Source organism: Diadema antillarum, unplaced genomic scaffold (genome assembly GCF_040938485.1).
Source record: "Diadema antillarum isolate AM-2024a unplaced genomic scaffold, OU_Dant_1.0 seq00000547_RagTag, whole genome shotgun sequence".
NCBI classification, from domain to species: Eukaryota; Metazoa; Echinodermata; class Echinoidea; order Diadematoida; family Diadematidae; genus Diadema; species Diadema antillarum.
This window is the reverse complement of record NW_027271493.1, coordinates 912,547-984,635: the sequence shown is the minus strand read 5'-3', so window position 1 is coordinate 984,635 and position 72,089 is coordinate 912,547. Positions and strand designations below refer to the sequence as shown.

Below are 72,089 nucleotides of genomic sequence, written 5' to 3'. Positions count from 1 at the left end.
ATGTCTGGCGATTTTTTGTTTGTTTTGAGGTGCAGAGTCACATATGAATCAAAGAACGACCCAAGTCCACCACACAAAATGACATCTCCACAATTAATGTAAATGTTAATTGTCATAATAATATACGTTCTAATTTGTATATACAATGTTGCCTTCCCATCACAGTTAAATAGAATATTATTGGACAAATAAAAAAGATATGAAGTTTTTTTTAGTTTACTCGAAATGATCTTCCATGGACTTGGGTCGTTCTTATATTCATTGTTCATATACTCAATTGTAACGGGCATGTAACATCAGCCGCAGGGGCCCTTTAGGAAAAATAGATATGTTTCTTTTTTAACTCCTCGTAATTTTGTATATGTGAATTATATTGAGGACAACAAATAGTTAGATCTCTATCAGCTATTACTGCATAATGACTGATCATCAGGTTGGAATTCTTGCCATTTAATTCCCTCGGACCAAGCATAGATCTCGGTATACTATGACATTAAAATAGTGGTGGGCGTCAAATAAAGACATGTTGCAATTCGACAAGTCAACTTGCTTATATTATTACTAATGAGGCAAACACAAACTTTGATCACCATCCCTTTTGACAACCTCGTCTGCTTTGAACACGAATCTGCAAACTGTCTGCAAAATTGAACTAAAAACACTCACGCAACCTGTGAAATTATCATTTCCTACTCAGAGTGATATTAAACGATTCTGTTTGTTTTGTCACTGTTCGTACTCCTCAGTCTGGCACTATTATACAAAATTCTTGACATAAATTCCACTTATTCTCGTAAATTATGAAACGATCAGTGATGCCAATCTTTCATACTGTATCCTCTTATTTACCATGTATTATCCAAACAGGTGTTCTGGTATTCTTTGCAGACTATGGTGGAAAAAAGATCTGGAAGGTGAATTCAGCAACAATCAGCATCTTCCGGAAAGTGACCGCTCAGCCGTCTGACATCACCGCTAACATTTGGCGGGAAAAGATTTACTGGACAGGAGTCAGCTTTCCCAATCATGGAATTTGGCGGGCCAGTCTCTTTAACAACGACCATAACGACACCGAGCGTATTTTCTCGAGTGGAAAAACACGTATAAAGCAATCTATGAATGTTTATTTGGGGGCAGGCATCTCGGGTCCTGCCCCCAACACCCCACACCCCACCCCCCCCCCCCCCCCCCCCCGCATGCACTTGCACCTCTTGTCTAATATACAAATTACAAATTTCTTACAGGGTTGTCAGCTTTACTCTTCGTGTCATGACTGCAACTCTAAACATTCCGTATGAGAGAATACATTTCTTGAAAGAAAGATATTATTCAGAGATATTATGTAGAGGGAGACGAACTGAAGAACTGATACATTTCTTAATTCTAAAAAATATGTGTTATTCATTTCAAAATGTCAAAATGTGCCCTAAATTCCACATTTTAAAGATGCTTTTTCTTAAAGGTTTTTGTTCATGTAAAAGGAAATGCAGTGAACCAGTGATAAATATAAATGAATTTTTTTTTCTCATTGTAAAGTCATTATAGGAATTGTTGTAAAGCGTATTGAGACTTTAGTGTAACATGCGCTATATAAGCAGAGTGAGGGATAAAGTTTTGCGGTGACACCATGTGTATGTAGTCCTTAACCGGATCGATATTTGGCAGAAGAGCCTAGAAAGATGAGAATTCAATTAAATTCAGTTCAATTTATTTTCATATCTCTCAATGAAGGAATGTTCATCAAATAATAACATGAAATGAATTACAATATCCGACTAGGATACACAGTAAATAAATGTAAACACAAAACGTGGCGATCAGTATAAATGCTAAGGCATGAAGAGCTCATGAATGGTCACTTATTCAACAGGACTTTTCAACAGGGCTGCTGATACACGACTTCTTGAAAAAATAACGTACTTTACATTAATTTTATGCAACATTATAATTATATACATGACATAATTAGGAAAATTATGAAAAATAATTAGGCGTAAAAGGGAATGATTTTTTTTAATTTATGTAAAAGGGAATGATATTCACATGGCCTCGATATCTAGAGATTTACAGTCAAACATTCGATATGTACACACTTATTCCTCTGTGCATTATCTATGCAAATTCGTGTGTTTGTATTTAATGACTTGTCTAACGTGTTTAACCTTATCTTCATCACTGCAGGACTTAACTGGATTACAATTGACAACATCTCTTCTACTATTTACTTCTCATCTTCTAAGAACAACACGATCTCTTCCCTAAATGAGCTTGATTTCTCGCAGAAAATAATTGTGTCTGGAATTAGTTCCCCGCGTGCGTTGGTAGTGGATGAGATTGGACGGTATGTAGACCTATCTCGAAGAAGTTTAGAAATGGATAATTGAAGGCCGTGTTACACCCTTCCGGGCAAGCCTTGCGTGCGACTTGCAAAGAACAATTTTGACTACCCGTTGGTCCCCGTAGACAGGCGCGCCGGAAGCAGTTTTGGATTGGGGGGGGGGGGCAAACATTGGAGGGGGCTCAAGATTAGACCATGCATATGTTACACAATATACACATACACACACACACACACACACACACACACACACACACATATATATATATATATATATATATATATATGTATATATAATAAAAAAGTGGCGTACGGTGGGTCGAAACATGGGGGGAACCATAAAGTAATTTTGACGATCTGTATGCTTGTGCGTGTGTGCGTGAGCAATAATAGGACTACAATACATTGCGGAATGTGATACATTCAACAACGCAGTCATTGAGGAACATTGTAAGTTTTCCTTAAAAGTATGGATTATTGACGGTGTGAAACGATCGACAAATGATATACTGTCAGCAACATAAGGTGAATGGCATAACAATAAAATGCGAGCGAGCGAAGCGAGCGAGCTTGAAAATTTTGATATTCTACAGTTCCAAAACTGGAGTTTTAATTGTAGCTACATATTTCGCTTTGAAATAAATGGGGCGCATCGGGCGCAACTGCTGGCAATGATTATTGGCAGCAACATTAGGAGAATGGCATAACGATTCAATGCGAGCGAGCGAAGCGAGCAAGCTTGAAAATTTTGACATTCTACTGTCCCCAAACTCCCGTTTTTAGCTTTATCTTTCACTTTGGAAATTAATGGGGCGGCGCATCGAGCGCAACTGCTGGCAATTACTAGCAGCAACATTAGGAGAATGGCATAACGATTCAATGCGAGCAAGCAAAGCGAGCGAGCTTGAGAATTTTGACATTTAAGTACAGTCCAAAAACTCCCGTTTGTAGCTATTATCTTTCGCTTTGGAAATTAAGGGGGGGGACATCGGACGCAACTGCTGGCAATTACTGGCGGCAACATTAGGAGAGTGGCATATCGATTCAATGCGAGCCAGCGAAGCGAGCGAGCTTGAAAATTTTGACATTTTACAGTCCCCAAACTCCCGTTTGTAGCTATATTTATCTTTCGCTTTGGAAATTAAGGGGTGGGGCATCGGGCGCAACTACTGGCAATTACTGTCAGCAACATTAGGAGAATGGCATAACGATTCAATGCGAGCGAGCGAAGCGAGCGAGCTTGAAAATTTTGACATTCTAGAGTCCAACAACTGCCGTCGTAGTTATGTTTTTTTCGCTTTAGAAATTAAGGGGGAGGCGCAACGTGCTCAACTGCTGAATGCGAGCGAGCGAAGCGAGCGAGCTTGAAAATTTTGACATTTTACAGTCCAAAAGCTGCCATTTGTAGCCATATTTTTCCCCTTTTATTCATATATATACATATTCATTTTATTTTCTTTGTTTATTCATTTATTTTGTTATCATTATTATTATTTTTTTTTTTTTTTTTTGAAAAATGCGTTTTGGGATTGGGGGGGGGGGGGCGGCCGCCCCCCCCCCCCCTGCCCCCCACTTCCGGCGCCTATGCCCGTAGATGATCCGCATGACAATACCTTTCCGTTTACCTTTCTGTTTACGTGTAGGGATTTTTTAGCACACAGGACATTCCTGAGGGCGGAAAAGGATTTGAGCGCGTCAACGCGTTTGTCTTACTTGCTGGACGCGTTCTACTTGAATTATACTTGCGAGTATACTGTGTGACCTTTGTACCAGTCGCGTGGGGGCTGACAACTCAGTGAAGGAATTCCTCTGATGGAATTGCTGAAATCCCACAGAATTTCATTATCATGGCTTCACACGGGACTGCGAAGTACCTCCGGGCAACTACAGGCGAGATACGCGCTAGATACTGTCAGGTGCGGACCAGCTGCGGAGAGCTCCGGGGAGTAAATTAAGTTTCCCCGCGAGTCAGGCCGCAAAACTTCCCCAGGTACGGTATGACAAGGCATGAATGAAATTTGCAAACATTCTTGTTCGCCCGCTGAAAATCTTCTACGTGCTGGAATCTACCTCCTCGCCCCAAGCCCGCGTAGCTTGCCCGGAACGGCGTGACACGGCCTTAAGACATTCAAAATGACATTATATTTCAGTTGACAGTGATAAGGAAGACAGACTAACAAAAACATCATGCAGATAGACCTGTAGGCCTTTTCAAACTGAAATTTCATTCAAATAGATATGATCTGGTAGAGCAGTGACAGCAATAATGGCAACAGTGAAGAGGCTTCCCTGGGTAGACAAAATTGTATTATTATTATCATTATTATTATTATTATTATTGTTATTACTATTATTACTATTACTATCATTATTATTATTATCATTTTTATTATTACTGTTATCATCATCATCATCATCATCATCATTATTATTATTAAATATGGCCCCATCCCATCCCCCAGGTGGTCAACTATACACAAATGCTTTTCTCCAGATTCCTAGAAATGCTTCAAGTCCAAAGTTCCAATTTATTTCCATTCGACATAAAATCATCAAACAATTCATACAATGAAAACACATAGATACAAATATATGAATATCAAAAGAAATATACACACATACACAAAACAACAAGAACAAGAGCCGATGCGTAAATTCATGCGAATGGGGGATCAACAGAGAAGAGCAATAAGCCTTGTAAATCGCTGACCCCTAGAAAACATAACACTAATGTGTAAAATATATCGGGAGTATAGAAACGAAACTAAGGAGGAAAAGAAAAGGACAGGACTGAAGAACAAATCAAAAGACATATATAAGTGCAATTAAAGTAATCATTCTGAATGAGAATATGAATTCAGGAGGAAAAATTATAATTCCTTTTAAAACTATTCAAAGCCGGTTTCATTTTCAAATCAAATGGTATTTCGGTCGATATTAATGGACCTTTATAAAAAACTGTATTCTTAGAAATATTTGTTCTCACATGACATAAATGATAATCATTAGCACGACGGGTGTTATAAGCATAAACATTACTATTCAATACAAATTTGGAAGAAATAGTAAAGGGCAATGAACCTTTTGAACACATTAATACATAAAAATTGCAAGATTATATCTATTAATATTATATACATTTAGAAGCTTCATTACGAATAGAAAAAGGATAGGAGTTTTACCATCTATCACAGGAAATTACCCCCTTATTCAAGGGTTTGGAAGGGAGGCTAACAGAATTGCCCCCCCCCCCCCTCATCACATGTTTTTGGAAGGGAACTAACAAAATTACCCTAAAGAAAGGAGAGTGCTCAGGTGAAGAATGTTCACAATTCCAGCACCTGCATGGACAGGAACGCATTCAGGGACGTTCCCATGCTGAAAATACCACAAGAGATGTACTTGTTGAAGTAATTTTGCTTCACTCATGGTCCAGGTTAGGATATCTACAGATGGACATATCTGATAAAGAAAAACATGTAGGATTGTAAGAAGCTGAAATATTAGGCCCATACATGTATCTACAGATTGCATATCACATGGGGACTTTACTGCTTCTATATACCCACACCATAATTCTTTCTGAAGTGAAATCACATTATTCATCAGGATAACATAATACAATCACACTCACACACACACGCACACACGCACACACACACACACACACACACACACACACACACAGTATCAAGTAATAGGAGTGAATAGGAGTGACATGCATGAACCCACATAGAGAACGTAGGCCTACCATGGATTATGGACCCATGCCTGTACATAGATCGTACAGTACTGGTGTCAGTCACACCTATACATACATCATGGTTCATGAATGGACCACATTCGCTTAACTGTACGAACAACTTTGACCATCATTATTGTACATATTACCATAGCATTATTTTGTTATGCATATGAGTAAGCAGTGATGTATGGGACAATGACAGATTTGTCCAGCAACATCACAATGATATTTTCTGCCAAACCTGACAAAGACTTATTTTCAGAGTTCCTTCATTGTAACAAATTTTGTTAACAGTGTATGTTACGATGAATCAGTGGTTACTTGAGTGATGTTTTTTTTTTTTTGTTTTGTATTAAATAATTTGTTCATCTTCATCAATGGGTAACACAATGTACAAACAAATTTATACAAATCTCTTTACATCAATTTCATGATCATTTTCGTCAATGGAAACCAAATTTATACCAAAACTTCACTTCGATTTAATACAGTTTGATACACTCTGATACATTTTTCACAATCCGCATACACACCTCTTTTTTTCATACTATTTTTACACTACTAACCCCTCATTCACGTTTTTTATCTTATTCCTTCATTACATTACGAATTGTATTACCTAATACACTAAACCTAAATACTTTCTTTTCAACATTCATTCAAACCAACTTTAAATATCGATATCCACTGATTGAATTTTATTCTTTAAAAAAAAAGACAAAACAAAACAAAAACCGCCCAGACCACCCTTATCCCATTCCACTCCCCCCTTACTACCCTACCCCATTTCCCCCTCCCCTTTCCAAATCCCCCCCCCCCCCTCACAACAAAACCTAAGAGACAACTAAAACATGTATGTCCTGACATACATTATAACACATATTTCAATACTAGTGCATGAAAAGGCATTTCCTGGTGGATGTGCAGGAGGCCCTACTCTATTAAACAAAAGCAAAACAAAATCTCAATTCTTTTTCCAGTTTTCCTATTTTTGCAAATGTATTGAGAATGTATGACGTATAACTGCTAACTTTTCTTCTTCTAATTTATCTTGCTCTACAAACCTTTTAATGAAATATTCCCTTGGTGGTCCTTCCTAAAAAAAAAGTAATTTCTTCACCAAAATTAAAACATTGTTAACTAATTGAGCTTTTCCTTTATGTGGTAACTCTATACCAAAGAAAAAAAATCTATTTCCAGTTCAACCCTGCATTTTTCCCAAACATTCCTAGAGAATTCACATGTATAAAATAGATGTTTGTACGTACGTCTCTTCCTCTTTATGACAAAAGGAACAAAAATCATCATTTACAAATTTAAATTGAAATAGATTATGATTTGTGTACACTACTCCATGCAATAATCTAACTTGAAAATCCCCCAAAACAGATTGATTGATTGATTGATTGATTGATTGATTGATTGATTGATTGATTGATTGATTGGTTGGTTGATTGATTGATTGATTGATTGATTGATCCCATATTCGTAATGTTGAAAGTGTTGCTAAGCTTAAATCATCGTTAAAAACTTATTCTGTTTACTCAATCTTAATTTTGTTGTTCTTGTTGTTGCTGTTCTTATGTCATATGTACATAATGCTGTATCTTACCTCAATATTTTCCGGAATAATGCGCTTAGAACCATAAGTATTAAGAGCTATAAAAGTGTTATTCATTATCATCATCATTATCATTTGCTTCAAACTACCGGGCAAGCTACTGACCCGAATGTACCACCAACGTATGTAGCCCTAACGGACGCTTGGTCTCCTTCTAAGTTTTACGAAACTTCGGATGTTCTCCACGAAATAATACACCTACTTTGAGGAACTCATGTGTGTTGTGCAACCATTCTGTTATGGTCATATCACGAATTGTTGTTGTCAACTTATCCAGCCCTGAAGGCACAGTTATTGAACGCAAATTGTAAAAAAGTCCTACGGCCCCAATCACATAATGCTCTGCGTCCGGCGTTACGTCCAAAAAAGTCCATTTTTCTGCGGATTCCTGCGGATTCCTTGCCGTCACCAGAAAATTTTACAAAACATTAGGGGAACGATACGGACGAATACGACCAGATGCGGACAATTGCGTTCACTTACGGATAATCTTCCGAGTTGACATGTGATTTGTTCTTTCGACTTGCGTAAACTTCCTAATACTTCCGAATACCTACGGAGAGTAGCGAATATTTACGGAGAGATGCGGATATTTTCGGATAGTTACGGATAGTTACAGTTTGTTATTAATGATTATGGACAATGTGGTTTTCTCTGACGATCCCTGCTCAGTTAGTGTATTTATGACAGCAAGGTCATCACATATCGGACTGTCTTATATTGTACACTAGGGGAAACTGAAATTATATCATGTACAAGTTGTGAAGACTTATCGTATTCCTTTAATTTGTTTTACAGCAACATAAAAAAATGAAATTTTGAACTTGTAGTTTAAATTGAATTTGTGCAACTCAAATATGAATACATAACACAATTATACAACAAATGAAATACAATATATATCCATAAGTTAAACAATAAAGTGAGAAATATAATTTACAGTCATCTATGGAATAGACAAACTTTGGTTTCGTTGTAATTGTGCATCGATAGTCATGACTTACTGGATTATGTTAAGGAAACTAATAAACTAAAGTAATGCTTGATAAATTTCCAGATAAAAAAAAAAGATAAACATCTGGATTTTAGAACAAATCCTCCCCTAACAAAATGCAATATAAAGAATTTAATACACATCCCATTCCAAGTGATAAGACTGTATAAAAAATTAAAATACAGTCGTTCTCATTTTATATAGTTTATCGCTGCCCCACATCTTCCCCGGCCAGAAAAGTAAATAAAATGCTGTCACCCCATCCCCTACCCAAAATATTGACCTTTTTTCGAATAAAATGCATTCAAAGAGTGCAAGAAAGATAAGTTTAGAACCAAGAGTCAACCGATGTCATCTGTATGTGAGTGCCCCTATTATAAAAATGACCATTTGTGGGAGAAATTCCATAACTCGAGCATGCGGTTCTGCCACTCCACCGCTCCGACTGTATTGCAGTATTCCTTCTGAATCAGGTACATGCGCTGCAGCTTAGCAACACGTGTGGTGTGTTTTCCCCACGAATCTCTACTCCCATGGCATGGGAGTAGAAAACGGAAAACGTCAAAGGACGCAATTGTCCGCAGCATCCGTAACTGTCCGTAAATTTCCGTAGGCGGACGTAAATGTTGTGATACGTTAACTTGCGGTTAATTTCGGATACTTACGGTTGACGGAAATAAACGTAAATAGACGGGAGGTAAAATTTGTTGCGAATGGTCTGCATCCAAGCTACGGATAGTTATGTACAGTTACAGATAGTTACGTTTAGTTACGGTTACATGTGTAAGTCTGCATCCGTGGAATCCCACTGCGAAATTTTGAACATTTCAGAATTTTGCAGGCTTGGCGTCGTCATTTTGCGTTTCTTTACGGATGATTTACGGACAGTTGGGTCTACATACGACTCTGCGGATGTCTGCGTCCACGCTGCGTCCCCCTGCGTCCACTCATCCGTATCTATCCGCGGCGGACGTAACCCATCGTAAGCCGTGTCACACCATTCCGGGCAAGCTACGCGGGCTTGTCGCGAGGAGGTAGTTTCCAGCACGTAGAAGATTTTCAGCGGGCGAACAAGAATGTCTGCAATTTCCATTCATGCCTTGTCATACCGTACGGGGGAACTTCTGCGGCTTGACTTACGGTGAAACAAATTTACTCCCCGGAGCTCTCCGTAGTTGGTCCGCACCTGACAGTATCTAGCGCGTAGTTGCCCGGAGGTGCTCACGCAAGTCCGATTCAACCGCAGCCAAGTTTTGAGCATGACCAAAACTTTTTCCGGGTGAGTCGCCGGAATGCCCGTAGAGGTCCACGCAGAACGCTAGTAGGAGACCCTTAGCGGCAGTACTTCCAAGGCAATTCCCACGCAGGTACTTCGCAGTCCCGTATGCAGCCAAGATAATGAAATTCTGTGAGATTTCAGCCATTCCATTAGAGGAATTCCTTCACTGAGTTGTCAGCCCCCACGCGACTGGTACAAAGGTCACACAGTATACTCGCAAGTTTAACGCGTCCAACAAGTAAGACACATGCGCTGACTCGCACAAATCCTTTTCCGCCCTCAGGAATGTCCGGTATGCTAGAAAATTCCTACACGTAACAAGCCCGAGTAGCTTGCCCGGAAAGGTGTGACAGGGCCTAAATACGGTTACGAGTAAAAAAATATGCGTGCGCACCTCCGGGCGACTACTTTTGAGATACATGCTAGGTACTGTCATGTGCGGATCATCTACGGGGACCTCCGGGTAGTCAAAATTGTTCTTTGCAAGTCGCACGCAAGGCTGGTGTGACACGGCCTTTAGGCACTGTGTGACTGGGGCATAACTTTTAACAGGTGGATTGATTTTCACTGAGGTTCTCCAATGTTTCCTCACGATTAAATTCTATACTCAATGTATCCGCGTATGATTACATGGGGGTGAATTTCTCTTAGAGTCATCACCATCTTACATAATGTCTTTTTTCCCTTCCTTTCAGAATAGCAACAACATTATGTCTTCATCTCTACTGTATTTCTAGGTACCTGTTCTGGAGCACGGATGAGGGCATCTTTAAAAAGAGTTTGCTTGAAGATGAAGGACGTGTCCTCGTGGTCCAGGTCTCCCATTGTTGCGACGTATTGACCATTGACGCAACAGGTGCGTGACAGGTTACTGTTTGTTTGTTTGTTTGTTTTGGGTTTTGTTTTGGGTTGTTTTTTGTTTTTACATGTCAGCTGAAGAAACCCACCAAAAAGTGCGCTGAAAGCCTTATTTCCATTTTGCTTGTTAAATCATGAAACCCTGAAGTGCCCCCCCCCCACACACACACACTTTCGAAAACGCTCCACCCCCCGTAATACGTGTCTTTTATTCTATGATACCCTTTGTACAATTTTTATTTTAGTTGAAATTACTTGGATACGCTCAGAAAAAAAAAAGATAACAAGGGATTATTTGTGACCGTGCACCTCAAAACGAACATAAAGTCGCACACACTGATTTTGCGTTGAGGACTGAAAATAAGTGAAATGGGTCAACCTAGCCGAACTTGACTTTTTCATATTTTCTGAAAGAGCGGGTGTTCTTTTACATTATGCTAAAATTTGGTATCATAAAACGAGCAGGAAAGTGTGGTTTTTCAGCAGTTCATCTCGAACATTTTTGGTAGAATAGTGTGATTAGGTGTGTCTTTAGAATCCCTTTTTCATTTCTGAAAAACCTTGTCCACACTCTTCACTTTCAACTCTAACAACTTTTGAAAGGATAATGCTGCTGCTTTGAAAGTTGGCGTTAATTATGGACAGAATGTGTTAATGAGGCATGCTTAATTTCAGTTTATTCTGATAATCCCTTCATTGTTGTTACTCTGGTGGTTTACTTCCTGGTTTTTGTCCCATTCATCGCACAGCCAGCACGGTTTGGTAATAGATTAAGCGCTTGAATAGACACTGTACTTCAGAGCCTCTTTTCTCAGTTCACACTCTTCCTGAGTTTGTGCTTGCTTTACAATATTTAGATAGGTTAGGAGAGTCCATTTGATTTGAGTTATACATCATTTCAAAGCTTAAAGTCTGCTCTTTCAGAATATGGTCTTAACTAAGAATTCATGTCTGGCGACTTTTTGTTTGTTTTGAGGTGCAGGGTCACATTTTGTGTAGTCACGATAGAAGAATTAAATGTTGTTATTAAAGCAGGCAAAAGAAGAACGATAAGGAGAATTCTACAAAATAATTTTTCAATTTTATAGCATGACAAAAGAGTTACTTACTCCTCTCATTCAGTACGGATGGGTCAACACTTTAATAGCTCTTATGTACATATGCCGGGAACAAGTTCAAGCATGTGAACTTTTCGTTTCATATAAAAAGGAGAAGCATTGTTAGCAGAATTTTATTTTAGGATATTATTTTCTTAGAATCTTTCCCAATGATTACATCACAGGGTGTTCTAGTCTACTCAGCTAGCCAAGATGACGGCAAAGTGATAATAGTTTTTAACCAAAATTAACGAACTCATAACCTAAGAACTGATTTTTTGATTTTCCTCAGACTTGAGTGATGTGTTCTAACTTATTAACTCTTTGTGTGCCATGGAGGAAACCCCCTGTGTGCCACGTTTATCTGAGACACGAAGGTAGTCATGCTTTGAGAAAGAATTCTGTTTTTCCTATTTGTATAACTTCTTCAAATTTCTGTTAAGATGGGCATAATAGTAAGCAAACTTAACGACGAATGCCAAGCTTTGTTTCGATATAAATTGTATGACGAATCTATTTTCAATTTTTCTTTTGAATGACCAGTTGCTACATTACTGTAAAGGCATGACTTTTGCACATAAAACCGTGACAGAAACTTAGAATGTACGAGCAAATCTAGTTGGGAACACCGCTTGATAGTCAATCACCACATAGAATGCAAGCTGTATATGAGAGGAACAAAAGTACGAGAAACGCTTTCATTGTGCCGCGGGATAAGCAGTGTCTAGCGATTTAGCGATCGGTTTTGGCGACTTTGTTTGTTGAGCAGAATATGCAAAGTTGGCACGCCGTCGACTGAGTCGGAAGTGCGAACGTGGCACATAAAGCGTTAATGCGCCCATTTATTACATGTGGTGTCTGTTTAAGTTATAGTAACGAAATTTTTCTCTGTATTCGTGTCCTCAGTTTGTGTGTGTGTATGTGTCTGTGTGTGTGTGTTTCTGTTTGTGTGTCTCACTCCTTATCTCTTTCGAAATCTCTTTTTATAGGGCAATGGTTGTTCTACATGTTAGACAACTCAACCGAGCAAAGGACACTGGACAGCAGTTTAGCCTTTCGCATCTTCTTCATGCTCAACGAGACACAAGTGGAGGTTACACCTCCCCCATTCACGGAGTGGAGGTACCTTTTTGACGCACAGTTTTTCGAGGGCTCCCTCTATTGGATGGAACAAGCTATTTTTGGCGCTTCCACGATAGATCCCGGGCGCGAACCCAATCTGACCAACGTCACAATACAACATTCTATCATTTCTAAAACGAGTTCCTCCTCAACAGCACGTGCTCGAGGAATATACCTTGTAAGGCCGTAATTTAGGGGGAAAAAATCCACGTAGGCTTGTGTCTGTTCCCGCACTTTAAAGATATTCGATTAAGTTGCTTTTGGAGCAGTGATATCCTCCATTTTTCCTAATCTCATTTATTTTGACATGATACCCTTTCTACATGTGATTAATGTAATTATTTGTATTTACACACACACAGATAAGCACATAATCAAAACCTTTTCAAACTCAAATACCAGTAGATTTTCTCGAGATACGTAGTTTTCCTAACAAAATCACTAAGCCTCTGTTTTGCAGAATATGTCCTGTAATGACATGCTTTACAGTTACTAATTCTGAATAGTACATGTATACATGGGTCCTACCTTTATTTATTGAACAATATATAAGTTATGATAATCACATGTTTTAATCACTTTCTGATGATATAAGTGCTTTGAAAAAGCGCCTTGTTAATGTGTACCATGTACAGTTATGTATCTGAATATCAAGTGACTACTGAAAACTAAGTATCAGATATACGCATACCTGTATCATTCAATTGCCGAGGGTATAGAAGTCGGTGTCCAAATTTAAGAAACAGCTTTAGGGAACGTTATTATCAAATTCATAGGAACAGGAGTTTAAAAAAATTGTGGCTTATTTTTTTATGATAAAGGCATGAATTACTTAGATGTCTTGAGTATTCGAAAAAAAAATGAGACACTCCCCTCTGCGTAGAAAAGAAATGTAGGTGGTAGAGAGTCAGATAAAGATAAAGTTAAAAACAGCGATGGGATGTATATCTTCATGAGAAACGAGAAGAAATCTATCAAGATAAAACTGCATCCAAAGATTTTTACTCTGAATTAGCTGAGAAAATGGACAGGCGGAGAGTTGGCTCAGTCGGTAGCGCGTCTGCCTCACGATCACGCGGCCCGGGTTCGAACCCGAGTCTGGACTTAGCAATGTTGTGTGTAAGCATACCGTACCCTCTAGCAAGAGGCATAAACACTCTGTCCCTCGGATAGCACATAAAATGGAGGTCCCGTGTATGAGAGAGTAATAACTCATGCACGTAAAAGATCCCGCTTCATTCATTCATCGCAAAGAGCAGGGTGTTTAATCCGGTGAAGTGGTCCCACCTCACATCCAACTGGACCCCATGGAAGACCATCTTAACGTAGCTGAATGTGGGCTATCCAGCCATCTTCTCAGATGGAAAATGAACAAACAAACAAAACAAAACACAACAAAACAAAGATTTATTGGTGAAAGGAACATAAGAACTTAGCATTTTCGTGATTGTTCTCAAAAAGACAAAAGATATTTCATCAGTAGACTTAAAAGTGGTATTGTCAGTCCCACTTTGATTTATTTTCAAATAAGATTACTGCAATTTTTTACAAATTTCGGCTCACAAATGGAAATTTAAACTCGTTTTGTCGTAAGGAGGAAGTGATTTGTAAGCACATTATATATATTATGTATATATATATATATATATATATATATATAGTATATATATTATATATACGTGTGTGTGTGTGTGTGTGTGTATGTGTGTCAAGCATAAAGCCTATATGGGAAAGCATTAGTATTTTTCTCATCTTGATCTACACAATTTAAGCTTGGAAAAAATGTATTTTGGGATTGATTAATCAGAATTAAAGGACAAGTTCAATTATATGCCAGTTCGGGGTTCCAGTTTGAGCATGAGCAGAAAAAGGTCATATTTGTACCGAGAGACAGTTTGGTTTTTAAATTCACTGAGATAAGCATCTGTAATAATATGATTATTCATGTAATCCTTATAAAATGGTGCCTGCCAGTATATCCACCTGACAGCAAACCTGGTATTTGGCAATGTTAACAGAAAAAGTTTGTATTCAAAACAGCACAATGAAATGGATGCTTCCCAAAGTGTTGATTGACGAACCATTCTGGTCACTTCATCTACACAGATTCATTCTTTGTTAGAATACGAGTTCTATAAATTGCCATGTTTGGCAAGCTGCTGCATTATGTCGCTTTGAATTGAGTGAAATGCCAAATCAACTGAGAAAAATGAACGGTCATTTGTACCCATGTGCACATGAGCTATCTCCGAACTGGCTTATTGGTAAAGCATTCATTAGTATTTGTTAAGATATATATTTTTTGGGGGGAAAAAAAGAGTGCCCCGCCAACTGAGGTTTTTAAAGCCATATACAGCAAGATATGTCAAAGGGGAAAAAAGTTGACAATTTGACAATGTTCGCTCCCACTGAATTTGAAGAAGTGGGAGAATATTAAGAATAGTACTTTGTGTGTTTGTTTCATCTCTCTTCTCCCTTAATGTGTCGCGGACAATGATGTATCTATCGGGTGTAGTAGAAATATCTATACTGCGTCTATACAAGTAGGTAGGAAATATATAATTTAGATTTTTTGAAAATCGACTGAGATAATCATATTATTCGTCTGTCATATAGTGTTGTATGTGGTATACTTGTAGAATAATGTAAATTAACCGACAAAATGATGTTTATATTATATTCCACGCAATTTTCACTTTCTCAAATATTGCGTAAATAATATACGTTTTCCCGCCCAATTTCATCAGATTTGCATTCGATTTAATGATGCGAGCATTCATTTCCGAGTGAATTTGAATGATCATCGAGATCAACATTCAAAAAGCTCAGTAGTTAATTCAATTTAATTTCATCAGCATTCGAATTCCTGATTTTGTCACATCAACGTGTAAACAGCGCGTTCAAATTAAAAATGCACGTGAAACGCATTCAGATTCACACCAGCCCAGCTGCGATGAACATTAAGGAATTCTATTTAACGAATAGGTAAACATTTACAGCATCTGAGCAGTGTATTTCGTTGCTGCTCATGTTCTTTTTAAATTCTCTATCTGTTTGAATAACACAGGTACAACCACTCTCAGACGTACATGTCAAGGTGGCTGGCGCGTTAACAGATCGACGGTTGAAGAGACTGAGAGACTGAACATTGAAATTATGAATAAAAAAATTATGAAAGAAAGAATATCCCAATGTAGTGTATCTCACCCACATTTCAAACCTCAAACGTGACTGAAAACAAAATGTGTAATACGACTGTAATCACACTTGACATATCGATGTTTTCATGTGATCTCTCATTATGTAAGCAAAGTCGGAGTTTAACCATTCTGTAAAGTAATGTGATATCCATTTGGATGGGGATATAAAGTGAAACTAGCCGAATAAAAAAGAAATGAAAAGGAAATGCTGAAATTGAAATGACAACACTGAACGTTGATGAATTTGTCTTCATCTACGTAAGAATATTCGTAAGAATTGCATAGAATTACAGGATTTGGTTATGCTAATTGAATTTGAACGTTCAAAGGTCGAAGTTGTGTGCCCATAAATGAAATTGAAACTGGTATTTGGTGCGAATTTGAACGTCTATCCAGCTGGCGCGAAATTGAATGCCAACTTTGAGCCGTTAAATTGAATGAATTTCCCTCTAAATTGAATGAAATAAAATTTAAAAGGAATGGCATGAAATGCAATTGAATACTCAAAGAATTAAAATGAACCGTGAGAGTAGAGCAGTGACAAAAATCCCTTGACTTTGAACGCCTTGTCATTAATTCGAATGCAAATCTGATGAAATTGGGCGGGAAAACCTATATTAAACTTTGCGCATGCAAAAAGCTGTATAGTAGAAATGTTAGGTGTTGCTTGAAAAATATTTACGTGTTTGGTTATGTATCTTTGCGGAAAGAAGAAGAAGAAAAAGAAGCAGAGAAATCGACGAAGGATGTGCATATTCCAGTATACTGCGTACAATGTAAGATGTGTATTTATATGAATGCAATGGCAAGTTGAGCAAATAGGGTTAATACATGATAATTATAATGTGTCATACTATCGTATCCACATGACTAATGTGACTCTGCATCACAAAACCAACAAAAAGTTGACTGATATGACTTTTTAGCTAGGGGCACATTCTGAAAGAGCAGACTTTAAGCTTTAAAATGATGCATAACTCAATTCAAATGGACTTCTCTAACATATCTAAATACTTGAAACAAAGCACACACTCTGGAAAAGTGTGAACCGAGAAAAGAGGCTCTGTTCAAAGTACACACTCTATTCAAGCGCTTACTCTTAACCAAGCCGCACTAAGAAAGTGCGATGAAAGGGACAAAACACAGGACGGAAACCATTGGAGCAACAACAATGAAGGGATTATCATATGAGGCTGAAATTGATCATGTTCTATAAACACATTCTGTACATGATTAATGCCAAATTTCACAGCAGTAGCGTTATACTTTCAAAAGTTATTAGACTTGAAAGTGAAGAGTGTGCAAATGATTTCAAGAAATGAAAAGGGGCCTCTAAGACGTACCTGATCATTCTACTCTCCCCCCAAAAAGGGTTGTAGAAAAACTGCTGAAAACACACTTTCCCTTTCATGTGTTGATCCCAAACTAAAAATAATGTAGAAGAAGGATAGCTCTTTTGGAAAATATGAAAAACACAAGATCGACTCGGTTGACCCATTCCATCTTTTTTGACTCTTCATGTAAAACCAATGTGTGCGACTTTTTGTTGGTTTTATGGTGCACGGTCACAATTATGAAATATCAAAGTTGATAGATGCATAAAGAATAAACATATTATAGTAAATAATACGAAAAACGTGTTTTATCTCTTGATGTTTGTAAACTTTCTTTTCCTTTGTTTAGTGTTCTGTTGTTGCTGCTGCTGCTGCTGTTGTTGTTGTTGTTGTTGTTGTTGTTGTTTTGCGTGAAAAAGAAAATGTGAAGGGATGGGAAATGATCCAGTAACACGTTTTAACTACTCTTCAAAATCCGTTAGTAAAATAAACCGTTATAATTATGTTGTCGAGTTTGTTATTGCTGGGGTTTTTATGTTATGTTGCTTTTTTATTTTTGCTTTTTGTCTCAGGGTTATTACAAACGAATTTACGACCCCTAATGGAAGACAATTGCTTTGCTGCGTATTTTTGTTATTGTTTCTTCATAATGAGCTAGAATTGTTTCAAATTTATTGAACAATAGTCGTGAATGGTGGTGTTGATCATGGTGGACCGGATGATGGTGATGGTGCTGGTGATGGTGATGGTGATGGTGATGGTGATGGTGATGGTGATGGTGATGGTGATGGTGATGGTGGTGGTGATCATGGTGGACCGGATGATGGTGATGGTGCTGGTGATGGTGCTGGTGATGGTGATGGTGATGGTGATGGTGATGGTGATGGTGATGGTGATGGTGATGGTGATGGTGATGGTGATGGTGATGGTGATGGTGATGGTGATGGTGGTGGTGATCATGGTGGACCGGATGATGGTGATGGTGCTGGTGATGGTGCTGGTGATGGTGATGGTGATGGTGATGGTGATGGTGATGGTGATGGTGATGGTGATGGTGATGGTGATGATGTTGATGGTGATGCGTCCTGACTTTACCTTATCTCTTCTTCTCCTACCAGGTACCACACACTCTTATGAACAGTATGACAAGATAGACTAGACATCATTTCATAAGATATTATAGTAACATAAAATTAGACATTCAAGGAAATATGGTATCAATAAAATTTGCAACATGGGGATTTCATTGTGTGGTGAAGGTATTTAATTCATTGATCAAAAGAAAAAAACAAAATGTTACTTCATATTCGTAAGTACGAAGTGTCAGTTGTGCCAGATCCATACTGAGTTAAAAAAAAAAAACACAGAAACCACACACACACACATAGAACTGACCGGTGTCTGATGTCATGTCTGTTAGGAATAGAGTGTCAGGATATATAATACAATGAAGATTTGGACGCTGTCATAAGCACTTACGAGGAAGAGTGGTGTCACTATACCCTTTTTTTTCCATTATTTTCTTTTTATCAAACATATAATAAATATGTGAATATCATCATTTCTGCCTTGTATCAATTCCTTCAGCGTTGGTCTGTCACTTATCTTGATTAACAAGACCACTACAGTGTGTGTTAGCACATAATATCAAATTGAACCTTCGTCCATGCACAGGCCCCACCGTCTCAACCCGTCACCGCATCCCCCGCAAATTGTCTTATGTGTGTGTATAGGGACTGCAGCAGCTGATACACACGACCGACTCGTATGGTAATAATCTGGACTCCCGTCCCCAAAGCATTTTAGCTTTCCTGAACACGTATGGACAAGATCGCTGATAGGCTAGCTGGCTGGCTGGCTCACTCGCTGCCCAGCATCGGGACCGAACGCTATTTTGGCCGAGTACCGTACTCGTTTTCACTAGGACGGGATTTTCTCGGATTTGATCACGAGCAGAAGCAAATTTTGCACACGGCAAGCTCAATTCCCGCCGGCGTTGATTAATAAAATGTGACGCGATCGATTTTTTTTGGAATCCGTCCAAAAAGAACGAAGTATCACATTATGAGAACGAAGAAATTAACGATGGCTTCTACTTCTGATCATAGTTTTCTAAAAAAAAAAAAATGTCTAAATAAACGAGAGCAAATAAACATGAACAAAACCCCTGTGTCTACACAGAAACACACACACACACACACACAAAATATGACTTCGATCAATTATGACGAAAGACGCAAAAGTCTTTACAATATTTACAAGTAAATAGTTTCCTCATGTGAAAAAACAACAACAACGACAGCAACAGTGAGGGAAAAATTATTCTTCATTCTCAATCCTTCGAGTGTGGGAACGTCGTAGGACAAGGAATCGGTCCCTGGAGTAGAGTCAACACTCACCATTGAACACTTGATCGGTTATAAAACCCTTCTTGCTGAAACAACAAATCAAATGCAAACATTAACTCACTTATGATCTTACACGACAAGGTGTAAGAAGGTTTCACGGCAGATGAAGGCTTTGATGGTGTTTTTATCGTCGTCATGAAATCATGATATCATAATAATCGTACGCCTTTACGAATGTACATTTTCTGTGAGTAACCGACAACTTTGTGACTCAGTTTTAAAAAAAATATCAAGAACAAAGAACTATAACGGAATGAAAGAGATGATATTTGCTTTGAGAAAGCTTTGTTCAAGTACTAGATATCATTAGTGTCGATGTTTTCATGAGGCTCTCTGACAAAGTGTCAAGTCTTGATTCACATCCTGTCACATGAGTTCCTTTATAGTTATTTCATGATTGTTATTTTACGGCCACAGTATCAAATTGCTGGTAGTGCACTATTGGATTTTATCTCTTAATAGCTTGTGCACAGTACAATCTTCATACTGCGAGAAAATAGCTTTCAGGATTCTCAATGATAACTCTTCCCATTTATAATTTTGATCAAAATCAGTTAAGCCTAAACGTTTGAATGTAACTAATTGACATACTATACATTGCTTACTACAGTCAATCCACCTTTGGTGTTTTGTATTTTGTATACAGTTATTTCTCTTATAGTCTTTATCTATGAAAAGACAAAAATGATAGAAGCCACGGCTACATTGTAGAACAAATAATCCGATATCAACAGCATTTCGTAGACTGCATTTTATGCTTCTCTTTATTATCATTTTATGTATATTTAAATTCAAAGATTAGCTCAATGTTATTTTGTTACTACACCTATCATGCAAAATATGTTGTCTAATGTCTGTTCGATAACTCGTACGTTTCACATATCCACTGAAATGAAATATAGTAGTAGACAGATTTCTGTGAAGATTGTATTTCAGTATTTTCCTTTGTCGGCGAAGGTACTTGCTTTGCTTGAAACACACACACACACACACACACACACGCACGAACAACAACAACAACAATTATGTTGCGATGTCATAATGATGTTTTAAAAAATTCGCTTTCTTGTATACCTCGAAACTAAACCATACGGCCATCAGCTGTTGAGCATATAATTTCCATCGCTTTTGTTATACAATAGAATTGAGGAATGAAAAGTGGTTCACAATAACAAGATGGAAAATATTAATCAGCTGACTGCTTAAGCATCTTCAGATGTGGAGATGCTTGTGTATCTTTGCAAGACAAAACAAATTCAAATAACCCCTAATTGGCTCAAGGCGGGCTCTTACGATTATTCAATGCTGTGAAGATGACATTTACAATTACGAAGGTAAAGAGGAAGCTAAAAACAGAATCTGGGAAAATAACTTTCTTTTTTTCGTGGCGTCCAGAGTTGGAATTATTAACTAATAATTTCAAAAGGCTTTGATTCTTTGTCCAGTTTTAAACCAGTTTTTGATATTTTTTTTTTCTGCTAGATGGAGCAACTGCCCGGAATCGTTCTTCTTTGTTCTTATTCAATGTTATCTTTAGATGTTTGTTTCCTATTTCTTTTTGGTTTATCTTTTTTGATTGTCACTTTAGTCATGCCACTTACTCTGCAGTATTATGTATTTTTGTTCTATTTATGATTGTTCACGGATTTGCAGAAGAACAGCTTTCCTAAAGCAATTTGAACTGATTACATAAAATAAACCGAACTAAACCACACTGCAAGCTGGCCCTAGGCGGAGTGATATTTGAGTCCGTGACACGGCACCGTTATGTGTCTACACGTCTGCTCACAGAGCTTGATCACATTGCCGATGCGAGCTCAAAGCAAATTCAGCTACAAAAGAGTTCCAGTATGTTCAAGAGGTCCATATGTGACTACATGTGTACTGACCTGATTCTTCTTCGTGGTAGGAATACTTCAGACTCTAGGGTCTTGCATGCTCATTACAAGGACGAACATGTGTTGTCACGTTTTGAAATTTTGCACTTATGAAGTCATACATTTGATGCCTTGAATTTTCTACCTTTTCTCCAAAAGTTCTTTACATTCTGATACAATATATTATATACATATTTCCACATACTATGATACATATATAGCTATAGCTGAAGATATAGATATTAATATTATCAATATTAACTCCGTTAATTTTGTTCTTATATTTCTTGCAGACGAATACTCGGACTATCGGAAGATCGACATGGCCCATCAAACTACAGTCACATGTGGAGTTTTGCTATGCTTAGTGCATTCCTGTGGTAAGATCTCTTTCCTCAAAATTTCTCATCATATTGTGTCATTGATGTGCAACCATTTCTTCTTTTTTTCAGAAACAATTGATGTGAACGTTTTCGACAAGGTTCATACACGTAAAAACTATTGAACCGACTTCTATGTCCTTATTCAAAGATATTTTTTTCTTTAGTTCAAGGGCAGAAGGGAAATCTAACCATGGTAAATAGAGAATATTTGTCTCAACCAGGGCATTTTTATGTATGGATAAAGCACTCAATAATGTCTATGTTGATGTATTTGATGAATAATTTGTTTGACTTCTTTGTACAAATTTGCTTTTTTTTTTAAATAATTTGTACATTAAAATAAAGTTTTAAGTAAACAATCGTGCAACTACCCGCAAGTAGTCTGATTGTTTTATTGGAAGATCAGTTAAAGTCCAGACAATCATTGTTTTTGCTTTGAAATCCCTTTATTTGAACTTTCCTCTGCAGTTGCCATATCTTTGAATGTACCCAATAGCCTGACGGCAAACCGCCGAATCACTGCGCGGTGTACCGAGAACCAAGTGTACGAATCTCAGACTGCGAGCTGGTTCTTGGACGGCGTCCAGATCACTAGGGGAGTGGTCACAAACGGCAATCAGGCTCGACAGGACGAAGCATGGGGTTATCAGGGAAACACACGATCAAGTCAACCTACAGATACCTATCGCTGTAGGCTGACCGGATTAGAGACAGGACGGTTGTGACAAGTGACTGAAATGTGGTAATTACGAAAAGATGGTGCTCATCAGCCGCTATACGTATAATCTTCGGCCTGCAAACGATATGTAACGTGGTAAATCTCTCTAGAAACGTCAGCGGACAGGGGTAAATTTCTGCTCAGTATATTTGTGTCTACATTTGGCAGCATGGTCATTGTCAGTTTGATATGTTTTAATGACATGTCAGAACACTTCGACGTTAACGAGATTGCACCGTTGAGTGGTGCCATGATAAGGATTTGTCCCGAATAGATGTTAGAGAATCTGAAAACTTCTACACTCAGCAAATTCAACGACAGTGTGTTTTTTCGTTAATTCTTTATTTCACATACTGACATAAAAGGTATAACGCATAGATTTACATTTGATTTAAAGGTATTACTGCTTGGTCATATAAAGAATCGTCATAAACTAATAAAATTTAGAGTTAAAATGTATTCATAATATGTGTTTATTTTTTTTGAAGACTACAATAATGTTGCTGATAAATAATCCAACATCTATCTTTTCTATTGGTGTTTAGTTTCTTGTGCTAGAAAATATTCGTCTACATGTATTTATGTGACTTATATATTGACTTACATATTGTGGATTAAAGTAAGAAAAATATAATGGTCGATCGGATCATCAACGATCTTTTGTAAGTGTCTTTGTATTTATTCAATATGAAACGTATACCGTTGTTCACATGAAGTAAACAGGTAAATGAGTATGTTCATGACATGTGCGTGTGTGTGTGTGTGTGTGTGTCTGTGTGTGTGTGTCTGTGCGTGTGACTGTGTGCATAGAGTTTGAGTAGTAAAAGTTCAACAGCAGACCAACGAATTAAAGAGATCGGTCACAGATACGACAGTATGGGTAGAGGACTGCCTAGTTATAGTATCCATGATGTAGTCTTCATCTGGTGACGACAAAGACGGAAGTAACCTTTGTCTAGCGAAATGCATGTTTGACGGAAAATTTGCCATATTTTCATCCCTGGGACGACCGCTGTGACAATATCATAAATACAAAGACTCTGAAATCTTCCGTAACTAGTGATGAGGTTTTCGAGTATGTAGTGGCAATTGTATGAAGCAGAGCATGCTGCTTCACTGTTCATTTCGAAGAAGTGTTTGCAAGTTCGTTGGGCAGAAAAACAGAGCGTTGAATCGTCTTCTCTATACGTTATAGGAAAGACGAAATATATAGAATATTGATTATGGACACAGCGCGAGTGCCTTAATGACAAACAGAGGTCCTTTGATAAAGAACTGTCATATCTTCACAAGAGTTAAATGTATGATTCCCAGAAAAATAGGTTTTTATTTATCTCATTTTGGCCGATTCTTCTGCTAAGTTTCTCCAAAAGGATATGACAATATTTTGCCACGCAATTGTGATACAAGAGTTCATCTTACTAGTATGCATATTAGATACTTCGTTTGCTCGTAAAGAATAAAGAAATCTCAAATATTGCCACTGCAGTTGTCTTAATTCTGTAGTTCCTTGACCGACGTCGACGGAAATAGCATTTAATGGAGCTTGGTGCAAGATCCTGTTTACTACTTGAAATTACGAATATGTCAAAATGTGGCATGGTAAGTAAATAGCAAACGGAACTTACAGATCGCTAGGAATAGAAACACACATTCCTCCCATTGTAAAACGTGTGGAAAAGCTGGGATTTTCTACCGAATTAGCAACAAATGTGTGTCGGCCTATAAAGGAAGATAGCACCATGCCTGAATTCGGCCACTCTACGTTCGCCTAGCGTGGACTCTGAAATCACAGATGTTCCCCAAATAGAATAAACAATCGGCTTGCTGAGATGGAGAAAATGAGAATAGAATCAAAACGAATTTCAGTTAAGCGTAACATCACTTATAGACGTTTACAGATGAATATATTCAGTACGATAGCTATAGTGATTCTTTCCACTTGGTTGCTTGACTTTCATATGTTTGCGTGTCCGTACTCTAAAGCGTTAAGGAAAAAGGACAAAATGTCCTATTTACAATCATTTTGGGCCTTCCTACTCTGTGATTTGTGATTTAGTAAGCAGAAATAAGAAGTTTCGGTATGGGGTATGAATTTAGCGCCAAATGGGTAATGATGGGAGGTGCACAATCTTAGAAATATGTACCAAAAATATACTACCGAAATTGGTATACATAAAATCATTAACCATATATTCATTGGTGTGAGGAATGATAAGTTGACATATATCACAATTGTAGTTGGTGTAATTTGACTTATATGGAGTTGGCAGACTTATTCTACGCAATAGTACCTTGTTTAGAGTATTTTAGCCAGTAGCGACGTGGGATTAGACCAAACATTGCCAAACATGATCTCGAAGACACCCACATCACACACGAAGCGTCGTTTCTGAGGCACAAAACATTAAACCTTTCATCGGCGTCGCTACGCACGGATATTCAATACTGCAGCGACCGTTGCTATTACTACAAGACGTATTACAATGTCAACAGTGCGTTGACCTTCACCCCTTCCTCCTCTCATCACGGGAAAATGCTACAGTGCATCATTTCCGGTTCTCAACAATCAGCCACACTGAACGTGAGACGTACGTAACCAATTATGATTATATATACAGTCGCTTTAGTTATTTGCCCAGTTTATGTGTGTGTATATGTGTGTGTGTCAGTGTGTATGTGTGTGTGTGTGTGTGTGTGTGTGTGTGACTTATCATCAACCATAACAAAATAATAATATTCTGCCATAGTTGTTTTTTTCTTGATAGATCTCGATGGTAGATCAATGCATTTTGAATCGTCAAATGTCTAACGAGGATGTGTCAGTGGGGATACCATCTATACTCTCCTCAAATGAAAAAATATTTCATTTGTTATTATAATTATGTACACTCAGCAAAACACACTTTTTCAATTTTCTTGGCTATGATTTAATGTGTTCTATACCATATGACAGGTAATTTAAATGGCTATCAACCTGCTAGGTCAATGAAGGGGGGAAACTTCACGCATGAGTGAACATCTCTGTATCAATCTTCCAAGGCACAATAGTAAAAATTGCAAAAATAAACAAGTTGTCATTCATGCGAAAGTGCTCTTCCATGCAACAATAAGAACAAAAGACAAATTAAACACAATGAGAAACATAAATTAAGTTGCAAAAATAAACCTATGATATCTATAAGATTCCGTGAAGCCCGAAACATCAATTAAGGTTACAAATAATGGAGGAAAAATAAGAGTCTTCTGCTAAATCCAAAATCAAGTGAAATGAGAGAAGAAGCAATATTGAACAAAATGGTAGGAAATTGAATAGATTTCTCAAATTAGGAAAATTGTAACTTATATTTTGTTCATGAATTTGTTTCATGAATTCTTCAATTACAAAACTAAAGAATGAAATAAAGATATTCTGTTCATTTAATCATCTTTGTGCCCTTACTCCCTATTTCATTTGAGGTTTGACTTGAGAGAAAAATTAATTCTCATTTCCCCTCTTTAGTTTTTCACTATGCTTTCGTTTGAGGTTAAAAGAGATAAAGAGAGGGAAAACTTATTTTTGTTATTTCATTCACGTCTCTCATTGTGTTCAACTGTTTTTTTTTTTTTTTATCATTGTCATCTTGAAGGGCATCTGCAAATGAAAGGCAGCATGTCAATTTTTGCAAATTTAACTTTTGCGCCTTGGAAGACAAAAACCAATGTGTTCACTGATGAGCAAAGTTTCCATTTATATTGACCTAATAGCTTGATAGCCAATCAAATTATCTTTAATATGATATATAATACATTAATTTTCATCAAATTCTTCTATGAAAATTATGAACTCGAAAAGGTGTTCACTTTCTTTTCTTATTCTTTATTTTTTTTTTTTGCTGAGTGTACATATTCGACTTTTTTTTTAATATGGACTTTCAAGTAAAAGTACGTTCTTAATATCTCTGTCTGTGTTATGTTTCATGTGAGCCGTGAGCATATATATGAGAGGATCCCAAAGTCAGTTGATTTTGACGCTTCAATTTTTCGGGGATTGGGCAATATCGCCTGCATAAATATCAGTTATATTTGACTCCAGTCTACCTCACTTTAGTTCGAATGACATTGGTTTCCATTCGTCCACAATTGAACATTGAAACAAAATCCACAACGGAAACAAAGTCTAAATTACATAATCATTATTTCATCATTTTGTAAGAAATACATACTAAAAGTATCATGAGGTGTAGAATATCATACAATATGTGATAGAGCTAGCGTAAAAGCTCCATGATTATTATTCCCATGATTGCGTAGAATAACAAAGGATAGCCATGCACACTTGGAAGGTTGACAGAAAAGTAAATATTGGAATAGAAAAAAAAAAGTGCCCCACTGAACAGCAAATCTTATAAGTCGTAAATCACTTCGTATGGATGTACGTAATATGTACTAAATATCATCCGAAATTAATTCATGGAAACTTTCGTGTGCACGTTATTAAAGTGCATTTACTGTGATGTGCATGAAGTAGTTTTGCTGGTTTTGCTATTGCGATTTTTATCATTATTACTCTTATCTTTTATCTTAAAAGAATATTGGTACACGTCATTTTCAATTGATTCGTTTTATTTTGCAACAGTGCTTTCATTCATTCCGGAAATTATAACAAAATACAAACAAAATTAAGATAGAAAATGAACATGAGTACATAGAGTATTGAGGAATGGTATGACAATAATGGGTAGCATTAATAATGATACAAGTCACGGCTTCATCAGGATTAGTTTTGTTTTTTGTTTTCTTTTGTTTTTTAAATGAATATCTTCATTTGACAGAACGTGTGGGCTTTTCTAAGAAGAAAACAGGATTTGAATGATTTTACTGTTTTGGTTCTCTTCAAATCATCAGCTTGTTCCTTTTACAAAAATGAGGAACTGAATAGCTTTACACCATACAACATTCGCAAAGATTTCTTATAGCATGATACTTTTTATTAAATTTAGGGATCTAACTTGGTTTGCGCTCAAATAAATATATTGCACGAGCACAGGATGACGAGATTTGATTTTGTTTTTTGATGTATAACTAACACGAGTCTTGCACGAAATAAAATAAGTCAATACGTATTTCCTGTTCTGGCTTACTGCTGTTTCAAGAATGGCTAAAATAGTTTCATTTTTTTTTACTCACAGATGGCCCGTCCAGTGACGTGATAAGTATCAAGACACGTGGTCAAGGGTCTTCCTTGGAAATAGAATGTCACGTGAGTCCACAGGACCAGCCACATCCTGCTATCAATTCATACGTCATCAAAGCTGATGGCGTCACACTCTCCCAGTCATCTTCTCCTACTGCTCGCCTTTCTTCACGGCCTAGTTGGTGCATCGAACTGCTGTGTGAAGGAAGAAACGACCTGGGACAGACGTCGAGTACATCAATTTATTGCCCAAGAGGTAAACAAATATGCACAAAAAGCAAATATTGTTTATAGCTTTTTTCTGCACAGCGCCCCCAACAAGTGATGCTTTGGAGGTAGACTTCGAAGAGTCGGAGGATCTCACGGAGGTCGGAGGTCACGTTGACCTCACTATATCCTGTACCATAGCGTCCCATAATCAACTATTCCCGCCTATCAACAGCTACGTCATCAAGAGAGATAGTCAAACCGTATCGACCTCCAACTCGGTCACCCCTATCTCCTCGACCAGAAAGGTGCACGAATATCACGTGTATTGGCCAAAATAACATTGGATCGGCGTCATCTGTTAGAACCTACTGCCCCAAAAGTAAGGCTACATTCTTTTCAATTAGTTCATTCTGGTAATTGCAGCCTATCATACATCTGTAACTACAATACATAAAGATAATCAATATGTGTTCTCTTTTAACGCAGAAATGAACTGTGTGTTTCAATACTTTTTAGGTATCGATGCACTCAAAAATATGGTTAAGATTACACAAGTCCTGTATGACCCTATGAAATTATGAATGTGTATGGAATTCAAAGTGTACAACCTGCAAAGAACTTATGCTATTGGTTGGGAATGCACTGTTCAAAAACATCTGAGTGGGGCAGCCAAAAAACAAAAAACAAATGGATGTCTTGACTTCAGATTTCAAGACAGACGTTTGATGTGACGATTCTCCCTCAGTGGCAGTCTCCCTTGAGTCTCTCCTATAATCCTTTTCATGATTCGTTGACAGATCCACCACGTGATCATATCATAAACATCGAGTTCGACGAGCGTTTTGGATGAGAGTGATCGAAGCATCGTCACAATTTCTTGTCATGTGAACGACGTTGACCAGCCATACCCCGTTCTCGAGAGGTATGAGATCAAGGTCGGAACAGTGACATGTGTCAAACTCGAGCTCGTCATTGGCCGTGGTATCACCACGCCCTCCAAGTTGTACTAACGTCACGTGTACTGGAATAAATGAACATGGATTGACACTCACTGTGCAAGAATTTTGCCCTACAGGTAACTATTGTGGATAAGCCCTATTTATTATTTTGTGTGTGTGTGTGTGTGTGTGTGTGTGTGTGTGTGTGTATTTGGGGCATTTGAGGGAAATAGGACAACTGTAAATAGCAGAATGCATCACATGTGATTGAAAAAGAAATACAATGAATACGAAACAGTGACAATTTTCATCATCGTGTCGTGTATTGTGTTTTTAAGGTGCCTTATATTCAATAACAAAAACATTCTTTCTTTTAAATTCAAACAGCAACTCTCCAACTAGTAAAGATAGGTCTACACCAAATGACAACGAGCATCTCTTTCAGGTTACGTTAAGGTTGAAACTTGGAACTGCTGACCTCGCGAAAAGAAATGCACCTAACTTTATGTTCATTGAGTTCTCCGACATTTTATAATTACAGCTTTTATACTTGCGGAGAACTTTCAGGTTATGGGTAAATTTTCATTTCGGAATTCTGAGTGATATGGGATGAATATAATTCTACAGATCACTAAAAATCGAATGCTTCGATTGTTCGGAATTGCATGCAACGAATGCCAAACGTTATACCTTCCTTCAAGCAAAGCACGAGTGGCATATCAATTCATAATGTGTTACTGTATAGTATGTATATTGGTTTCGTATTCTCATCTTATCAATACATTGTAAAGTAACCACTAAGATAGGACACATTGTTTGCTTTGATTAACTTCATGATATTCAACTCAGATCCTCCCGCGGACGATATCATAGATCTGCAGATTGAAGAGCAGAATGCCGGGAACGAAGTTAATCTGTTGATCACGTGTCGCATTGAGCCACGTGACCAACCCACTCCTCCAATCGACTCGTATGAGATCTCCGTTGACGGTGAGACGATTTCATCATCGAGTGTTCAATCAGCGATTGTGGAATCTCCTCCTAAGAGGTGTATGAACATTATGTGCAGAGGAAAAAACAAGTATGGGTCATCGCGCGCTGCTGAGATATACTGCTTCAGAGGTAATGTCAAACTGCATCCCCTAAACGGTTTTATATTATGGCTCACCATGATGAGTGTCCCCTTCCAAAAGGCTTTACTTTATTTGACAATTGTATTTGGTAGTGATGAAAGTGGCAGATTCTCGGCGAAAATGGGACAAAGTTGTAGTGTTAGGTATAACACAATTCTGTCTCAGGTCCTACTAAGCACCTTTACGCTGTACTTTATACGTGCATGCATTTTCAATTCAATTGTTCATTTATTTCCATCAAGAAATATCACGAATACGTGATACAAAGACGTACATGTGTTAAAATCAACTTTCGTCCAGTTGGGATGGACAGATTATTGAACACAATACAAAATATATGCACGAATGATATTATAGCGATCAGCCAAAATGCAGTTTTCTTTCACCAATCTCTTGAAAGCAGGGGAAAACAGGAATGTTGCACATTTAAAGTGGATGGATCTTATTATATTCCAGAATGATACATTCCTATGTTATTGTGAATTGCGTAATTCAAAACATATTTTGCAAGGAATGACAGATGTTTTGCACGTCAATGTAAAATCATGTAAGTCCAGCAACCACAAATCTTCTGCTTACACCAAAAGTGCAATGATGATACCTTTCAAATCCATTTTGTATAATAGATCTTCTTCAGAAAGATGTAATATCGATCAAGTTTCACAATCAATTGGACCCTGACGTCGAGCCTGGTCTTACCATTGAGTGTCACGTGACTCCTCACGACCAACCATCTCTTCCCATCACAATGTACGAGATAACCGTTGATGGGGTCGAACTGTCGAGGTCGTCTTCACCTCAAACTCGCCTTTCTCCTCTCCCCCGCTGGTGTGTGGACGTGTCGTGTGAAGGAAGCAACGGACACAGAAATACATCGACAGCGTCTATTTACTGTCCAAAACGTAAATCGTTCTCGTTAATTTTCAACTGATGTATAAATATGTTCAAACGAATATTTACGTAAAATTGTATGTTTGTGTGCGTGTGTTTATTTCACGATTGTCTAAACATGTATGTTCAAGCGAAGCTTTTGTGCAGTAGGGCTTTTTTATGCTGAAGAGTGCATAGAATTGTGTCCATAAACTGAATATGATTGGAGTGTTTGCTACAGTATGAATGTTGCATTTGAAATGCAATTCCTCAGTCTTCTCTGCTAATACAGGAGTTCATCAGTAACGCCATGGAAATTAGTAGTGACCATGATATGATTTCTCACAAGCTAGTGCATTAGCATGTATTGGCTATAAAGTGCTTTGATATGATACAGGTATCTCACAAAACCTTTACTTGACTAATCACAATACATGGATAGATGCACCTGCAGCAGACGCCCTGTCAATCAGACTTCAGGAACAACAGGACGCCAACTATCCAGACGGAAACCTTTCTGTTACATGTCAAGTAGAACCGCGTGATCAGCCTTACCCTCCCATCCACACATTCGTCATTAAGGTAGACCAGGAGATAGTTTCATCGTCAAAGGTCCCTTCCTTTATCATAGCACCTCGTCCAGACAAGTGTACTCACGTGACTTGCCTCGGTCAAAATGGAGTGGGCTCCACATCGACTGAAAAGACATACTGCCCCACGGGTGATGGTAAGCACTGATACAGCTTTGTATTTATTATCCTGAGATTCTATAGATTAAGAGATAGTGAAGCAATGGAATTTAACAGTCAGCAGTCATAGCAACGTGGACACTATGACTTTTTTTGCGTAATAATTCATGTCCTTGACATACTTGATTCGGTGAGAGGCGTTTATTAAGGCGATCAGTACGCCAATTTCTTTGAGCCATTGAAGTCCTTAAAGGAAAAATCCAGTCCAAAAGTTAGTCTGATAAGAAAGAGTAAATTATTTCGAGTTCGACGGTATAAATTTGATCGAAATCGGGTGAAAAATAAGAAAGTTATGACATTTTGAAGTTTCACTATTTTGGGGGAAACAATTCTTGAACAGTCAAATGAATACTGTGCAAATGGCAAAGTGAGCATGTCATTCCCTCACAACTTACCATATCATAATTTGTACACGCAATTTTGACATTTCCAGTTTTTCATTCAAGCGCAATTATGCTCGTGGCTGAAATCCTAGTATATCTAATTTATCACTATTCTGAAGTTATTCATCTAGGAATAACGTCATGTTTGAAATTCCAATGACAGAAACGTAGAACCTTCGTCATTTCTTTTTGTACATGATCAATAGAAAATTGTGAGGGTATGATGATTAGGGTTAACTCGATCATTTGCATATTCATATCCACAGAGCAAGAACTGTTTTGCAGAAATTAGCAAAAGTTCAAAATGTCATCATTATTTTTCATCCAATTTCAATCAAATTTTTACGGTTGAACTCGTAAGATTTTACTACTTTTTTATCAGACTAATTTACATTTGGACTGGATTTCCTCTTTAAGATCTCAATGTTAGAGTCCGAGCAGCTGATTGTAACCTGTAGTATACCTATAACTTATAGCCTATGTGACGAACATAACTTGTCTAAATTACAGTGCTTTTTATCTTCGGGGATTTTGCAGAAATTTGATAGGAAAAACATTGCAGAATTCAATGCCTACAGAGTACATTCAAGGTATATAAATAAAACTATACGGGAAGTTGTGCATCAGTTCATGAAATATCACATCCCCTCTCCCATTGCCCATACTAACTACTATACGTACACAAAATTTATGTACATCATGACGAACGATTAGAAAAGTGATAATAATGTCAACCACGTGTCTTTCTGACCAATGGAGCATACGTAGACATTGAAGGACATTCGAGAAAGTTCTCCAGACTTCCCTTGAGAACGGCGAGAACATGCTTGCCGAAACGTCGGGATTGGGTAGGCCCTTTTCAGGGCCACTCACATAATCCAGAAAGAATACGTGGTGCACCGCGAAGCCTTCTACTTCTTGAAGTTAACTCCTATTTTCCTATACTCTTGATTGTATGTTTCAGACAGCGTAATTGAAATCAAAGTCTCTGAGCTTCTGGGCGATGATAATGACGTCATGTTCGCGGTGTCGTGTCACCTGCCTAGAGAGTACCAACCACAGACAGGCTTCCATTCATACGTCATCACAGTGAATAATGTCACGTGGTCCACTCACGGCTCCACACCGATCACTATCAAACCAGTACTCAATAGCTGCACCATGATCACATGTGAGGTCATGAATGCCTATGACTTGATTGCAGGCTCGAAGACATTTTGTCGTACAGGTAAGAAAACCAGATACTGCGGACTCCCTTTATAACGAAGTCATCGGGACTAGCAGTTTTCTTTCGTTATATCGAATTTTGTTATTACCGAAAGAATAAGAAATAAATAATATAAAGCGGATAATGTCACTTCCGGAATTTTCACTTCGTTGTATCCGGAATTCTGCTATACCCATGTCTGTACTAGCAGGAGTGCATTGTAGCACATAGTACCAACGTGCCTTCCGTTACCTGTGCATGGGATTTGTAGTGGAGAGTACGTTTTGTGTCATTCTGTCTGACTGCCTCTTTCGCTTATTGCAGCTGATCTTTCTGTTTTTGAAGAATGCATCATTTGCCTCTTCTTTTCGCTTTGTTTGATAAAACATGTTTGGTTTTTGGAGGGGGAGTGGGAGTTTGTTTGTTGTTGCTGTTGTTTTCTTGTTTTTTTCAGTTGTTCAGGTATATTTCCAGGCTCAGTGAGCATAGAATTCCCCTGGTGGTCACGTCACACAAAACACAGCTGGCGCTGACGCTACCATTATGGGTATTTTCGGTCGATATAAAGCATTCATAGGTCGACAGGTGGCGAAAGAGAAATGCAGATGAGATGTAAGGTGCCATTGGTACCGTTAAGATGTCAAACTACTCTTGGAAATGTTGACTTATCCTGCCAATTAAGTCGAAAGTAGATTGAACCTATAGTTACAGAGAATGTTGACCCTGCGGATATTTTGACATCAACATATCATATTTTAACATCAACCTGTATCGTCTCTCGTCAGATAAGTTCTGTCCAGAGATGCAAACTATAGAGGGAGTGTTGCTCCAGGAATCCACCACTGCAGCATTGTTGACGATCGCCTTCATCTTATCAGTGGCGGTGTGTGTTGCTGCAGTCATTAGACGAAGACAACTCTCCTCTCCCATAGAGGTAAAGGCTTACATGTGTTTATTTACTTTAAGCACAGTTATTGCCAATCATTTCTGTTCAGAGAGCATGAAACACCATTGTTGTTATTAGTCGATTACTGATACTTTTCTGATGTTTGAAGTATATCTGTTTTCATTTCATTTAGTCTGATCTAGAAATGCTTTAGGTTCTCCTGTTAGTGACCACTGTGCTGCATTTCTTCTTGCATGTGAAAGAAACCAGAATTAAACTATGTAATTTTCTCTTTCCTATACAGCTAATCACAGACTACTAGCCATCGTAATGAAAGGTAAGCATAGCTAGTGATGTTTCACTTTTGTCACCGCAAATAAATAAATAGATGAATAAATAAATATATATGTGGATGAATGAATAAATAAATGTTCCAATGAAATAAAAGTACAATTCATGGCAGTACCCCCCCCCCCCCCCCTTCAATGTCTTTCTCTCCTTTTTCTCACCCAGGTGGCAAGTACGTGAAGATGTGGCCCTTTTTTCAAGCCTCGTGGCCTAGTTTTATATTTCACACCGCTTGACTTATGTGAGACCAGTTTAATTGTCACAGTGGAGAATAGCGATTCAAAAGGTGAATACACAACAGAGTGGCGCCATACGCAAATCTCTCTAGCTGTCAATCCGTGCATCTATACCTCTTCGTCTCGAATAAGACGCGCAGTGTGGAATGTAAACCAGAGCCATAGGACCAATAGTCAAAGGCTTGTGAAGATGGTACAGAGCGAGAGTGGACCCTACCCCCCACAAAAGGACCCTGGAAGATCCTAATCTTGCACAACGATATCATGCACTACAAGGCTCGTAGATTTTGTATATTATAGTGTCTGGGCAGCAATTATGATAACGCATCGCCACGCAGACTGTATACACCGGAGAGCCAACATCTACCACGTGGCACGACTTAAGAGACGTAACACTCACAGTCATAGTTTAGAAGCATCGTGACAAACATAGCGAACTGGTTTAAAGACTTGTAAATACATGTGTGTAAAGTACTTTAGCGTTGGCTGACAATGCACTAGCGCCAGCTCCAACGTCTGGAGCTGCAAAAATGACTTGCGTTCAATACGTAATATGTCGAGTGCTGGCTAGTCACTTTGCGCCGAGATTTTCCCTGTGAACATTATAGGATAAGCGGAATGTACATAGATTAGAATTTTAACTTCATGGTAAATTGTCGGAAGTGATGATTGGTTGTACGTTGTTTACACAGAGCATTTTTGTAAATTACACACATTTAGACAGACATGACGAACAAGACAAAGACTTCATCCACGTCAGACAAGTGATGTTGACATGCATATCGGTTTGTTTAAGTCAGCCAGAGGAAGCATGTAAACAACAGAAGGACACTATATAGCTGAACAAATATTTGTTGTCACATGTATTGATTTGTTTCTTAAAAGAGTATCAATTTGTGAATGAATAGAATTACAGCAATAACCACGTGATGTAGGCCAATACTGTATTTTGTATATGCTTTATTTTTCATATGAAGCTTACATTTCGGAATCAAAGTCAGACTTTCAAGTTGACTTTGTTGAATACACAAACGGCAGATATGATGAACAGCTAAGAATCCACAGAATTCCAGGAACTTTTTGTGAAAACCAATTCAATTCTTATCTTCAATTTGCACTTAAAAGCCTGTTCTTTCAAAAATATAAAGAATGGTTTATGCATTTTACTAACTTTGTTGTTAACTTCTTTAGTAAAATAAAAAGAATAAACAGCATATTTTCATCTTTGTTTTTGACTGGTTCTGTGTAGTATTATGAGTAATTCCCTTATCCATCACTGAAGTAGATGACAGACTTATTTCTTCCCTGGTTAATAACCCTCCGTCAAAGCTTCCCCTTCGTATGTAGCGCTTTATCAAATTATACTTAAAAATACAAACTGAATATATGGTCTATGTATAATATATATATATATATATATATATATATATATATATATACTACACATGATATTGTATATCATGTAAGACAACACAAGATAGCGATAATGATAGTACAGGTAAAGTTTTACGTATAGTCTTTATTGTGGTCGATGAATGAGGTATCAATGTTTTATTTTGTAAAGAATGTAATGTTAAAAATAGTCACGATGGTAATAGATATAATAGAAATAAAAGTCGATTAAATGTTTATTAGCGGGACCTCTACAAATATATATATATATATATATATATATATATTTGCATATCTATGTTCTTTTAGTACATTTATATTTCACATTGCAAAGTAACCTCTGAACATTTACTAAAAAGTGGCATCTACACTGTATAGACAAAATCAATATCACAAATCATACGCGTCAAGAGTTCGCCTAAATAGAATTAACACGATGATATACAATGGGTTTTTTTATCATTGTTCGAATTATGTCATTCTTTTTTTCCATTATTCTTAAGTCATATGTGTATGAAGTACAGTCAACTGCGTAATTTTGACACATATTTTTTCTTTCTTTCTTTTTTCGATGTAGCCTGAATTGGTTCAATTATTTTCATATTTCGTTCAAGAATTAATACCATTTATCTAACGAATTTTCTATCCATGTGACCAACATCAATATCCTCATTTGTAAACGTCAGGAAATGGGCATGTTTCTATCGCTTGTTCGCATAGTACCACACCAGAAATGTTAATCGACGTACTCATATTAAAGATTCTGTCTGGAGTACATAAGTTTTTAAGAGGGCATGCAAAAACTGGAGATAGATGATTTGATGCTCGATCCAAGCTGTATAGATCACTGATGCCAAAAATAACAGATTGAGAGGACAGCAAATGAATATCTATGGCACCCCATACCTCAGAAGATTTTTCAGTTTAAACCACTGGTAACTGAAACTGACATTTTTTTATTTAGTTTTGAAATGGGGGAAAAAGCCTCTAATTCCACTTGAGGAAACTACTATATACACTTGAGGAAACTACTTGAGGAATAGTGTCTTAGAACAAATGAAACGTAAAAACTTTTTTGTTTCACTGTCAGAGTTATTAGTTACATTTTAAGTAAAATGAACCACAAAACTTACATGAGGAATGCCCCCCCCCACCACCCAAAAAAACCCCCAACATATTGATAGTAGATATTGAATTTTGTAGAAAATTGTTAAGTTTCCTCACATTCACTGTTAAAAACAGAAGTTACACATACTATCTAAGCTCACTAAGCACCTCTTGGAATGCTCACATTTTCTTTAGTATTCTTCTCTTCTGATATATCACTTTTAAACTCATATCATATTAACAAATCTTCAAACCTAAGCCGCGTTTGCAAGGTATTTGACGTGATAAGAATCCATTCGAAACGAAAAACGTGACATTATTTAGTTCCTGATGTTGTTTACAAGGCAGTTTCGTATCAAATCTCACATATGGGCCAGCTTTTGCAAGTGGCACGCCGGTTTTTATGTGCTCAAGTCTATGGAATTTTTCCCAAAGAGACAGGGTAATCAAATATGTATTTAAAAAAAAAAAAAATCTTTCAAAATGACGTAGAATCTAGTTTCATAGGATGTAAATTGCAAATTGCAAGAGATTACAAGTACACAACGACGCATGCTCTTGGCAGTAGGCGGAGTGATATTTGTGTCCAGAGTCTGTGCACCATCCAGCGCTTCCTCGTCTACGATGAGACCAGTCTCGATGTAAATGAACCACAGATTTACAGGAAGTCGGCAGCGACTGTATGCGTTCTGACTATTGGCATCTGGCTTGAAAACGTACGAACTTGATACACATTGCCTGCAAATAACACTCCCTTGGTTGCAGCGATAGCAATGGAGACGCTTTATCAGTTTTTTCTTTAATGTTGATTTTATTTCCATACTTTCATAACCTCTCTCTCTCTCTCTCTCTCTCTCTCTCTGTGTGTCTATGTTAATTGTAAATGTATTCACTCATCATCTGGTGTGCGTTTAATGTTCTTGCAGACTATTTGGACACTTGCAGGGTCGACATGGCGCCTCAAACCATGGTCACCGTTTTGATGTTGCTGTTCTCGGCGCATTCCTGTGGTAAGATATCCTTCCTCTCATATTGTTAAATGAATTGATAAAGTGCGTTTGTGTATTAAAGTAGCGTTTCTATCAGTCTGTGTTCATATTAAGGAGACACAATACTTGGCATGACCACGGCACAATAAAACAAAACTTAAGTTGTTGGAATATCTCACTAAGTTATAATTATCTATTCTATATAGCATTTCTATCCATGATTGCATTGATATTGATTGTGTAGTGACAAACTTTAAATAGCTTACAATCATTTGCATGTCTGCATGTTTGAATTTACTCTACAGTTGCCGTGACTTTTACAGTACCAAGTTCCCTGACGGCTAACCGCCAAGTTACTGCGCGGTGTACCGAGAGTGGAGTGCTCGAATCACAGACAGCGAGCTGGTTCTTGGACGGCGTCCAGATCACTGAGGGCGTGGTCACAAATAGCAATCAGGCTCGACAAGACAAAAGATGGGGTTACCAGGGAAACATCAACTCGACTAGACCTGCAGACATATACACTTCTACCGCTAGATTTTACGTGTGATAGGAAAGACGACATAAACATAAACACAAAGGCAGACACTACTCCATTGGCCCAACGATGCATATGAAAGGGTTTAATATGTGCGAAGTACCTTTAGAAGAACTAGACACATTAGTTGTGCAAAAACGAGTTTTGATTTTTCACATTGCGGCTGGATTTTTCTGCCATGCCACTCCAAACGGAAATGACGATACTTTGATAAACAATCATCGCAACAGGAATCATTTCACCAGCATTAATGTCAGATCTATTTCCCTGTTGATCATGATCATAAAAACTCTAGGATGAAGCCAGTTTGAAACCTTTATTGTTCAATTTCCTTTCCGACACCGACGGAAGTAACCTTTATTACTACATAATAACAAGACGGGTAAAACATTTATTTTGCTAGAAAGATGAAAACACATGAATGTGTTACAGTACACAAAGAAAAAAACACGTTTTCAAAAATGTCAACAATAAAGGTATTTTACTATTTCTCCAATTAAAAAATTGAAAAAGCTCACTATCACCATCTTATTGAATGGTGGTATGTTATGGGCGTAAAAGAAGATAACAATACACGCAACGTGGACCACTCTACGACTGATGTGATTAGCATGCCCTTGAAATTTACAGATATCCTTAAGAACCAATGTTAATCTAGCTTGTCGTATTGTAGGCAGAATAGGTGACATGATCCGAGATAAAAATCTATCGTAACTTCAGTAAATGGACCTGTATGAATAGATATCTTACAATCAGAAGCTACGGAATTTTCTCCCATTTGGCTGCTTGTTTATCATTGGATTACGTGTCCGCTCTAAATATCTTACATCTAAAATGGTACACTCTTTGATAATCGGCCATTTTTACCTTGCTGCTCGGGTATTTGTTTATGATGCTTACGGTATGGCAAGGAAGGGTTAGAGGCCTACTGTAAACTTGGAATGGGGAATAAGTTTGGAGTTATTTTTGAGGTGTTGCATTCAAAACAAATACAACAGATTTGATACCAAAATTATTAATACATGCATGTTTAACATACGCATTTGTTTGGGTGAGTGCTAAGGTTTTTCACAGATATCACAACCATTGTTTTTGTGATTGAAAAAAATGAACTTGTTAGACTAACCTCATCAAAAAGTGACTGTTTATTCATGTAACCTTGCAGGGCGTAAGATTAGACTAACCAAGATGCTGGGAGACATACCCATCACACTAGTTACATCGCTCCTGGGGCAGGAACATTCAGTTCTTCATCGGCGTCTCTGGCAGCTGCTTTTATTCTAAACCCTTTTACTGCACGGATCGCTGCTATCACTACAAAACATATTATGACATCGAAAGTGTGTTGACCTTCACTCCTTCCTCTGATCATCATGGCAAGACGCTCCAGTGCATCATTTCCGGTTCTCAACAATCAGCCACACTGAACGTGAGACGTATGTATCGAATAACACTAAGACGTACGTTTTAAGACGGATTTGCAGGGACATGTGAAGCTTTACCAGTGGCAAAATAATTAGGAAATTAAAGCACATTTCATTCTTCTTTTTTTAACTAAACACTGCTTTTTTAGTATAGTTTCATTTCATGAAATTACAACTGTCCTCGATAGTAACGTTGATTGCTTTAGTTTAGTAATCTTCAGTAATTGATCGAGTAGTACTTGTAGTATTATGTATTTTTTTTTTTAGAAAATCATATACTCGTGGTGTGTGTCTATTGAAGTTACAGAATTAAGATCTTTTTAATAAATCAGGGTGAAAATTGGATTTTAATGAGTACTACCTAGACCATACACTCCGCCAGGTCTATCAAAGTTATGTGGAATAAACGCATCCCATCAGTAAAGGCAAGATGTTATAGTTACATGAATAATCAATGCATTTTTCTACAGATGTAAAGCAATTTTCTTTTGCTGTAACATGAAATCTTAGCTCAGTTGACAAACTTCCAGAAACTATACAAACTTTAACAAAATAATTATATTGTTTTTTTTTTATGATATCAGTTAAAGAGTTAACGGGATCGTAGAGTTTCGGTTGAGACCTAACTTCAGTTTATAACATTTCTTGATGAGATAATGAGAAACCTCTTATGAAATATGAAAGAGCATATAATTCCAAGAGGAATTCAACGTTTATTCGATGAAAATTAGTTTTGTCCTGGCTGAGATATCCAAAACAAAGCGATCCTAACAAAAGGTTGGACCCACCGTTTATTCGGATCACATTGTTTTACTTTGTTTTGGGATATCTCAGCCATTCCAAAACCGATTTTTATCAAATAAACTTTGAATTTCTCTCAGACTGGTATGTTTTGTACTATTTCGTGAGTGGTTTCTTGGTATCTTGCAAAAAGTTAAATGCCCTTTCCTCATCCCTACCAATACTACACCATCGCCTTAACCGATAAGCCCAAGGGGGCATTGTGCCCCCTAACCGATTTTCATTTGCCTCTCCTTCGCCCTTAATCCAATTTCAACCAAATTTGGTGACTTTACCTAAAATCTTATTGCAAACATTTTGATGTATAATCTAGCTATATTTTGTATTGCTGGTTGCCATAGCAACCATAAACTGACAGCCATGTCGAACAGGTTTTGCATCTTTGTTTTTCTGTGCCAATTTCAAATAACAATATTACTGTAAGTGTATGAAATGGGCGTTTCTTGACTGAAATTTAATGAAGAAGCAAAATGTGAATTAATTATGGTTTTGAAATCTTTTTCTTATTATTTCCTTTGTTTTATGTGACAAATTCATAAAATTAGATATAATAGACATGATGGAAAACAACAGTATTTTCCAAAGATTGCCTTTCTATTTCCAAAGATTGCCTTTCTATTTTGTGTCATTTTGCTTCCTTCAGCCAGGTTAAGCCTGTAATGTCTTTAGATTATCATATTGTCAATTTGCAAACTCAAATAAGCACATAATTATGAAATGTGATAACTATACATGTACCTATCCCAAACACTTCATCACACTGTCAGGTCTCATAATATTTCTTGATGTTGTTATGAATAGCGCCCCCATGTGGGGACCGTGAGAAATGACAACCATAACAAATAAGAGTCCACTTGCTTATCATGTATGGCAAATATGAAAATGGTTGGTCTATAATACGACATATACTAGGGATAAAGAAATTATACAGAAAAATCATGTCTTAGCATGTTCCCAATGTATTTCTTTGTATTTTGGAAAATCCACCCTCCATGGGTGACCTTGAGAAAATTCAAATGTGTGGTCAGGTAGAGTACATGTTGCTCTACCCATGTGCCAAATATGACGATGATCAAACATTATTGAAATATTCATCGGGGAAATCAAAAGTTACTCTTGGTGACAGGGCATTTTTGTACGCTGCACCAAAATTATGGAATAATCTCTCTTTGTTTGTAAGACAAGCAGTTACAATTAATGAGTTTAAGGCCAGGTTAAAAAGTCATCTCTTGAAGTAATGTATTCTGTTTGAATTTCCTGTAATGCGCAGTAGAGTATATTATCATAGTATAGCTGCGCAATATAAATGTCCTTTATTAGTATTATTATTATGATACATCAAATAAAAAGTTACATGGGGAGCACAATCTGTCCCTCCCTCCCCCCCCCCCCCCCCTTTGGACCTGGGATAGGTAAAAATAGCTTGGGCTTAATAGGGTTAAACATGAGATCATAAGTTTTCGAACAACATTAATAACTGCTATCTGGCCAGGTGGTCCTAACTGATTATTACAGGCTATGTAATTATAAAAGATTTAACTTGTTTGTCCATTTATTTCTTTATTAGTTAACTGCTCAGACAATCTACGTATTTCATATGAAGAGTTTGTTTGCAAAAACCGATAAGTCCATATTTGCCAAATGGAGATATTTGCGATTAAAGGTCAAGAAAAACAGACAGAATAATAAGAAAATTTGTGCTTCTTTGGACCATAACTTCAAAAATGTACCTTTATATGTAGTGACCAATATATCATTTAAAAGGTATTGTTTTGTACTTTATGACAGAGACCGTACTTCAAAATCTTCAAAAATGGACTTATCGGTTTGTGCAAACAAACTCTTCATATATTCTGTCACGTATCATATTTGTAGCTATTTGATTTGTTTTGTATAAATATTCAGGCCTCTGAGTAGCTTGTTTAATCTGGTAATATACACGGTTGGATTTTAGTGACTACACAGTTATCAGTCATCGCTATTAAGTTTTTTTTTATTGTCTTTGATAATAGACAATTTATTGCTTCCTTGTATACAATCAAAAGGATGAAATTGTCTTTATAATAACGACAAAAAATCCCAGTGTATAATAATGTGAGGTACACCGGGATTATTTCGTTGTTGTTTCTTAATTCTCTAGTTTTGGTTTGTGGTATGTCATCTTTGTAAAGACTGAGCGTCTTTTCCTTCATGCAAACATTGAATTACTAGAATTATCGTATTGTAAAGTCACAGAATCATGACTTAGCATGGGAGCCTTCAGGAAATCTTAAACAATGGAGTGGGGCATTCCGATATTTTACACATCAGCATGATCCCGGAACATTCTTTTCAAACTATGGGCTTCTTATTTCACCCCTTCGCAAGTGATTTTATGCATATCGGCAAAACAAAACAGAGAGCCATGGGTCATACTGCAGTTACTATAATCACGATTATTATTATAAGATTACGTTTTACAATGGTTTTTGGATTTTTGTTTTGAAAGTGAACACTGTAAAGAAAGTAATTTAGTGCTGGCATCAAGGCAAGCAGCCGCGGCATTCAGTCCCTTCCGAAGGACTCAGCTATGAGGGTATTATTGCCTTCCCTATAAAGGGCACAAATGCTATTGCCTGAGTACTCGAACCAGAAATTTCAAGATTGTGAATCCGAAAGTCTTACCACTAAACCGCATCTTTGATATTTCTTCCCTGCGTTTCAACAATTGGCTTGATAGATTAATGGCAGTCCACTTATTTTCAATACGCAGATGGCCCGGCCGATGACGTGTTAACTATTAAGACACGTGACCAGGGGTCTTCCTTGCAAATTGAATGTCACGTGATCCCTCAGAACCAGCCACATCCCGCCATCAATTCATACGTCATCAAAGCTGATGGCGTCACACTCTCCCAGTCATCTTCTCCTACTACTCGCCTTTTTCTACGGCCTCGTTGGTGCATCGAACTATCTTGCGTAGGATCTAACGACCTTGGAATGACATCGAGTGTAGCAATCTATTGCCCACGAGGTATGATATGCACACTAGATGACAAATACACACCAATCAACAGATCTGCTTTACAGCATGAATGTAACTGCTGTAATAGTTTATGATCATAAGCGTTTTCATAAGAACACCTGAGTTTTCATATATATATATATATATATATATATATATATATATATTAAAAAAATGAAATATACCATTCAATAGAAATGAAATCACTTGAAAACATCCATTTTCATAATGAGTGTTCTGTATAGACAAAGAACGTCTTTCTCCTTGTAATATCATTGTGTTTTGATGTTCGATGTTTCTTTCATAGTGCCCCCAGGAAATGGCACAATACAGGTTGAGTTCCAAGAGTCGGGACCTCTGACGGAGGTCGACGGAGGTTACACTAACTTGACTGTATCATGTGATATTGCATCCCATAATCAACCATTCCCGCCTATCAACCGCTATGTCATCAAGAGAGATAGTCAAATATTGTCGACCTCCAAGTCGGTCACCTTATCTCCTCGACCGCACATGTGTACTAATGTCACGTGTATTGGCCGAAATGACAACGGATCTGCATCATCTGTTAAAACGTACTGTCCCAAAAGTAAGAATTCATCTTTTATCACTTTCTAGCCTTCTAATGTCATTGAAATTTCACGCATTATAGTGGCATATAATAATGCGTGATTATAGTTATTTGGAGACAAATACATAGTATACATAATTATATAGGTCCAATCTACAAACATGAAGCTGTGCAATTTCATCCCGCAGTTTGCCTCTAGTAAGCCATCACATGTGAAAAAACAGTATGCATGGAATTGGACATTTTCTTTGAATAGTTCCTGCAGGTTGGAATGCACATTTGAGAACAAACGAGTAAGAAATAACAATAAAAACAAATGTTATTTCTAGTTCAAATTACAGAAAATGCAATAGCTATCCCGGGCAGCTATCCCACAGTTGTTGCTTATTTCCGTTTTTCTAGTGTCCACCTTTTTAACTATGATTCTCAAATCTGAATTAGTTTTATCATTGCCAGCCTTCTCTACGTATTTCTCGAGTTCAAACTGTATGGGAGGCGCTGTGGCATAGGGGATACGACTCCCGACTCCCAATCAGAGGACCCCAGTTCGAATCCCATCCAGTGCTTACGTCCATGGACAAGATGTTTTTACCCAGCCACAATGTCCCTCTCTATACAGGTGTAAAAAATAGGTACCTATGGCAATGTTCGGATAATGATAATTGCATGGACCTCTGATTGAGTAGTGGAAACACTGAAGAAGCTACCCTGGATAAATAAAATAAAATAGTAATTTTGACATGACGTTGTGTTCATCATCCTTTTATGAGTCTTTTGTATCACTCTTCAAAAATCCTTGACAGATCCACCACGTGATCATATCATTGACATTGAGTTCAATGAAAGTTTGGATGGTAGTTGTCGAGGTAGTTTGATTATTTTTTGTCGCGTGAACGACATCGACCAACCCTACCCTACTCTCGAAAGGTACGAGATCAAAGTTGGAAGTGTGACAGTGTCAAACTCGAGCTCGTCATCGTTCACGGTATCGCCAAGCCCACCAGGCTGTGTTTACGTCACGTGTATTGGAATGAATGAACTTGGTTCGACATCTACCGTGAATGAATTTTGTCCAACAGGTAACTTTCATTAATTCGTTCTTTTATTTTGGAAAGGAGTGTTAAATCTGAAGGGCTAGGAAATTAAAACGTCGATTAAAACGAAGAAAATTTACCATGACAGCCTTTTCAGAATTTGTCTATCCCCAAACATCAATCAAAGACAAGCCGTTCGTTTCGCTTTGCAGTGAAATTCCTGTTAAGTTTATGCGACATGGTGATAACATCCTACCATGCCGCCCATATAGCTGTCTTTTGTTCAGTGATCTTTATTTGTCATTGTGTTTCGTTTATCATTGTATCATTGGAAATAATGACAGATTTTCAGCGCCAAGGACCTTTGCAGCGATCTTCAACAACCTACGCCCTCCTTGCCGTCGTGCTCTTCCTCTCCGCAATCGTGTCGGTCGCTTCCGTCAACAGAAGAAAAATGTTTTCTACCCCAAAGGAGGTATTAGCGATAGACGAGTAGACTATACAATGCTGCAGAAAGCATAAACGCTGTGTAATCTTGCACTGTTTATACCAACTTGTCCCCAAGATGAGCTGAAAACTTGAAGCTCATCACACGAGTCTTGTACGTATATATATATATATATATATATATATATACATTTATGCGTGCGTGAGCGTGTGCTGCGTCTCCCTACCATATTTAGATTTAAGATTTGTCTTTTTACTTAATTCTACACAGGTTTTGGTGTTTTCATGGTTAGAACACTGTTTTGTATAAGACTATTTTGATATGTTTATATTTGTATACAGTGCACTCCCGTTATAACGAAATGCTCGGGACCGGCACTTTTCTTTCGTTATGACGAAATTTCGTTATAACCGAAAAAATACTATATATAACGAAAACAAGGAAGCCACGCATATATGATATTCTGTTTGTTGAATACTCGTCATACACTGGAAAGCTATGTGAACAATAAAACAAATAGTTAATCAATTTCAGATTATTCTATTACAATAACGCAAGTTCCCCTCGGAAACTGTGAGGGACACACCAAGCGAATCCCCATTTCGTTATAAGGGAGCACATTTCTTTTGTTTTTCTTTGTCAGTGGTGCTCGGAAAAAACTTCGTTATATCGAAAATTTCGCTACAACCGTGTTCGTTATAAGCGAATTTTGTACCATAGACTTTAATGGCGATAATTTTGTGACCAGAAGTTTTACTTCGTTATAACGAAATTTCGTTATAACGAAATTTCGTTATAACCGTGTTCGTTGTAACGGGAATGCACTGTACTATAACTATTGATCGTCAAGCACATGCGGCCTATAATAAATGTCTATTTAAGTGGTCCATAAGAAACGAGACGATCCATATCATTACAATTGCAAACTTTGAGGTATGTCATGTATTTTTCTCAGAGAATGGAAAGTGAACGGTCAAGTAACACCGTTTGTTGTGTCTTATAGGGTTACAAAATCGACAACTTCATTAATAAGAATCAGATCAGTGTAAATGACTCCAAAGAAATCGGGAAGTGAGAGGAAGACGAGTCCAGGACTTTCACACTTGAAACGAGCATTGTCTATTCGTAGTGTATTAATACCCAATAATTCTTGTAATTTCATGAATAGGGACCAAATCTTTACGCACTTAATGTAGATCAGACACGTCATCGGATTTCTTAATCAATCCTGATCATTTATCTTATTCTTACTTCCTCTGTATAGGTGGAATGTTTCGACGAGTAATTGGAATTGTCTGGATTTCTCGCTGTTTTCGTCCTTTTCGTTCGGGAATGAATTCTTCTTTTACCATGCAGATTCATTGATGTGACGACTCAAAGAATGCATTCGATCACATTGCAATAGTTTTGATGGGAATCTTTAGTGTTAAACGTTTTCATGATATTACAGTGTATAATATGCGGTTTCCTGTTTTATTAGTGGAAGTCTGCTATACTTAGTATACAATCCATGCCAGTGGGTATTGCCTGATATCGGATGTTTAGCGTAGTTGTAACATTTTGTTGTACACAGAACTGTTAACCATTGAGAGCAAAATTCTGCATATATTATCATGTTAGTGGGAATAAAGCTTTAGGGGAACTATTAACACATTAATTTGGATTCAAACGTTCAGGCCATAACCACGATTAGGACCGACCCCAATCGCCCCCCCCCCCCCCCCAACAAAGAAAAAGAATAATAACAATCTTCTTATTGCGTCTGACAGTTGTTTTCGCTTATTTTTCTTTTTGTTTGAGAATTATAAACCAATTATGTGGTCCAAGTGTTACATGCTCACAAAGAGTAATACCTCTTCCAATAATAGTAACAATATGCAAGCTTGTTATATCAGTTGTATAGTGTGCTGTTACTTCATTATGTTATAAACAAGACTAATTAATGCTTAAGATTCCGTAAAAGGTCACGGTCATTATTTCCAATAGTGCACATGCCCTTTTAGTGTCTTAATCTGTCTAAGAATAATCCTCCCACTCGTGTATAGTATTTACAAAAAGTCATATGGGTAATCCAGAATATCACGTCTATTTTATTTTCATTTCGTTGCAAATATCAATAATATGTAGGATTTCATCAACTACGAATTAATTCAAATTTTGTAGCGCATCTAACTTATCATCAAACACGTCATTAATCATTATCAGTAAAATCGTAAAATTGTTTCATGCCCATAATATACCCTACCCTATCATGCAATTACCACTCGTATCGGTGAATTCTAATTGTAATTTCAAGCATATTGCTGCATTGTTATGCATCAACTTTACTTGTCTACAAAATAAAGCCTCTATATTTTCACAATGAAACTGCAATTGCATACGTGTTGTTAAAAGTGTCCTCTGAGTTCAGATTTTAGAGTTGTATCACACCATTCCCCCGAAGACAGAATTTTGGATTGACAGAAAGTCTCAACAGAGCAACGGAGAAAAAGAAAGAGAGAGAGAGAGAGAGAGAGAGTAAGAGAATAACCGTGAAAGGGATTGAAGACTCAAAATAACGAATAACTCACGAAAATGAACCCAAAAATATGGAAGTGATTTTGCTAATAAAGCAGACATTTCTTTGACACAATCCGACGTAATTATCAAATGCACATTTATATGGACCGTAAGAAACAGGGAAAGAATAGTTGTGAGAGAAAAGAAAATAATGTTATGATCACGCTAGAGAGGAAGGAAGAAAACGAAGAAAAGAAGATTCCGAGAGCAACCACGCTGATGTAAATTTGGACATATATAGTAGACATTGCATTCTTTTCAATTAGACAGCGTTACTTGAGGATGTCTTATAATTGTGACCGTGCACCACAAAACAAACAAAAAGTCGCACCCCTTGATTTCACTTGATCACTCAAAAAAGGTGAAAAGGGTCAACCAAGTCAATATTAAGTTTTTCATATTTTCTGGAAGGGCTACCCTTCTTCCACATTATTCTAAAGTTTGGGATCATAAAAAGAATGGGAAAGTGCATTTTCAGCAGTTTTTCTACAACCCTTTCTTGTAGAGTGGTGAGATCAGGTATGTCTTAGAGGCTCCTTTTCATTTCTTGATAATCGTTCTCACACTCTTCACTTTCAAGACTGATCACTTTTGAAGGGACAACGCTACTGCTTTGAAAGATGGCATTGATCATGGACAGAATGTGTTGATAGAACATGCTCAATTTCAACTTAATCCCTTCATTGTTGTTGCTCCAGTGGTTTCCATCCTGTTTTTGCCCCATTCACCGCACAGCTAGCACGGTTTGGTAAAGATTAAGCGCTTGGATATAGACGGATAGACCCTGTACTTCAGAGCCTCTTTTCTCTGTTCACACTTTTCCAGAGTGTGTGCTCTCTTTCAAATACTTAGATATAGGTTAGGAGAGTCCATTTCAATTGAGCTATACATCAATGTAAAGCTTAGAGTCTGCTCCTTCAGAATCTGCCCTTAACTAAAAATCCATGTCTGGCGACTTTTTGTCGGTTTCGTGATGCAGGGTCACAGTTGTAATTTGTGACCTTCTTATCCAGTAAAATTCATTGAACTTTGTATCATGATATGTAGATACAGTAATTTAGATCACAATCTGTAAAGATATCGATCAACCTTCGCAGCCCAAGGAATAAAAACCACCACTGCTAATTCTAAGTCGACTAGATCTAATAGTTACGCCAAGCACAAACTTAATGAAGGTGACAAGCCGGAATTGTTGTTGCATCCATTTCACGTTGACTACAACTATATATTATGAAAACGTGAGCATGGCTTAGCAGGGTTTGAAAAAAAGCAATTTCTGTACATTACTCCTTACTGAGCAAGCATTATATCACACACACACACACACACACCCACTCTCTCACACACACACACACATACACAGCCAACAAAGAGAAATGAAAGAGAGGGAAGAGAACCGAGAAGAACGTCTTAAAGACAACATGAGATAGAAAATTATGTGGGTACCTGTCAGGGCCGGCGGAGCGTTTTCAAATGTGTGTGTGTGTGCGGGGGGAGGGGGGGGGGGCACACTTCTGGGTTTCATGAGCTAACGAGCAACAACAAAAAACAAAAAAACAAACGAAAAAGAGGTCCTCAGCTCACTCTCCCCTTCCATTTCCGGGTTTCTTTAGCTGACAAGCAAAAAAAAAACAAAAACAAAAACAAAAAATCTTCAGCGCTCACATAAAGATATCTATCTATTTTTCTTTAGTGCCACTTACGTACTTCCGGGTTTACAAAAATGGGAGTGGGCCCAAAGTAATGACACCTTATGTATGTCTCTGTATGGTGCACAAAAAGTGGGGGGGGCGAGCCCACGGCCCCCACGGTTCCGCCGGCCATGCCTGTAGCTGCGATAGAAAAGAAAATATGAAAAACAGGAACTCTTAATAGAGAATAATACAAACAATACAAGTATGTAGGACCTATTCAATAACCATGTTGAACAGTAGAAATCAATGTCACTAATTTTAAATCATTCATTTATATACGCTGTCACCAACATACTTAAGTAGTTCATGCTTAATAAGTTGTTGAATCCGTAATTCATTTGTGATTCAGGATTTGCTTTTTTTTTAAATCTATTTACTCAGCCATTGTAGAGCTAAGTATTTGCAGGCTCGTAACTGTAGGATTTTTATAAGAGGGTTCAGAAGTAGAAAAATTGGATCGTTTTAGTTCACATTCTTCGCCACTTCCGGGTTTAATCAGCTGAGAAGCTAAAACAAAAATATGATAATACAAATATTAAATTTTTAAAAAAGCGGATCTCTGTTAAGCCAATTGACATTACGCAAATGTTACCCTGCATCACAATACCACAACAAGTCCACAAACATTGATTTTTACTTATTTTAATGGGTAGATTCTGAAAGAGAAAATTCGAAGCTTTAAGATAATGTATAATCCAATGCAAGTGGATTTTCCTCTGATAATGTGTCTAAATAGTGTAAAGAAAGAATACACCCTGGAAGAATGGTAACTGAGAAAAGAGGCTGTGAAGTTTCGGATTTGTTCTTGAAAGTGCTTAATTTCACCAAGCTGCTCCCTGTCTAATATATGGGACAAAAAAGGATGTAACTCTTATTCGGGCAACGACAATGAGGACATCATCAGATTAAACTTAAATTTTGCACACATTATACGCACATTATATCGATTACAAACACAAAATTTCAAAGCAGTATAGCATTTTCTTTTTAACGTAATTCTAGTTGAAAGCATATAACGTGTGTGAAGGGTTCTTTCAGCAATATAAGAGACCTCTAAGACATAGCTAATCACATTTTAAAAATGTGTTATTTGCAAAAACAACAAATAAACAAACACACATACAACCAGGCAATTGAGTTATGATTCCAAACTGTAGAATTATGTAAAGGAAGAACCGTTTCTTACAGAAAATAGGTTGATAGAAGGATATACATTTATGGGTTGACTCATGCATTTCACCTATTTTGAGTCCTCACGTAAAGTATTTGTATACGTATACGTAAAAGTATAAGTAAAGTGCGAGTTTTTGTTGGTTTTGCGATGAATGTGATTATGAAGACTTGGTGTTCTCATCAGAACTGGAAGAGGATGGCTAAGATGTCCGAGTGGGGTTCTCTGGCTCAACATAAGGGTGGAAGGGCACTTACATATACGATAATTATCTGTAACGTGACATGGAAGTGTAAATTGGACTCTGAACTCCATTAGCAGGTCAGTCTGAGCTTTCCTTCTCGTCTAGGGACAAGTGATCAAATAATATATATTTGCTTTCAAAGTTCAAGTAATATGAGAACTGAAGTTGGAGTTCAGTTTAAAAGCTCGGTTCCCTCCAAGTGATTCGTTCTTCTTCCTTGGGTTAACTTTGATACTGCATGGTCCCTGGTTTTAAGTAATAACATATTACGAGACATCATAACATCATGGCGTCTTATTCTCTCTACAAGCGTCTGGGCCTATTAAGTATGACGTTATTTCTGATATCCGGACAACTCTTCTGGACTGCACGGTCTGATTCTTCAAGATTATGGCTTCGTCTCATATCTGGTAACTTCTAACAGTCCATATCTTATCACATATTTTGCATGGACTGTGCAGAGCATCGCGTTCTTGTACCTGACGAGTAAAATGGGGCCTGTCATAAGAACATACCAACATATAATATTTAGTCTTCGAGCAATTTCTGCTCTAATGGTTATAGGCCCTACTTGTAGTTGAACGCTTGATAAGTGTGCCGGAACATGTCAGCTACCTTGACGTTGTGTCATAATTATCATAAATTTATCAAAGAGCTAGGCCTAACCAGACTCAATTTGGGGAATTTGGTAATTATAAATACTTTCCTAAATGCCGGTTAGCGGTGATGCATTCTTCCATAACGGGCACAAATGGCTTTATATCTTAAAAACTATTATTTAGAGTCATTTCATTAAAGTTAATGTAGTTAATTCCCGGAATCTGCAACAACTTGTCAATGTCTAACGGCATTTCTGTTTTCGAATAATCCTTACGATATTTGTTTCATATCTGTCTTGTCTTTCTAGGTACTCTTGGTCTATGTCTTCTACTGACATCGTTTCTTTATACCTGGATTCTCTTCCAACAACCAACACCGCGGCAAACCCTAACGACAGTCACAGCACACTTTGTGGTAAGATTTTTAACGGACCAATTTGGAAAGCGAGAACGGAGAAAGATTTTTGAGCTCTGCAAGAATCCTATGCATCATCAAGAGCGCCTCTTGCAGAAAATAATCAAGCGGAATGGACCCACCGTGTATGGGCGAGATCACCACCTAATGGAGATGAATTCACTTGAACATTTTCGCAGACAACATCCTCTCACGAACTATGAACACTTCCGGAGCTACGTTGATCGAATGGTGGAAGGCGAGAGAGACGTCCTCATTCACGGTCTTCCTACGTCGTACATCAGGACAACTGGAACAACGGGCAAACCCAAATATATCCCCCAGATTAATCGAATGGCCATTTTATCACAAGTCATGGCCTTTATGAACTTTGTGTACTACGACCTTTACCAGGTAGGTGCACTTAAGAAGACACTCTACTTTTATGTTGCACCAGAAATTTTGAAAACAAAGTCAGGGGTAGATATCGAGACAGGAGCCGCAATTGCTGAGGGGTACGACCTGGGCCTCAGTGGCTTCTCTACGCCCCCTGCTGGTTACAAAATCAACACCTTACACGAAGCCCTATATGTGCAGTTACTATTTGGCCTCCTAGATCCAGATATAGGTGCCGTGGTATTGACGTTTGCCCACTTCTTGGAGAGTGCCATGAAGATGTTGGAGACCAACTGGAGACAACTCGTCTATGACATAAAGCATGGAACTCTTAATCCAGCACTGAAGCTCCCAGCCGAGATACGCCGAGAGCTTTCCGAAGATCTCGCCCGTCACGGAGCCGACCCGAAGAGAGCCGCTCAACTTGAAAATGAGTTTGAAAAGGGATTTCAACGGATTATTCAGAGAATCTGGCCTCGCATCCGTGGGATCCATGCCGTCGATTCTTCGGGAAGCTGGCCACGGATTAGTCAGACGTATGCTGAAGGTATACTATATCTGGAATTGATCATTAGCCGTTTGCTGGTTAAAGTTGACGAATCTTTCTGGCCATCCAAGGACAATAATGTGCACCGGTGATTTAAAGGGCCAAACATTTCATGGGAAATAGTTGTCAGCAAGGGGTCATCCACGAGACCGAAACCCACATCTCATACAGCCCATGAGCTCGATGCTAGGCAAATAAGGCCCATGAGTCCAATTTGTAGCACTTTAGGGTTTTTTTTTCCCTAGTGTCGGACTCGTGGACCTCATTTGCCTTGTGTTGATCTCGTGGACTGTATGACTCGTGGGTCGTATTACTCGTCCGTTGCATGACTAGTGTTCTGTATGACTCGTGATGTGCACTCTTTTGTTGGTCTTTACGCTTGTACACGATTAGGGAGCTTTAGATTTTAGACGCGCGGACGTTCAAAGGGAAAAAAACATGTTCTGAGCGTGCGCAGAAGCGTGCGTCAACTTGACCCGCGATTCTGCGCACGCTCAGACCATGTTTTTTTTTTCCCTTTGAAGTCCGCGCGTTTAAAATCTAAAGCTCCCTAGTATCTCTCTGTGAAGAATAGCGTCAAGACTTCCCATCACTGTCCAACTGACTGTAAACCAACACCAGACACCTACCTTGAAAACATGGGGAAAATACGTGCTTTTGATCTCATGTTGTATTTATTCCTTTTTTTAAGTCATGGGTTCAACGGGCCTTTCAGTACGCCAGAGCATGGTTTCCAAAGAGATACACAAAATACATGAATCTCATGATAGTTTACATCGCTCTCGTTTGATGAGATAAAATACCTCTTTATATAAACATGTATCATGTCTGAGTGCTTGAAACTTTAAAATGGCTCATATTTCTGAATTTCTTTCAAAGCAAAGTTTGGGGCAAGATTAAAGTAAACAGATAAAGCAAGGCTTGGAGATCGAAACAAAACAAAAAAACGTCACTACATGCACAAAACGAAAATCCACTGACTGACAGTGATATCTCTAGCCTCGATGAGTTAGACTTAAGTTAGTGAAAGAAAATATTATCTTATCAAGTAAGGTAATGTTTTATACTTTTTTATTTAATCTACTCCAGGGAAGCAGTTGTCTGTGTGAATGGTGTAAGGCTTTAGTCTTGAAAAGTACATTTATAATGAGCGAAAAATATCACCCAACCGCACATTCAACATTTTTTTTGTGTGTGTAGGATAGTCAATTAAGGGTATCCCTTGCTGCAGTTAACATTGTATCCTAAGAACAACCCCAAAGGGTATATCTATCAATGCACAGTCAGTGGGAATGAAGTGGTTCATTGCAGTAATACCATTTATGGCAGCATTTGCTGTGAATACAATTCGTTATTCCAAGATAAATTAATCTGACAAGTAAGTGATGTTTCGTTAAAAGGTATTACGTTTTCACTTTCAGATCAGGAAATTTTTTCATTTTGGACTAATGAACCTCTGGAATAATGAACACTAACCTTTGTCTGAGGCGTATTGAGAAAAAAAAGAGCAGAGTCCTTTGACAGGCACAATTATTATGTAACACTAAAGTGTAGACATCACCACAGCAGAGAAACTAAGTAAAAGGAAAATGATTATTGGAAGTAAGTTTAACATTAGAAACGAATACACTTGTATATTAACGCAAATCTTAATTGTTGTTTATTCACCATTACACAAACCTCGACAGGGCTCCAGTTGATCACGCTAGTTTACGGGTGTTCAGAGGCCTTCATGTGCGTCAGTCCAGGGCCAAAGTTCCTCCGAAGTGGCTACCTGCCTTTCGTCGACCAGGTTTTGTTTGAATTCATCAGAGAGCAAGACATGTGAGTTTCAAATGCTTTGATCTGGATCCATGACACGGTGTGAATTATGGTTTCATATTTACAAAGCCATGTTTCATTTTATGGCATGTCATCATTGGTGTTATCAAGGTTGAAATATGGGTTATGAAGCCTGCCCAGCTCTAGTAGGCGATCAAAATGTAGAGCAGGGCTAAACACATAGGAATTTTAAAGAAACATTGACACGATAGGAATTTTTTTCTTGCTTGCAGGAGCCTGGATAAACCAAAAACCTTCTTCTTGAACGAGTCGAGAAAGGACAGAATTACGAAATAGTCGTCACTCAAGGCTTTGGGCTGTATCGATATCGGATGGGGGACGTGGTGCGAATCGAAGACTTCTACGAGAATGCGCCGGTCATCGAATTCTTGTACAGGTAAGTTTCTACTGTTGTTGTTGTTATTTTAAGGGGGGGGGGGCGATACTACAGTGTACTCCCAAACACTCTTATAATGAAACTTGTTATAACGAAGTAAAAATCAAGATTCCGAAACTATTGTATATATATATATATATATATATATATATATATGAAGAGTTTGTTCGCAAAAACCGATAAGTCCAGATTTGCCAAATGGAGATATTTGCGATTAAAGGTCAAGAAAAATAAAAAGAATAATAGAAAATTTTGCTTCTTTTGACCATAACTTGAAAAATTTACCTTTATATGTAGTGACCAATATATCATTTAAAAGATATTATTTTGTACTTTATGACAGAGACCGTACTTCAAAATCTTAAAAAATGGACTTATCAGGGAGTATCATTCAAAATATCCATATAGGTGACATTTCAACTTTGCTTGGATATAATAAAACAAGTCTTAAAAACCAAGTGTGCAATGTTGCATGTTGTCTGTATTGTTTAGAACTGGTCAAATGCTGAATCTTCGTTTTGAGAAGCTGGACCAAACCGTGGTATTGGAGAGTGTAAGAGCAGCAGTCAACCGCTGGCCTGGCAGATGCATGCTGGAATTCGCCGTGGCTGAAAGCACGATTCTTACAAAGGACTGCCCAGGTATATGTCTTTTCCACATCGACTGGTTGTTCAGCTGTGGAAAAGAAGCAAAACTTAAAAGCATTGTGCATTTCAAAGGAAATGCTACTTACTGTTTTCCACAAACAGGGACACATCTAAACAAAACAAAAAAAAATCCACAACTGGAACAAATTACCGAGCAATTGATTTAAACATGTATCATTAAAGGACAACCTCAACTTCATGACACGTTGGTTGAGTGAATGCAGGAATATTAGAAGAACACATCAGTAAGAGTTCGAGGAAAATCAGACAATCAGTTCAACAGTTATGAATTTCTGCTCAATTATAACTCGATGAGAAGACTAAGCTTGTGATGTCACATGGGTACAACAATATAAAGAGAGTATAAAGAAAATTCAACATACTATTATTTTCACCTTTCTCGCATAACAAAAGTTCACTCGATTTCTCTATTTAAGAAGGCAGGGGGAATAATTTATTATTACCCCATCAACATTCGACAGTGACAAGTTGAAGGAATGTGCACTTTATTCAAAAAGTAATGTTTTGTGGAATTCTTTTTTTTTTATTTTCTTTATATTGTTGAACGCATCTGGCATCATACACTGTAGTAGTCTCCGCATCCAGCAGTGATTGCGCAGACACTTTAAAGATTAATCATTTTTGAATAGATTGTCGGATTTTCCCCAATCTTTCACAGATAAGTTCTACTACTATTGCTGCATTCACTCAACCCACATGTCTATAAAGGTGAACTTGTCCTTTAACCCTATAGAGCCCAAGCTATTTTGACCCCTTCCAAGCCCAAGGGGGGGGGGGGGGAGGCACATTGTGCCCCCTATATAACTTCTTTATTATGTGATGTATGACGGTCATATTTGAGACATCATGGGTAAAGCAACTCATACTCTACATGACCCAACATTTAAAATTTCTCAAGGTCATCTAGTTTGGGCGCTGTTTACCAAAATATAAAGAAATACATATGACATACGCTAAAATCATGTTTTTCCTTTTTATTTCTTTATCCCCAGTGTATATGTTTTCATCTTATATCAATCATTTTCATATTTGCCACAAAGGAAAAGCAAGTCAACCTTCACTATTTTTATTGTTGAAATTTCTCAAGGTCAACATATGGGCCGCTATTCATGACAATATAAAGAAATATATAAAACCTATGATGTATTGCTTGGTATGGATACATATATTGGCATCGCATTTCATATTTCCAAATTTTTGAAATTTTGAGTTTGCAGATTAATAATAATGGATGATAAACAAATGATATTACAGGCAAAGTTTGTATGAAGATAACGCAGAATAAATGGGTGTCTTTGGAAAATGTATTTTCGGTTATTTCTATTATATCTATTTTTTGGTGCATATGTCATATAGAAAATAAAGGAAATAATAAGAAGACCATTTCAGGGTAATTCACAACCATATTCTTCACCCTCTGGTCCTCCAGCAAATTACAGCCAAGAAAACCCCAATTTCATCCATTATTATATTGTTAACTGAAATTGAAACAGAAAATTATGCAAAATCTGACGAACTTGGTTGTCAGTCTACGGATGCCATGGCAACCATGGCAACCATATCGGACAAAGCTAAACTATACATCAAAATATAGGATTTTAGGAAAAGTCACCAAATTTGGTTGAAATTTGGTAAAGGATGCAGGAGTGGCAAATGAAAATATGGTAGGGGGCACAATGTGCCCCCCCCCCCCTCTTGGGCCTTGTAGGGTTAAACAATATTGATGCAGGTAATACGTAAACTTATTTGAAGCAGCTATACTGTACACCGTAACGTCTTTTTTTTTTCAAGGGTCCCTCATCATAATAGCAGTTTACGATATCATTGTCAAGCAAATGGAATTTATTGTCATTTGATTCAAATTTGAGTTTACCTTGGTTCTCTTTTCAGTGGTTGAACCGGATGAGCTAGCGCCTTACTACCTCTTCTTCATTGAATTACAAGAAGCAGGGAAATCTCTTTCGGATACGGAAAAGCAAGCAGTATGTGATATCGCCATTGTGTTCTGCACTCAGTCTGGTTAAATTTAAACTTCAGTTTAGCTTTTTATTGAAGACGCTTTTGTTCAATTTATGAATACGTGTACGTTGTGTAAGTACAAATTTGTACATTTTGAGATTTGATTTAAGTCAAAAGCTAAAGTATACGTTGCAATGTGGGACTAAGATATAGGATTTTATCATGCTTTGAATCATTGTCTATGATGCAATGTGAGAGAGAGCTAAAGGGGCATTTGGCCTGGAGCAATACAGGCACATTGGTTGTTAGTACACAGTGCAATCCTGTTGGAACGAACATGATTACAGCTATATAACGAAATTCTCGATACAACGAATTCAGATTTCATGTCCGTAAATTATCATTAGATTATATCTTAGTCACCATACTGTTCGGCTAGAACGAAATTTCGAGATAACCAAAAAAAAAAAAAAAAAAAAACCGCCGGTCGCGAGGATTGCTCTGTATGGATATTTTTTTTTTTTGACGTACATGTAACTTTGACGAGCTGTTCTTCAATAAACACCACACTGTATTGCTATGCAATATCCTCTTTGAAATAAAAAGTAGAAAAACCTTGGGCTGATCTGCGAGTCTTTATTTTGAAGAACTGATTGTCACTTTTTTTTCACCCGAATTCATGCACTGGGATAAGAAAGAAACAATCCTTTCTTTTCCATTTTCAACTAAAATATTTGATATTAACTTTTCTATCTCTCTCATAAACTACATCTCTCTCTCTCTCTCTCTCTTCTTTGACATCTCATTCCAACTTCATTTCATAATTCTTTGTAGATGTAAATTTCAATTAAGAATTTTCTTTAACCACCTTTTGCATGAGAAGCTGCGTCTGACAAATAATGCTTTAATTCCTCACTGTATAAATGTTCTTATTCAAGGCAGTCGACAATTTACGCACACGATTTCTACATGTACCATTTGAATATGAAATGTGAAATGGAATATGCAATTTAGAAAAAAGAAACATTTTCTTCCCTTTCCATTTCGTCCTGACCAGATCGACGAAGAGCTAGCGACTGCGCAACAGTGACTACGAACGACTCCGTCGCGAAGTGTCCATCTCACACCCACGAGTCTTCGTTGTTCGACCAGGAACCTTTGACGTCCTCAAGGACTATTTGCTGGAAAACACAGGAGCAACTGCCAACCAGTACAAGGTTCCCCGCAAATTGCGCACCTATGTCATGGTGGATACTTTACTGAAGGGCATGGTGTAATCATTGCACCAAATTCACTGGGATCTGGGCTGAGCTGATCTTCACCTGTTGGAAATTCTCACAAGTGTACTGCACTCATTTGCCCCTATGTCGTACCTTTTTACATTACACCTACCATGAGAACGAAATACATATGTAATCCTAAGTATTCGCTGTCATTATTCATCAATTTCTATTATGCTAAGTTTTTCTGTTATGCATAAATATTCTACGGTTAAGATTCGGCAGTTAAATCTCTTAGAAGGTATTTCCTTGTTGATTTAATATCATCGGTACTTATACATTTCCTGGCGATGAAGTGGCGCATTAACAGACTATCTTCTTTCTTTTCTTCTCCTTCTCCTTTCTCTTTGCTTTTCTTTGTATTTTTTATCATTTTGTTCTTATTTGGGTTTTGTTGCTACAATATTGCGCTTCTTACGCACGGCTCTTTTCTGTTGTTGTTTTGTTGTTTGTTTGTCTTTTTGTACGGTGTGGCCAACTGTGTGTTTGTGTTTGTGTGTATGTGTGTACTGTTGTTTTATCTCACCACATTTCCCTGGTATACCAGGCTCAATGAACATGGTTTGTGCAGTAACATTGATATCTCCGTTCATTTCATTACTGCGTTCTGTATGCTTTAGTGTAATCTGCTTCATGGATTGGCGAGATATAAGAAGATGGGTATGTATATATGTGTTATAAGCATATTTTTCCCTGAAGTGATCCGCGTCTTGATAGCTCCTATTTCAGTAAATTGCTCTATAACATCGCCATACAACGTGCTTACTTTCTGTCACCGTTGTAAAGTATGCATTGTCCACCCCCCCCCCCCATTATACACGTAATTATAATATTTATTTATACGTATAGTTTGAATTATACTTTATGACTTATTTTTACTTCTTCAAGTAATCTAAACAAGAAAAATAAAAAAGAAATGCAGTCATGAGGACACAAAATAACAAAATCCAAACAGAATGAAAGAATTGACAGGTTGAAAAAACAAAATATGATAAGTATTATGAAGGTCCACTTTGTCCAATATGATATCGTCAAGCTTATTTCTTCCCTCCTTCAAGGTTCATACGTCTTAATGAACAGTTTCCAATATCATTTTGTTATTTCATGGTTCTATTTTCTTGTAATAATATGTAATAAGTAGTGTTTATGAATAGTTTGTTTCAATATCGCATATTAAAAAAAAAAGCATAATGTATGAATTGCCAGTTGATTTTTCTATCTTTGTTTTCTATCGAGTGATGTAGTAAGTGAAAGCTCTGGTTCCAAGTAGATCATTTTCTATTGCCTTAATTTTTCTTGGTTTCTTTTGCAAAGTGCGCTCTGTTTTCTGATAAATGATTATGTATACGTATGCATGGATGATATGGTAATATACTATTTCATAATCTGTATTTCTTTTTTATACAAATTTCTCGATATTATGAATCGACCAATCAATACTTTAGGCATTGATTTTGTTGATGAAATTGAATTTAAATAAAGTATAGGAAGAGGAACGAGATGAACGAAGGAAGATTCAAAAGGTAAACGCTTTATGTAAATTTGAAAATGATAGAGTAGATATTGCTTCGTTCTCAATTAGACATTAGTTAATTTACGGTGTAGCATAATTGTAATTTCTGACCTTCACTCATACCGTAAAAGTTATTGAACATTGTATCAAAGATATAGATGGTTTAACTTAAATATTATGACCTTTACAAAAAATAAAACAAAAAACATTTTGAATGAAGGACTGATAGCGAAGTCTATATAAAGTTTGAAGACTTTGAATAATAATAGTGTAAGGGGGATAACTGAAGTGGCAATACTTTCCTAATTCCCCTTCCAACTGTAAATAGTAATACTTTTTGACTTTTTTCGCACTTTTTCTTTTGTCTTGGAGTATTTATGATCGACTTGTAGTATGTAAGGCTATTTCACTGTTTGAACTTTGATTTTATGTACATGACATTTGTGTCTGTACATAATGTTATATGGAAATTAGTACAATTTTTTTTTTTATACCAGGCAAGAAGACATCTAATATTCAAAAGGTTAAATCAAATGGTGAAGAAATAACAGATGGTAAAATTATAGCAAATGTGTTTAATGATCATTATGCTGATGCTGTAAGATGTAGAAAGGCATCGACTGATTTCCAGGCAAATCCTGAGCAATTTCTCAAACCAATGTCACGTGATATTTTATTTTACTTCACTCCCGTTACTGAGAAGGATGTGTCGAAAATAGTAAAGGAAATACCCAGAAATAAAGCAACAGGACTTGATTATATTCCTTGCAGTGTAATTAAGGACTCAATTGAATGCATTGGTAAATCGTTGACACATATAACGAATCTCTCATTAATGGTAGGACATGTTCCTGATGAATGGAAATTAGCTCGGATAACTCCCGTGTTTAAAAATGGAGATGTTTGCGATCCTCACAACTACAGGCCGATTTCTGTGTTACCCGTCCTATCGAAGGTAATTGGAAAAAGTTGTTTTTTAAACAGACTTTGATACACATATCTCACGGAGAACGATATCTTGTGCCCGAATCAATTTGGATTTAGGCTAAACCACTCGACAAGCCTTGCACTCTTAGAACTCACTGAAAATATAAGCACCGCCATAGACAATGGTTATGTTGTGGGTTTGGTAACCTTGGACTTAGAAAAAGCATTTGATATGATTTCCCATGATATCTTGCTCAGGAAACTGAAATTGTACGGTTTCAGTGATGATGTATTAAAATGGTTCAAATGTTACTTTTCTCTTCGTAAGCAAGTAACTATTATAAATGGACATACGTCGACCACATCATTTGTCACATCTGGGGTGCCCCAAGGCAGTAGGTACCTATACTAGGGTCATTGTTATTTATTATATACATGAACGATCTACCTCGTGTTGTCCATCATTGTACAGCATCTCTGTACGCAGACGATACTTGTCTATACGTAGCAACTGAAGACCCCTATAAGCTTGAAAGAAAGGTGAATGATGACTTAGCCTCAGTAGTGAACTGGCGGAGCCATAACGAGTTACTATTGAATGTAAAAAAGTGCACTATGCTGATGGGATCACAAAGGAGATTATCCCGTTTTCGTAACGTGTCCTTCTTTATTGAAAATAGCAAGCTGGAGTTTGTCTCGGAATGCAAATACCTTGGCGTTATTCTCGATAGTCATTTGTTCTGGACTCCACAGATAAGTCATGTTAAGTCAAAGGCATTAAGTAGTTTACACGTGTTAAGACGCACACGCGTATTCATTGACCTAGATACCGCGATCTTATTGTACAAAAGCATGATACAACCCCATTTTGACTACTGTAATACAATTTGGATGCATTCAAATTCTACCGCCATACGGAAACTCCAGGTCGTTCAGAATAGGGCACTGAGAATAATCCTACAAGTAAATGGTATGCAGGCCTACAGTCGAAAGCTACTGTATGAAACCTCACATATAGACTGTCTGAATGTGAACTTAGAAAAAGATCTTGCTATATTGGTTTTCAAACTACTACGCAAACTTGTTCCTAGGGAGATTTCTGCTAAATTAACAACAAAATTGTCACATCACCAACTGAGAAATAACGTATCCAAAGTTTCCCTCCCAAAGCCAAACACAAATTTCAAGAGAAACAGCGCATTGTATGTAGCGTCAAAAGTTTATAACAGCCTCCCGATTAATCTCAGATGTGAAACCCAGTTGAATAGATTTGTGTCAAACATTAATTGTATCATTTTCCAAACTCCGTTTTGAATATGGTAATTTTCAGATTTGTATGATTTATTTTTTTTTTGTCTAGATTACTTTTTCCCCTTTGTTTTTTGTATCTATATTTTTTTTTTACCCTTATCAAACTTTGTTACTGTATTTTTGCTTTGTCAATATGTTTCTTGTCGTGTTTGTGAATGCTGTTTTTGTTTTGTATTTTATTTTTGTTGTTTTATACCATGTATATTGATATATACGGACTCACTGAAAAACAGTCCTGAGGCTGATAGTGGGGTTTTTTTAACCGTATTGAAATAAATGAAACAAACAAACAAACAAACAATGTGAGTAAACTTTGTTACTGTATTTTTGCTTTGTCAATATGTTTCTTGTCGTGTTTGTGAATACTGTTTTTGTTTTGTATTTTATTTTTGTTGTTTTATACCATGTATATTGATATATGTGACCGTGCACCTCAAAACGAAACTAAAGTCGCACACACTGATTTTGCGTGAGGACTGAAAATAAGTGAAATGGGTCAACCTAGCCAAACTTGACTTTTTCATATTTTCTGAAGGAGCGGGTCTTCTTTTACATTATGCTAAAATTTGGTATCATAAAACGGGCAGGAAAGTGTGTTTTTGGTAGAATAGTGCGATTAGGTGTGTCTTTAGAATCCCTTTTTCATTTCTGAAAAACCTTGTCCACACTCTTCACTTTCAACTCTAATAACTTTTGAAAGGATAGGGCTACTGCTTTGAAAGTTGGCATTAATTATGGACAGAATGCGTTAATGAGGCATGCCTAATTTCAGTTTAATTTGATAATCCCTTCATTGTTGTTACTCTGGTGGTTTACTTCCTGTCTTTTGTCCCATTTATTGCACAGCCAGTACGGCTTGGTAAAGATTAAGCGCTTGAATAGACACTGTACTTCAGAGCCTCTTTTCTCACTTCACACTTTTCCTGAGTTTGTGCTTTCTTTCCAATATTTAGGTATGTTAGGAGAGTCCATTTGATTTGAGTTATACATCATTTTAAAGCTTAAGGTCTGCTCTTTCAGAATATGGTCTTAATTAAAAATTGATGTCTGGTGACTTTTTGTTTGTTTTGAGGTGCAGTGTCACATATACGGACTCACTGAAAAACAGTCCTGAGGCTGATAGTGGGGTTTTTTTAACCGTATTGAAATAAATGAAACAAACAAACAAACAAACAATGTGAGCAGGCCCCTTGGTAGAAGAGTTAACCATCTGAAAGGGCTACCCTGCTAGAAGAATATTGAAATAATGGATAGAAAATTACCTGCAAATAACCTTCATAGCACAAAGTGTGAAGACCACCACTGCAACGTATTAGGCGACTATAATCAACAGGTTTACGCCAAGCCCAAATGAAAGTGATAAGTCAGAATCATGGCATACATTTCACAGTAACCACAGTGGATTATGAAAATGTACCCATGACTGAGCACGACTTGGAAAAAAAAGTCGTTTCTGGAAATATCTCCTTGCTGAGCATACAGAATATCACGCACACACACACACAAACACACACACACACCTAACATAGAGAAATGAAAGACAGAGAAGAGCACTGAGAAGATCACCGTAAAGACAACAGTAAAAAGAAGATTACACTGCTTGGACAGATAGGAAAACATGAAGAACAAGGTAAGCATAAATCGATGCTACTGATTTTGAATTACACATTCATTCATGCAATCACCAGATTACTAAACTAGCTCATGATTATTAGGTTGCATTTAAATGTATTTAGTCCAGAAATGTTCTGCGCAGTAAATGGGGAAAAGAGCAGGGCGTAAATCTGAGGGCAATTATAAAGAAGACATTATTAGATTGAGCTGATATTTTGCACACTATATAAGCGCATTCTATTCATGACGAATGCTAGCTTTCATAAATGGTGGACGTTTCTTTTCAAAAGTTATTAGAGTTAAAGGTGAAGAGTCTGTGTTTGTTTTGTTTTGTTTTTTTTTTTTTTCATTTTTAGATGAGTAAGGGGGCCTCTAAGACATACCTGATCGTATTTTAAGACAGTTTTATTTGCAACAACAAAAAAATTGCAATCGACTTATCATCCAGAACTATAGAATTATTTATGTAGAATTTAAGGATAACTGCTCTTTCAACAAATACGTTGACAGAAGGATAATAACCTAATGGGTTCATCTACTTGTAGTCGTCACCTAAAGCATTGGCGTGCGACTTTTTTTAGTTTTGCGATGCACTGTCATAAATGTAATACGACTTGGTGTTCTCAGCAGAGCTGGAAAAGCCTGCCCAAGTGATGTTTTCTGGGGTAGCACAGGGAAAGAGGGCTATGATACGATGACCTTAATCGTAGCATGGAAATGTATATTAGACTTCGAACTCATTTAATGGGCCAGACTACGTGCTTCTCTTATCGTCTGGGAACAAGTAATTAAGTAAATATTTGATTTCAAAGTTCAAGTAATAAGGGAACTGCATTTATAGAGTTAGAGTAGATTTAAAAGTTCTTGTCATTTCTAGTGATTCTGTCTTCTTTCTTGAGTTGGCGTCAGTACTGCATGGTTCCTGGTTGAAGCAATAACATTGCGGAGCACCATTACAACATGGCGTCCTATTCTCTTTACAATCGTTTGGGCTTACTAAGCCTGACGTTATTTCTCCTATCGGGACTACTCTTCTGGACTGCTCTGTCTGGTTCATCGATGTTGTGGCTTCGTCTCATATCTGGTAATTTCTAGCAGTCCACATGACACTCCAATCATGGACTATGCAGAGTTTCGTGTCATTGTAGGCTACCTGACGAGAAAAATGGGACATAACATCAAAATACAACGACATATTTCCTCTTCTAGCAACTTCTGCTCTAATGGATGTATTTGTAGTTGAACGCTTGTGAGGTGTGCCGGAATATGTGGCATATCTTGGCGTTGTGTCGAACAAGAATTTATCAAAGAGCTATATAGCTATATTCAATTTTGGAATTTTTGGTAATCACCAATACTTTTCCTACATGCCGGTTTACGGTTATGCATTCTTCCATAAAGGGCACCCATAGCTTTTTATCTTAAGAACTATATTTAGAGTCAATTCATTAAAGTCGATGTCTCTAATTCCCTGATAAGGAATTGGTAGCAACTTGGTGTAATTCCATGTCTCTTCATGTTTTCGAATAATCCTTACAATATTAATTTTGCTTCATATCTGTCTTGTCTTTCTAGGTACTCTTGGCCTATGTCTTCTACTGACATCTTTTCTTTATGCCTGGATTCTCTTCCAACAACCAACACCGCGACAAACCCTAACGACTGTCACTGCACACTTTCTTGTAAGGTTTTTGATGAACGAATTTGGAAAGCGTGAAGGTAGAAAGCTTTTGGAGCTCTGCAAGAATCCAATGCATCATCAAGAGCGTCTCTTGCGAGAAATAATCAAGCGGAATGGACCCACCGTGTATGGGCGAGATCACCGCCTCATGGAAGTAAACTCACTCGAACAATTTCGCAGGCAACATCCTCTCACGAGCTATGAACACTTCCGGAGCTACGTTAATCGAATGGTGGAAGGCGAACGAGACGTCCTCATTCACGGTCTTCCTACGTCGTATATCAGGACAACTGGAACAACGGGCAAATCCAAATATATCCCCCAGATTAATCGAATGAGACTCATATCCCATGCTATGGCCATTATGAGCTTTGTGTACAACGATCTTTACCAAGTTGGTACACTTAAGAAGACGCTCTACTTCTATGTTGCACCAGAAATTTTGAAAACAAAGTCAGGGGTAGATATCGAGACAGGAGCGACGATTCCTGAGGGGTACGATCTGGGCCTCAGTGGCTTCTCTACGCCCCCTGCTGGATACAAGATCACCACCTTACACGAAGCCCTATATGTGCAGTTACTGTTTGGCCTCCTAGATCCAGATATAGGTGCCATGGTACTGGGGTTTGTCCACTTCCTGGAGAGTGCCATGAAGATGTTGGAGACCAACTGGAAACAACTTGTGTATGACATAAAGCATGGAACTCTTAATCCAACACTGAAGCTCCCAGCCAAGATACGCCGACAGCTTTCCGAAGACCTCACCCGACACGGAGCCGACCCGAAGAGAGCCACTCAACTTGAGAAGGAGTTTGAAAAGGGTTTTCATCGGATCGTCAAGAGAATCTGGCCTAGTATTCCAGGTGTCCATGGTATTGACTCGTCGGGTAGCTGGCCAAGGATTAGTCAGACGTATGCTGAAGGTATTATTATCTAAGAGTTGATTACTAGTCGTTTGCTGCTTATACATGGTGGATGATTCGTTCCGGCCCTCCAGGAAAGATAATGTGTACCGGTAATTCAAAGGGCCCAAGCTCCTGGGCTGTGTGACTTTAACGTGTCAGGCTGGTGAATGATCCCCTGCTGATAATTATTTCACATAGACAAGTTAAAGTCTATAGATCTATTCAAGCTTGGACATGAGAACTTAAAAATAAAAACCATAAAAAAATAACCGTATGTACCTAACGAAATGCCACTGACTGTGTCATCTCTGGCCTCGGTGAGCTCTAATAATCCGAGCTTAGTGAGAAAAAAAAAATGTTATCATTTAAAGTCAGATTATATTCTAGCACGTTTTATTCTGTTCACTACTTTGTAACAGTCAGTAGTGCAAGTCTATGATTTTGAAACCTGTATTTATGCTTAGCGAAGAATGTCAGCTAAACGCACACTCTAATATGTTGACTATAAAATAGTCAAGGATATCTATTACTGCTATTTACATTGTCTCATGAGAACTACTATTCCAATCCGTCTATCTACCAATTCGCAATTGGTGGGGCTAAAGTGATTCATTGTATTTACGCCATTTATGGCAGCATTTGCTGGCAGATTTGAGGCAAATTGACCTTGAGGAAAAACAGGCACTCTATGTAAAACTAAAGTTTAACTATCACTGCAGGAGAGAAATAAGGTAACAAATAAACACTCCTTGTAAGATTCAGATTCCAAACGGTAGCATTAATGCAAATAAATTGTTGTTTATTCACCCACATACATATTGACAGGACTGCCTTTGATCACGCTAGTTTACGGGTGTTCAGAGGCCTTCATGTGCGTCAGTCCAGGGCCAAAGGTCCTCAAAAGTGGCTACCTGCCTTTCGTCGACCGAATTTTGTTTGAATTCATCAGAGAGCAAGACATGTGAGTTTCAAATGCTTTGATGTGGATCCGTGTAATCCATTAAATGGAAGGTAAAAATGGCGGTGTGAAGGTTTTTCATAATCATGATATATTATAATAATATTTTTCATATTTGCAGTCATGTTTCATACTATGACATCATTGGTATTATCGGTACGGTTGAAATAAGGGGTAGCGTTGGTTGTAGTACCAATTCTAGTATGAGATGAAAGTGTAAAGCAGGGTTATACAGAAAGGAGTTTTACAGAAACAATGGCGTGACAGGACATTTCTATTGCCTGCAGGGGCCTGGATAAACCGAAAACCTTCTTCTTGAACGAGGTCGAGAAAGGACAGAATTATGAAATAGTCGTCACTCAAGGCTTTGGGCTGTATCGATATCGGTTGGGAGATGTGGTGCGAATCGAAGACTTTTACGAGAATGCGCCGGTCATCGAATTCCTGTACAGGTACGTTTCTATTGTTGTTGTACTTGTTGTTGTTGTTGTTTATATTTAAAAGAACACTGTCATACCGGTAAAAAATAACAAAGTAAGAATTCAGTTTGCAAACTTTTGATCTAAGTAAACATTTTGTATATACTTTTTGTTGACCTTTCACGAAATTTATATAAAATAGATGAAAACTACCGGTTCCGAAGACGTTGTTGTAACGGGAGTGGCCTGTATAGTATTATGACAGCGTTATTGGTTATCTCTTTAGAATTATTTTAAGGAATAATATTCAATTTTCCATATAAATCACAGTTCCACTTTGAATGGATATATTAAAACAAGTCTTAAAAAACCAAGTTTGCAATGTTGCATGTTGGCTGTATTGTCTAGGACTGGTCAAATGCTGAACCTCCGTTTTGAAAAGCTGGACCAGACCTTGGTATTGGAGAGTGTAAGAGCAGCAGTTAACCGCTGGCCTGGAAGATGCATGCTGGAATTCGCCGTGGCTGAAAGCACGATTCTTACACAGGACTGCCCAGGTATATCAACATTTTGTCTTTGATATCAACACGTGGTTTTTTTTTTCCTCTTCGACTAGTTGTTAATCATTTGTGAAATCATTGTTGAATTCAAAGGTACTGTTCCTTTCAGTTTTTCCACAAGCAGGAAAGATTTTTTTTCTTCTAGAGAAAAAAAAAACACAAACGATTTCGCAACTGCAACAATGAAGGAGGAATTTAAAGGGACGGTACAGTATCGGTGGAGAAGAGGATTGGTCTCTTGAATTTTTGCGACATAGTACAGGGACCATTCTAAGAGATGTGTTACGTTTATTACTTGATGAAAATCGGTTTTGGAATTGCTGAGACATCCACAAACAAAGTGAACAAAACGATCTTAATAAAAGGTGAGTCCCTCCTTTTATGAGGATCACTCTGTTTTGGATATGTAAGTCATTTCGAAACCAGTTTTCATCAATGAAACAGATGGCAGTTGTGTATAAACTGATTTGAAGCAGTTGTTGTTGGGGGTTTTTTTTCGTTTTTATTTTTGTTCTGTGTTTATATGAACAGTGGCTGAACCGGATGAGGTAGCACCTTACTACCTCTTCTTCATCGAGCTACTGGAAACAGGCAAACCTCTCTCGGATGCAGAACAGCGAGCAGTATGTAACCATCGTTTTGTGGTCATTGGGTTCTTCGTTCATTCTTTTGCAATTAAACTTAATCTGCAGTTCAGCTTTTTTTTTGTTCGTGAATGAGCTTAAAACAGATTTTTTGGGCGATTTCGGTTAAGTGCTAAAGTGTTATCAAATTTATCTTATAGAATTCGACCTCACTTATATTTTTCCTTTCATTTTCTACGCCTTCAATACCAGCAAAGCTTTCATTTTGATTCCATATTGTTTACTTTTATCCCCATTGATGCATTCGATCTTTTTCACATACTATTTCTAGATTTGTTTATGATTTCCTTTTGAAATGTAGAATATGAAACCAAATCATGACGCAATGAAATGTGTTATATGAAACCAAAATCAGGTAATAAAAAAGCGTGAGTAAAATTTAATATTAAACTTATTGAACATTGTCTTCCCTTTTCATTTCGTCCCAAACAGATTGACGAAGAGCTGCGACTGCGTAACAGTGACTACGAACGACTCCGTCGCGAAGTCTCCATCTCACATCCAAGAGTTCTCGTTGTTCGTCCAGGAACCTTTGACGATCTCAAAGACTATTTGCTGGAAAACACAGGAGCAACTGCCAACCAGTACAAGGTTCCCCGCAAATTGCGCACCTATGCCATGGTGGATAATTTACTGAAGGGCGTGGTGTGATTTGTCGTCCAGCGCTCATGGGGATCTATAGGCTGAGCTGATCCTCTCCTGTCTGCCTGTAGCAAATTCTGACCAGTATACTGCAATCATTTGCCCGTTTATCATGCCTTTTTACATCACACTTAACATGAGAAAAAAATACGTTTGTAGTCGGAATTATTCGCTGTGATCATTCAAAATATTTTATTATGTCTTTCTTTTATGCAAATATATTTTACGGTTAAGATTCAGTAGTTAAAATGTTTTAGAAGGTATCTTGCTTGTTTATGTAATAACTTTGATACTTACACTTTTCCTGGCGATGAAGGGGCGTGTTAACAGACCTATCTTCCGTTCTTTTCTGCTTTTTCTGCTTTCTCGTTGCTCTTGGTTATATTGTGCAATCATTTTGCTCTTATTTGGGAATTGTTGCTACAATATTGCGTTTTCTTTTTATGCACGGTTCTTTTCTGTTGATGTTGTTGTTGTTTGCTTGTTTGTTTGTTTGTTTGTGTGCCCAAATGTGTGTGTGTGTGTGTGTTTGTATGCTCTTGTTTTATGTCACCATATTTCCCAGGTGCATACAGCTCGATGAATATGGTTTGTGCCGTGACATTGATATCTCATTTCTAGTTTATATGTTCTATAAAACAAATACTGCCTACTGTATGCTTTTGTATAAACTGCGTCATGGAGTGATCGAATATAAGATTTTGGATATATGTATTGTTAGCATATTTTTTTCTGAAGTGATCCACGTCTTGATAGCTCCTCTTTAAC

General features: G+C 37.5%; 3 protein-coding genes across 3 annotated transcripts; all 3 read left to right on the top strand.

Moving 5' to 3' along the window:
- The first annotated feature begins 52,320 nt into the window (after positions 1-52,320).
- Positions 52,321-55,850, top strand: LOC139734811 (uncharacterized). The gene is made up of 3 exons (XM_071645596.1): positions 52,321-52,496; positions 52,994-54,022; positions 55,711-55,850. Exons 1-3 carry the CDS (start codon positions 52,373-52,375, stop codon positions 55,848-55,850), a joined length of 1,293 nt encoding a protein of 430 aa, XP_071501697.1. The 5' UTR covers positions 52,321-52,372.
- Positions 55,851-56,120: 270 nt separating this feature from the next.
- LOC139734810 (GH3 domain-containing protein-like) lies at positions 56,121-60,144 on the top strand. Its single transcript, XM_071645595.1, has 4 exons — positions 56,121-56,240; positions 56,733-56,881; positions 58,799-58,927; positions 60,020-60,144. The coding sequence occupies exons 1-4, from the start codon at positions 56,176-56,178 to the stop codon at positions 60,142-60,144; spliced, it is 468 nt and encodes a 155-aa protein (XP_071501696.1). The 5' UTR covers positions 56,121-56,175.
- Positions 60,145-66,416: 6,272 nt separating this feature from the next.
- LOC139734787 (uncharacterized) lies at positions 66,417-71,730 on the top strand. The gene is made up of 7 exons (XM_071645579.1): positions 66,417-66,596; positions 67,088-68,116; positions 68,924-69,059; positions 69,344-69,508; positions 69,884-70,032; positions 70,567-70,658; positions 71,112-71,730. The coding sequence occupies exons 1-7, from the start codon at positions 66,473-66,475 to the stop codon at positions 71,328-71,330; spliced, it is 1,914 nt and encodes a 637-aa protein (XP_071501680.1). The 5' UTR covers positions 66,417-66,472; the 3' UTR covers positions 71,331-71,730.
- The last annotated feature ends 359 nt before the right edge of the window (positions 71,731-72,089 follow it).

Coding starts and splice junctions, on each gene's coding strand:
- LOC139734810 (XM_071645595.1), top strand. CDS start 56,176: ATGGGGGACGTGGTGCGAATCGAAGACTTCTACGAGAATGCGCCGGTC. Junction 56,241..56,732: donor GTCATCGAATTCTTGTACAG/GTAAGTTTCTAC, acceptor TGTATTGTTTAG/AACTGGTCAAATGCTGAATC. Junction 58,928..60,019: donor TGTGTTCTGCACTCAGTCTG/GTTAAATTTAAA, acceptor TTGTTCGACCAG/GAACCTTTGACGTCCTCAAG.
- LOC139734787 (XM_071645579.1), top strand. CDS start 66,473: ATGGCGTCCTATTCTCTTTACAATCGTTTGGGCTTACTAAGCCTGACG. Junction 68,117..68,923: donor TAGTCAGACGTATGCTGAAG/GTATTATTATCT, acceptor ACATATTGACAG/GACTGCCTTTGATCACGCTA. Junction 70,659..71,111: donor CGGATGCAGAACAGCGAGCA/GTATGTAACCAT, acceptor CGTCCCAAACAG/ATTGACGAAGAGCTGCGACT.
- LOC139734811 (XM_071645596.1), top strand. CDS start 52,373: ATGGCGTCTTATTCTCTCTACAAGCGTCTGGGCCTATTAAGTATGACG. Junction 52,497..52,993: donor ATGGCTTCGTCTCATATCTG/GTAACTTCTAAC, acceptor TTGTCTTTCTAG/GTACTCTTGGTCTATGTCTT. Junction 54,023..55,710: donor TAGTCAGACGTATGCTGAAG/GTATACTATATC, acceptor AAACCTCGACAG/GGCTCCAGTTGATCACGCTA.